The sequence below is a fragment of the Trichomycterus rosablanca genome, chromosome 2, assembly GCF_030014385.1.
Source record: "Trichomycterus rosablanca isolate fTriRos1 chromosome 2, fTriRos1.hap1, whole genome shotgun sequence".
NCBI classification, from domain to species: Eukaryota; Metazoa; Chordata; class Actinopteri; order Siluriformes; family Trichomycteridae; genus Trichomycterus; species Trichomycterus rosablanca.
In genome coordinates this window covers 11,396,361-11,458,014 of record NC_085989.1, presented here as the reverse complement: position 1 = coordinate 11,458,014, position 61,654 = coordinate 11,396,361, and the positions used below count along the sequence as shown (strand labels likewise).

The 61,654-nt window shown below is 41.9% G+C and overlaps 2 protein-coding genes and 2 non-coding genes across 5 annotated transcripts; 2 read left to right on the top strand and 2 right to left on the bottom strand.

The window, feature by feature from the left end:
• The first annotated feature begins 2,774 nt into the window (after nucleotides 1–2,774).
• aqp10b (aquaporin 10b) lies at nucleotides 2,775–38,220 on the top strand. The gene is made up of 8 exons (XM_063011114.1): nucleotides 2,775–2,861; nucleotides 5,214–5,340; nucleotides 12,138–12,275; nucleotides 12,405–12,523; nucleotides 15,954–16,171; nucleotides 18,287–18,499; nucleotides 26,642–26,755; nucleotides 36,933–38,220. The coding sequence occupies exons 1-7, from the start codon at nucleotides 2,775–2,777 to the stop codon at nucleotides 26,652–26,654; spliced, it is 915 nt and encodes a 304-aa protein (XP_062867184.1). The 3' UTR covers nucleotides 26,655–26,755; nucleotides 36,933–38,220.
• On the bottom strand, nucleotides 28,082–58,886 carry znf687b (zinc finger protein 687b). 2 transcript variants are annotated; one of them, XM_063011093.1, is made up of 10 exons: nucleotides 58,810–58,886; nucleotides 54,432–56,730; nucleotides 51,145–51,446; nucleotides 50,849–51,033; nucleotides 49,548–49,724; nucleotides 43,226–43,388; nucleotides 42,604–42,903; nucleotides 41,459–41,571; nucleotides 40,434–40,536; nucleotides 28,082–29,061 (listed from the first exon to the last, which is right to left on the bottom strand). In XM_063011093.1, exons 2-10 carry the CDS (start codon nucleotides 56,707–56,709, stop codon nucleotides 28,498–28,500), a joined length of 4,185 nt encoding a protein of 1,394 aa, XP_062867163.1. In that variant the 5' UTR covers nucleotides 56,710–56,730; nucleotides 58,810–58,886; the 3' UTR covers nucleotides 28,082–28,497. The 2 variants fall into 2 exon arrangements, with proteins under 2 accessions (XP_062867163.1, XP_062867173.1); XM_063011103.1 differs by lacking the exon at nucleotides 28,082–29,061 and adding an exon at nucleotides 35,694–35,778.
• On the bottom strand, nucleotides 42,988–43,124 carry LOC134309455 (small nucleolar RNA SNORA13). Its single transcript, XR_010011170.1, has one exon. It is a non-coding gene; the product is annotated as a small nucleolar RNA SNORA13 (small nucleolar RNA).
• A 2,032-nt stretch (nucleotides 58,887–60,918) lies between the features above and the next one.
• On the top strand, nucleotides 60,919–61,001 carry trnal-cag (transfer RNA leucine (anticodon CAG)). The gene has a single exon. It is a non-coding gene; the product is annotated as a tRNA-Leu (tRNA).
• The last annotated feature ends 653 nt before the right edge of the window (nucleotides 61,002–61,654 follow it).

Here is a 61,654-nt window from a genome sequence, read left to right as displayed (position 1 = left end):
TAGCAACTATAATACTCATCAAAGTGCGCATATGAGACGAATCTGCATTTGTGTGGAATAACAGTCAAATTTACTCTGAAAGCTCCATATGTATCTGTGTTCAGCTGGATTGTCCTCACTGTTTCACTTTTAAACTTGTGTTATAGCTCGGGTTGCTGAGAAATTGTGAGAATTTTACGCTTATAGTAAAAAAAAGTATTAAAAGAACGACATAGGAACACTAAACTTCTCTTAATTATTCCTACTCTTAATTATTATAAGTTCACACTACTAACGAAATTCCTTGCTCGTTGTTTTAGTAGAATAAGTCACGTTAAGCTTTGTGTACAGGCACACTCCATAGGAAATAGACAAAGCCAGCGCAAGAGCTATTTTGCCGCTTCTCATGTTAATGCGCCTTTACTAAATGGAATACGGTATTCCGAGATCAAACATCTCTACGAATTAAGCAGCATAAGGAAACAATAAAGAAGTAAAGGTAAAGTGCAAGTTTTATTGTATTTTATATTGATTTTTAACTGTTTTTCAATTTTTTGTGTGTGTTACCATCAGTGTATAAGTGTCAAAAATAACCCCATTACTTTACATTAGCCTAAAATATATGCAGTTCCATGGGACTATATATATTATAGTTTATAATAATATATAGATCTCCAATGATGCAACTGTCAGTAAAGATCTCGAGCCAGCAGCGCATTTGGACGCTTGTCCAAGAAAGTATGCTTGAGCCATTCCCTCCGCTTCTCAATAAAAATCCAGGTATACAGAGCTGTGGTGGTCCCTACCCTATTGTACGGTTCAGAAACCTGGTTTTCATACTGCAAGCAGATCAGGCTATTGGAGCGCTTCCATCAACGCTGCCTCCGTTCCATCCTTGGTATCAAGTGGCAAGACTACGTCACCAACGAAGAGGTTCTCCAACGAGCCAGCCTGCCCAGGCTGGAGTCCATACTGCTACAGCAGCAACTTCGTTGGGCTGGACACGTAGCAAGGATGGAGGACACACGAATGCCTAAAGCCATCTTTCTTGGCGAGCTGAAACGGGGCAAACGTGACCGCGGCGCTCCCAGAAAACGCTTCAAAGACCAACTAAAGAAGCAGCTGTCATTGGCTGGGATCCAGCACCAGACATGGCAACAGGAAGCACTTGATCGGGACGCTATATAAGTGGCGCTATTCCATCAGAGGAGCCACCAGAAAGTTTGAACACGAGAGGAGCGATGCGGCAAAAGAGAAGCGCAGGAGGCGGAAAGAGGGATCAAAGAATCAACCAATAACAGCTCCAGTTCCTTCCTTCATCTGCCCAAGATGTGACAGAACGTGCACCTCACGCACTGGCCTCTTCAGTCACCAGAGGGATTGTAAAAGTTGAGATCATCTTCTTTCTTCCCATGATTCTCACACGTGAGGAACCAGCCATCATCGTCATCATCAATAATATATAGACCTATTGAGATGTGCTACCACTATTTATAATAAGAGATAGACCTATCGACATGTGCTTCTTATGCAAATTAGGTGATGACATCATTTAGTGACTTTTAGGACAGCCAATAGCTACTTTCCTTACTGAGGAGTTGGCAACACTGGGTCAAATGATAGTGTAGGGATGCTTCGCTGCTTCAGGGCCTATGCAACTGGTCAAAATTTTCCCCTCTTTTTCCCCCCAACTTTTATCCCCCAGTCTAGTCGTGTCCAATTACCCTGAATGTGTCCTCTATACTGATTTGACCCTTCACCGCTGACTGAGGACGCCTCTCAACTGACTTACGCCCCCTCCGGTACACACAGTGAGTACAGATAGTGCATTTTTCACCTGCACGAGTCGAGTTCAAACACTTGATGGGCACTGTGTATGGAGGGCCACACCCCCATCAGCATTATTCCTCAGCCCTGTGCAGGCGCCATCAGTCAGCCAGCAGGGGCTGCAGTCGCACCAGTTATGAGGACCTATGATCCCTGAACAACAGCCAATCGTTGTTCATACAGCCGCCCAGCCTAGTCGGAAAGGCAGAGCTGAGATTCGATACGATGTATTCGAAACCCCAACTCTGGTGAGCTAGCGTACTTTACCGCTGCACCACCTGAGCGGCGCAACTGGTCAAAATTTACGGAAGCATTAAACCTGCTCTTTCCTAAAAGTCCTAAAGGAAAATGTCTGGTCATCAGTTTGTGATCTTAAGATCAAGCGTATTTGGATTTTGCAACAATTCAAAGCACAAAATTAAGTTCACCTCTGAATGACTTAAAGAAAGAACTCGAGGAAAGAAATTAGTGACTAATTTAAACCCATGACTAGCTAAATGAAGATAATTCTGTATATTATTCCTTATCAACATGCTATATTTTATTACTGGTATTATGATTCACTTACTGATATGCCCCATGGTGTAAATCTAAGAGCATATGTGCATTATTTGTGTCTTCTTTAGGCTCATTTGTGATTATGATTTTATAGATTCTGTTATCTGGGGTTCATCTGTCTTGCTCCTTCCACAGAATATAAAACACAACTCATCCTTTTATGGCACCAAACTGTTATTGCATGCGGTATGCTGGGTAAAATTACACACACATTCACTGTAATACCGTATTACTATGCCGGGATTGCAGCATTCATTAGAAAAACAGTTTGTTCTGCAGTAGGTTAATAAATGCTGATTAGGCTTTTTTCACTTTAGCAGTTTAATGTTTGGCATTGTAAATGCACCGGTGTTTGTGTTACTACCAGGAGTGAAATCTCGCCAACTATTAAAACAAATGACTAATGAAAGATGGACCGGGTATTGAAGAGATGCCGTATCAGCAGTCGCCTGGTTAGAGAGTGCCTCGCTGAATTTCTTGGCGTGTACGTTTTGATAGTAAGTCTATATTATTTATTCATTTATGCATTATTTGCTTACTCTGACTTCTTTCTTAGCACAAATCTGCATGAAATAATTATTTATTTTTCTTGCTTATCCAAGCACACCTATTGACTTTTTTTTGTACAAGATTTTCTTCTAAACTGCTTCTCATCTCGTTCTACCTAAAGTACACTTTGGGATTTATTTATCACAGACCTGTCTTACTCGACAGACACTGCAGGCTTTAAGACTTTGAACCTTCACACATGCAGATGACAAAAAGAAAGCTCAAAAGGTCTTTGGCCTGCAAGTCACATCTAGATTAATGATCTACTATAAGAATACAACATGAAAACAAACATATTGCCAATAAATAAAAGTCTCGGCTGAGCAAATAATGATTCATGTTTATTATTAAGACAAATGGGTACACCATCTGGAAATATTATACAAAATGTACTGTACATATTTTATTATTACATTCCAGTTTATATTCAAAAACAATAGAAAGAATTCACAAAGTTGAATCAGTTCATCTGGACACAACGTAGAGATACGTTTCGTCACTCATCCAAGTGACTTCTTCAGTCTGAGCTGGTGGTGAATACCCCAACCTTATATCACATAGATGGCCTTTTTGAATCCCCGTTCAAATCAGCGTTCCTCCTTGTCAAGGATCTGCACATCTTCATCATTAAATGAGTTCGCCCAACATAGAAGGTTAACCTTTTCTGGCCAGGACTCTGTAGTTAACTCTCACCCCCAAGCCAGCGGCCACTCATTTAATGATAAAGATGTGTAGATCCTTGACGAGGAGGAAAGCTGGTTTGAATGGGTAGTCAAAGAGGCCATCTGTGAAAATGGAGCTATACCCCAATCATATGTGAAAGGTGCACATGGCCAATGTAATTAATGGTCATTGTGATTTGCATATGGACTTGATCACCGGTCCCATTGTTATACAATAATACCTAATAGTCGTTATGTATTTCTCTGCATAACGTCAGTCGTCAACTGCATATAAGGTTGGGGTTATTCACCACCAGCTCAGACTGAAGAAGTCACTTGGATGAGTGACGAAACATATCTCTACAACAAACTTTGTGCCCAGATGAACTGATTCAACTTGGTGGATTTGTGTACCTGGATTATTGAGCATGCATCAAGAGAATAGAAAGAATTCTGTAGCATCCATCCAAGAAAAGGTTTCTTTGTTGTTTTGTTTAAGGTTTTATTAGAATAAAATCCAACAAATTATTTATTTTTATTGCTCAAATTACTTCCTAAATCAACTGCCTGACTTTGAAAGGTTTGAATTTAATCAGCTTGAATTGTGCATAAGATAAAAAGTGCATAAGGTACAAATGCAGGTCCAGACACGAGAGCAAACAATACTGTAGTGATTGTAATCTTTGTATTATTGTTACATTGAAAGCAGCACAAAGAAAAGAAAGTGGAATATAAATAGCATTATACCGTACCATCTGCATTGATTTTTGGAAATAAGTTTTGACAGTGACTCAGGAATGACAATCTCTAGCAATACCAAAGACTGATATGATGATCATAGACAAGAATTATCTACCCTTCCTGCCATAAACGATAACCATGATGTAAGCACGACATAAAACAACTAATCATATTGGATTTAATGAACAAAGGAGGTCATACCTTCAATGTGTAAGGTCATACACACTTATCAGCCATAACATTAAAACCACCTCCTTGTTTCTACACTCACTGTCCATTTTATCAGCTCCACTTACTATATAGAAGCACTTTGTAGCTCTACAGTTACTGACTGTAGTCCATCTGTTTCTCTGCATGCTTTGTTATCCCCCTTTCATGCTGTTCTTCAATGGTCAGGACCACTACAGAGCAGATATTATTTAGGTGGTTTATTATTTAGCCCTGCAGTGACACTGACATGGTGGTGGTGTGTTAGTGTGTGTTGTGCTGGTATGAGTGGATCAGACACAGCAGCGCTGTTGGAGTTTTTAAATACAGCGTCCACTCTATTAGACACTCCTACCTAGTCGGTCCACCTTGTAGATGTAAAGTCAGAGACTGCTGTTGTTGATTTTGGTCATCTTAGACCTTCATCGGTGGTCACAGGGCGCTGTTGGCTGGATAATGTGAGGTGAGGTCTTTAAAACTTCAATCAGCATTTCTGTGTCTTATCCACTCATACCAGCACAACACACACTAACACACCACCACAATGTCAGTGTCACTGCGGTGCTGAGAATGATCCACCACCCAAATAATACCTACTCCGTAGTGGTCCTGGGAGAGTCCTGACCATTGAGGATATGAGCATTATGTGCATATTAAGTGAAATCACTGTTTCTTTTTTTCTCTCTGCAGTTGTTTGGCTGTGGCTCTGTTGCTCAGGTGACAACTTCAGAAAACACTAAGGGAGAATATCTGTCAATTAATATTGGATTTGCTCTGGGCACTACATTTGGAATCTATGTGTCGAAAGGAGTATCAGGTAAGACTGGGTTTATACACTACTGTTTTTCATACGACACTGAATTGTTTTGATTGTTAGACGTTTTGATGCATTACTTAACTAGTGATAACTAGTAGTTTTAATAAACCAGGACAGATTAAGAGCACAGTAGGTATTGCCAGTGTCATAACATCCCAGGAGCATAAATTGGGCCCTCTAATACCCAATAAATGCCTTGATAGGCATTCTTTTTTTTTTTTTTTGCATATTATCCTTTTTATCCCAATCTAGTCATATCAAGTTACCCAATTGTATTTCCTCTACTGCTGCAGTCCCCTATCCTGACCGAGGAGGGCAGTAACTAAAACATACCCCCTTTAGTGCTTGTAGAGTAGCCAACCTCTTCCAGGTTTACACAGGGATCAGTATCATGTATGGAGAGTCATGCACACTGCTCTCTATTAATCCCCGTAGAGGACAGTAGAGGGCATAATTGCAGCAGCAATAAGGATTCTCTTTGGCCCTCCCTTCTTCAAATATAACCAATCATGTCTGTGTAGGCACTGAGCAAGCTGATAGCAGAGCTGAGATTTAAACTGGAGCTGGGGATCTCATCAGTGGTGGGCTAGCATGTTTCACTTCTTGCATGATACATGTCACCATGTCAAAAATGATCTTAAACTGGTTCCATGAATGGGACAACAGGTTTAGTGTAATTGTAATGGTTTCTAACAACTTGTGAAGTCCCATGAAAAATAGAATGCCTTTATTTGTCATAAATACATATACACATGTACAGTACAACAAAATTCTTTCTTCACATATCCCAGCTTGTTTGGAGGCTGGGGTCAGAGCGCAGGGTCAGCCGTTGTACGGCACCCCTGGACTTGAGAGGGTTAAGGGCCTTGCTCAAGGGCCCAACACTGGCTGCATGGCAGAGCTGAGATTTGAATTCTCAACCTTTCAATTGATAGCCCAAAGCTCTACTCACTAGGCTACCACTGTCCCAAGTTGAGGCAGTATTTTTGTGGTATAATTGTCAAAACAATATGTATGATCCTACAAGTTTAAATAAACAATAATATAAAATCAAGAGAAAATTGAAATACCTAAGGGTACTACATTTTTCTGTTCAAATGGAAGAAGATGCATACTTTCTCCTAGAGATGAAAGTAAATACAAATCAGTCCAAGAACAACAGCAAACATCCTTGTGAAAATGCTGAAAGAAACCGGTAATACAGTTAAATGTGTCTTATATCAACATGACCAGAAAGACCAGCTGCACATGGGGACAAAGATGTTACTCTGTCCTCGGTCCAATCAAACAAATATGGAACTGATGTATAGAGGAAAAATGGGAAGGCTTACAAGCCAAATAACACCATCCCAACCATACAGCACAAAGGTGGCATCATAATGTGTGGGGTTCCTTGCTACAGGAGGGACTTGTGCACTTCACAAAATAGATGTTATGAGAACGGAAAATTATATGGTGTTATTGAAGCAACTTATTAAGACATCAGCCAGGAAGTTAAAGCTGGGGCACAAATAGGTGTTTTAAATGGACAATGACCCCAAGCTTATCTCCAAAGTTGTGGGGAAATGGCTTAAGGACAATGAAGTGAATGTAATGAAGAGGCCATCACAAAGAACTGACCTCAGTCCAAATAGTGCATAAAAGTTTCTGCACTTATAGATTTTTGTTGTAAACAGGTAGGGAGGGATGAGTAGTAATTAGTCGTGGCTGAGAGACTGAGAGAGAGCTTATATTGTGGATTTAGTGCCGTCTGATTTTCACCTCTTTGGACCGCTCAAAGAAGCTTTAAGGGGAAGATGATTTTCATGTGATGATGTGAAAGCAGAGGTGCATCAGTGGCTATGCCCTGAACCGAAAACATTGTTGCTGACGGCATTAAAAAGTCGGTACGATACTGGGAAAAAATGCATCTGAAGGTGACTAGATAGGTAATCCTTAACAAATAGAGTTTTAAAAAAAAGGGTGGAAACGTCTAGAAAAACCTATATATACTGGTGCTGGTCATAAAATGAGAATATCATGAAAAAGTTGATTTATTTCAGTAATTCCATTCAAAAAGTGAAACTTGTATATTATATTCATTCATTACACACAGACTGATATATTTCAAATGTTTATTTCTTTTAATGTTGATGATTATAACTGACAACTAATGAAAACCCCAAATTCAGTATCTCAGAAAATTAGAATATTACTTAAGATCAATACAAAAAAAGGATTTTTAGAAATGTTGGCCAACTGAAAAGTATGAAGATGAAAAGTATGAGCATGTACAGCACTCAATACTTAGTTGGGGCTCCTTTTGCCTGGATTACTGCAGCAATGCGGCGTGGCATGGAGTCCATCAGTCTGTGGCACTGCTCAGGTGTTATGAGAGCCCAGGTTGCTCTGATAGTGGCCTTCAGCTCTTCTGAATTGTTGGGTCTGGCGTATCGCATCGTCCTCTTCACAATACCCCATAGATTTTCTATGGGGTTAAGGTCAGGCGAGTTTGCTGGCCAATTAAGAACAGGGATACCATGGTCCTTAAACCAGGTGCTGGTAGCTTTGGCACTGTGTGCAGGTGCCAAGTCCTGTTGGAAAATGAAATATGCATCTCCATAAAGTTGGTCAGCAGCAAGAAGCATGAAGTGCTCTAAAACTTCCTGGTAGACGGCTGCGTTGACCTTGGACCTCAGAAAACACAGTGGACCAACACCAGCAGATGACATGGCACTCCAAACCATCACTGACTGTGGAAACTTTACACTGGACCTCAAGCAATGTGCATTCTGTGCCTCTCCTCTCTTCCTCCAGACTCTGGGACCTTGATTTCCAAAGGTAATGCAAAATTGACTTTCATCAGAGAACATAACTTTGGACCACTCAGCAGCAGTCCTTTTTGTCTTTAGCCCAGGCGAGACGCTTCTGACGCTGTCTCTTGTTCAAGAGTGGCTTGACACAAGGAATGCGACAGCTGAAACCCATGTCTTGCATACGTCTGTGCGTGGTGGTTCTTGAAGCACTGACTCCAGCTGCAGTCCATTCTTTGTGAATCTCCCCCACATTTTTGAATGGGTTTTGTTTCACAATCCTCTCCAGGGTGCGGTTATCCCTATTGCTTGTACACTTTTTTTCTACCACATCTTTTCTTTCCCTTCACCTCTCTATTAATGTGCTCGGACACAGAGCTCTGTGAACAGCCAGCCTCTTTAGCAATGACCTTTTGTGTCTTGCCCTCCTTGTGCAAGGTGTCAATGGTCGTCTTTTGGACAACTGTCAAGTCAGCAGTCTTCCCCATGATTGTGTAGCCTACAGAACTAGACTGAGAGACCATTTAAAGGCCTTTGCAGGTGTTTTGAGTTAATTAGCTGATTAGAGTGTGGCACCAGGTGTCTTCAATATTGTACCTTGTCACAATATTCTAATTTTCTGAGATAGTGAATTTGGGGTTTTCATTAGTTGTCAGTTATAATCATCAACATTAAAAGAAATAAACATTTGAAATATATCAGTCTGTGTTGTAATGAATGAATATAATATACAAGTTTCACTTTTTGAATGGAATTACTGAAATAAATCAACTTTTTCATGATATTCTAATTTTATGACCAGCACCAGTATACCTATACCTATATGTTTCCACACTTTTATATACATTTTTACTGTCACACTGCCTGCTGTTCCCGACGCAGCCACTCGCTAACGCTAGTGCTCGCTGACTACAATAACGCGGAGGACTTCAATTCCCAAGTCAGCGGGTGATCACGTGGCACATTCAGCCAATCAAGCAGCGCAGCGTTAAAAGTATACTAATTATCACACCTGTAACTAATTAAGAGATATGTCAGAGACTGATGCTAACCATGCTACCTTGTGAGGTATTGTCAGTTTTTTATTCTGTATTAAGCGGTTATCGTTTGCTTAAGTTGTTTTTGTGTATGACCATTTGCCCGTTTATTTCGACAACGTCTTGTGAACTTCTGTTTGTTATAGACAACTATTTGAATAACTGTTTGTACCTTGTATTGGTTTGTTAAACATCTTGTCATTATCCGCGAGCGTCTCACTTTTCTGTTCACGTGCGTAACATTTATAAATATTTTCAGTCAGATACATCACATTATTTCTACTAAGTGTGTTAGTGTAAAACATGCGAAATGAAAACACAAAAATTTCTTGTAGGTTTAACAGGCGAATACTTTGGAGCTGCGGGTGACATCCCACATCATTAAAAGTAATGCATGACTATTAACGTGTGGAAACGAGATACGCATGCGCGGACATGACTTAGAAAGATATTTTCTGATTTAAGTTATAACTTGAAGCATTTGCGCACACACACACACACATACATGTGTGTGTGTGTGTGTGTGTGTATATATATATATATATATATATATATATATATATATATATATATATATATATATATATATACATATACATATACATATATATATATATATATATATATATATATATATATATACATATACATATACATATATATATATTATATATATACTATATATACATACATACATACATACATACATACATACATACAGTATCAGAGTCAGAGTCAGAGAGGTTTTATTGTCATTTCAGCTACATACAAGTACATATTGAAACGAAACAGCGTTCCTCTAGGATCACGGTGTAACGGTACAAAAAGTGCAAGACAATACAAAACAGTGCAAATACAACAATAATACAAAAAATCCTATAATAAATAACTACAAAAGATATTCCTAATTATCCCTAATATAAACAAGTAATTAGAAGACAGGACTAAAGACAAGTGTTAGTACATGATGGTGAATAGATGGTACAATGGTTCATGAGGTAGTGACATGTTGTACATTAGCAGCGTAAAATTGGCAATGCAGATAAGATGCCTAAAAAGTAAATAAGGTGCAAAATACAAGTAAGGTGCAGAAATTATTGTGCATTTCCAGGAGGTGTGCAAAAATGCAAGTAACATAGTCAAAAATGCAAGTAACATAGTCAAAAATGCAAGTAACATAGTCAATACAGATCAGTGTGTGGCAGCAGAAAATTTCCGGAGGAAATTGTTACAGTACTGAGTTTAGGAGTCTGATTGCTTGTGGGATAAAACTGTTACACAGTCTGGTTGTGTTAGTCCGGATGCTGCGGTATCGTCTCCCAGACGGGAGCACAGTAAAAAGTCCATGTGATGGATGGGTTGGATCGTCCACAATGCTGAGAGCTTTGCGGATGCTGCGGGTGTTAAAAATGTCCGTGAGAGATGGAAGAGCGACCCCGATGATCTTTTCAGCTGTCCTCACTACTCGCTGGAGAGTCTTGCAGTCCGACGCAGTACAATTTCCGAACCAGACAGTGATGCAGCCGCTCAGGATGCTCTCGATTGTTCCTCTGTAGAACGTGGTGAGAATGGGGGGTTGCAGATGAGCTTTCCTCAGTCTTCTCAAAAAGTAGAGACGCTGCTGGGCTTTCTTGGTGATGGAACTGGTGTTAAGGGTCCAGGTGAGATTCTCCTCCAGATGAACACCGAGAAATTTGGTGCTCTTGACGATATATATATATATATATATATATATGTGTGTGCATCTTATCTTATCCCATATATTAAAGCATATTTCACTAGCACACCAGCGCCGAGATTCCGAACTCCTCTGTTCGAAACTCAGTGTTGCCAGCGTTCAGCTGGGCGCACATAATCTAAAGAAACTAAGATAATCAGTCCTGCAATGTTACTATTTGATATGCACAATTGCACATGGTACTGTCTGATTTGCACAATGCAGAATTGCACACTATACTACATTAAACAGGCAGTTGTAGCCTAGTGGTTAAGGTACTGGACTAGTAATCAGAAGGTTGCCGGTTCAATCCTCACCTCTGCCAGGTTGCAGCTGTTGGGCCCTTGAGCAAGGCCTTTAGCCCTCAATTGCTTAGATTGTATACTGTCACAACTGTAAGTCGCTTTGGATGAAAGCGTCTGCTAAATGCTGAAAATGTAAATGCATTTTACTTCAGCATTCAAAGCACTAGATTCACCTTCAGCATTTCATTTTTATGCATTTTGTTGTTTTTTACATTTTCCACCATAACAGGAAATAGCTTGGTCTATGTCTACAGCAGGGCACTAGGGCTGTGGTAGCTCATGGCAGGGTCAGAATGTTGCTGGTTGGAGTCCCACCACTGCCAAGTTTCCACTGTTGGGACCCTGAGCAAGGCCCTTCACCTTTAAATGCTTACTCTGTATTCACTCACAAGTGTAAGTCGCTTTGGATTAAATTGCCTGCTAAGGTGCTGTAAATATAGGTCTACTGTAACCAAGCCAATAATCACAATATATATGGGCTACTTACTGGGGGGTTTCTAATATGTAGATATGCTCAGTCTCTGTCTCTCTTAATATACTAATGTAAAACGATAACTATATTCTGCTTGCTAGTTTTGTATAACGTTGCGATTTGTCAGTTTTCCCATCTGATACTGATGGCTGACATCCCCCCACACCCAGCTAGATTTGCCCCTCTTCTCCAATGTTCAGTTTATGGCTATGGCTTTCCACTTCCACACACTCTTTTACATCATTTGCAGTTTATTTTATACAATATTATTGGGTAAAGAAGTTGCTCCTTGCTTTAGTCTGGCCTGTTTCCTAGTTTGTGCTCTTTAGCAATAATTATTTATTATATTTACACATATTATTTATCTAATATTGTTAAACAATTGTCCAACATTAAAATCATTATAACTAAGAATTTGCATTGTTTGAAAGATAAGTAAACACATTGTGTGTTTTTTGTTCTGTGTTAACTTAGGAGCTCACTTGAACCCGGCCGTTTCCCTTAGTCTGTGTTTCCTGGGCAGATTCTCCTGGACTCGACTTCCGTTTTACGTCTTCTCACAGACGTTTGGTGCCTTCCTGGCAGCAGCCACTGTCGCTCTGCAATATTACGGTAGGTGGAATGTTTGAAACTGTATCTTTATCCAAGGTCACAGAAATTAATATGGCTCTAATGCTTGTTTATACTGTATACTTGTAGAAGTCTAATGATGCATGTGTGCGCCTCTGCTTCTGTGTACAGATGCCATATTCCATTACAGTGGTGGCTACCTTACAGTAAATGATGCCAAGGCCACAGCTGGAATATTCTCAACTTACCCTGCAGAATACCTGAGTGTATGGGGAGGAATCGTAGATCAGGTGAGTCTTATGGAAAATAAAAGTAGCTCTGGTTTACAGTTAACTTTTCTTTCATTTTAAATGTGTTGGAAGGGGTTGAGGTCAGGGTATTACCATGCTACAGCAGAACCTACTATAGTAATGTATGAACTTAAAATGGCCCATTAGATGGTGAAACATACTTCATCATTACAATAAAGACATTCCTACTGCACCAGAGTTCAATGACTAACTGATCAGCCCCAACATTGAAACCACCTCCTTGTTTCTACACTCACTGTCCATTTTATCAGCTCCACTTACCATACAGAAGCACTTTGTAGTTCTACAATTACTGACTGTAGTCCACCTGTTTCTCTACATACTTTTTTAGCCTGCTTTCTCCCTGTTCTTCAATGGTCAGGACCACCACAAGACCATCACAGAGCAGATATTATTTAGGTGGTGGATCATTCTCAGCACTGCAGTGACAGTGACATGGTGGTGGTGTGTTAGTGTGTGTTGTGCTGGTATGAGTGGATCAGACACAGCAGCACTGCTGGAGTTTTTAAATACCGTGTCCACTCACTGTCCACTCTATTAGACACTCCTACCTAGTTGGTCCACTTTGTAGATGTAAAGTCAGAGACGATCGCTCATCTATTGCTGCTGTTTGAGTTGGTCATCCACTAGACCAGGGGTGCACAACATACGGCCCGCGGGCCAGATCCGGCCCGGCAAATGAAGTGCTGATGCATTTTTAAATAAATGATGCTGTCACTTTAAATTCACCGGGTAATTCCGTGAAATTGCGACTGAAAAGTAAATTATGTAAAACAAGTTACTTCAGCTGTACCATGTGTTTGTCCAAACCAAGTACGAGTAAAAAAAGAAAAGTGGATCTCGAGCATATGAAATTTAACCCTGAATGGACATACAAGTATTTTTTTTTTTATTAAACGGGCCATGGCGTTCTCTCATGTCTGCTGTGCTTGCCACATTAATCAGTTGGTGTCAGAAAGACGCTGCAGTATCTTCCACTGACCAACACATTTCTTCTAACTACCTGATTTTATGTAACTGTATTTAGGGCTGTGCGATTTTCACGATTAATTCTGTTAGTTAGAATTAACGTTTTCACATGATGTTAGAAATGTGACAATCGCGATTGTTTACATACTTTATATTTTAATTAAAATACCAACATGTCACGAGGCAGAAACTGAGCAGACGCTCGCGGAATATAAATCAAGGAAAGTTTAATATCAAATGGGCAAAAACAGTGTACAAATCCAGGTAGAGTCCAAAACCAGAGGATAAACAGACAGGCAGGAAACGGAAGACAACAAGGATCATACACGGTAATGGTTAGATTCAGAAATAAGGACACAAACACGATCGTCAAAACTTCATAATGAGACTAAAACAGAAGAGTTTAATTAAGATGCGCATGGAACTGAACACAGCTGAACTGAATCAAAACTCCGGAGACGGTGAGCACGATCAGGATTGGCTGACCGGGGATATGTGATAGTCACGTGACAGTCCGGGGGCTCATGGGAATTGTTGTCCATACGGTTAGAAGCAGAACGTTCCCCCTCCATCCACCCCCCAGTCACAAGAGGACAAAATCAAAGCTGAGCTGAGTGATTACTTGATGTCCCCCCAGTGTAGATACTGATACAGACTCATTTATATGGTGGAAACAGTAAACAGGCTCGAGTTCCTTTTAAAAAACCTGTAAAGAACTTTGTAGTTTTGCACTTTTCTTAATGTAGGGAGGTTTTGCTGCACATTATTTAAAGTGAGTTGTTTGTGAGTTTTTTATATAAAGGATATAGCTAATTAAGATTTCGATTTTGTTTAAATTATTGTTAATTATTGTTAAATCGTTACTGTTATAAAGTTTGAGTTCCTTGAAAGGATAATTATAGGTGGTGCTGTTACTATTTTTGCACTTCTGCAGTCTTTTAAATAAAATTTTTTCAATTGCATTATACAAAAAAAAAAATTCAAATCGTGAATCGATAATACATTTGAAAATAATCGAGATTTTTTTTTTTTTTCTCAATATCACCCAGCCTGAACTGTATTACAAATTCACGTAGACAGGTCTGTAAAAATGAAATTTGTGGCCCTCTGGTTTAGGTGTTTATGTGAAATCGGCCCTTGGTAAAAAGTTGTGCACCCCTGTACTAGACCTTCATCTGTGATCATAGGACGCTGCCCATGGGGCGCTGTTGGCTGGATATTTTTGGTTGGTGGACTATTCTCAGTCCAGCAGTGACAGTGAGGTGTTAAGAACTCCAGCAGTGCTGCTGTGTCTTATCCACTCATACCAGCACAACACACACTAACACACCACCACCATGTCAGTGTCACTGCAGTGCTGAGAATGATCCACCACCCAAATAATACCTGCTCTGTGGTGGTCCTGTGAGGGTCCTGACCATTGAAGAACAGCATGAAATGAGACTACAGTCAGTAATTGTAGAACTACAAAGTGCTTCTATATGGTAAGTGGAGCTGATAAAATGGACAGTGAGTGTAGAAACAATGAGGTGGTTTTAATGTTATGGTTGATCAGTGTACACCACATGGAAGGTGCACCCTAGCAATGAAGCACTTTTTTCTTTTTTTTAAGTCAAAATTAAACAGAATAATGCAGGAAAACAGAAGAATTATTAGTCTTAAATCTGGCTGTAATCAATCTTATCAGATTATACTCATATATGAATTATTATTAAAAGATCGTCAGTAATTAACAATAACGCATTTGGCAGAAGCTTGTAAAATCAGGACCAAATACAATTCACTCACTATTGGTACTATTGGTGTGGGGCAGCACGGTGGCCAAGTGGGTAGCACTGTTGCCTCACAGCAAGAAGGTCCTGGGTTTGATCCCCAGGTGGGGCAGTCCGGGTCCTTTCTGTGTGAAGTTTGCATGTTCTCCCTGTGTCCACGTGGGTTTCCTCCGGGAGCTCCGGTTTCCTCCCACAGTCCAAAGACATGCAAGTGAGGTGAACTGGAGATACTAATTTTTCCAAGACTCCCACAGTCCAAAGACATGCAAGTGAGGTGAACTGGAGATACTAATTTTTCCAAGACTCCCACAGTCCAAAGACATGCAAGTGAGGTGAACTGGAGATACTAATTTTTCCAAGACTTTGTCTTTCCAAGACAGTCCAAATTTGTCTTTGGACTGTGGGAGGAAACCGGAGCTCCCGGAGGAAACCCACGTGGACACAGGGAGAACATGCAAACTTCACACAAAGGTTCAATATAACCTTGAGAAGTGATGAATCTTGTGTAATGAGTAACTACCATTCCTAAATGTAACCAAAGTGTAAAACATGATGTTAAAATCCTAATAAACAAACAAACTATTGGTGTGTATTTAAAACTACACCAGAGTCCAATGACTGATTTATTTACACCACATGGAATGATTCACACTAATCATGCTCCTCAGGTGATTGGAACGGCGGCTCTACTGGTGTGTGTTCTGGCGCTGGGCGACAGCCGTAACTCCCCCGCCCCTCCTGGGATGGAACCTGTGCTGGTAGGAGCTGTAGTGTTGGTAATCGGTGTGTCCATGGGATCGAACAGCGGCTATTCCATAAACCCAGCGCGGGACCTCGGCCCGCGAATCTTCACCTATATGGCCGGCTGGGGAGATGAGGTGTTCAGGTAGGACTGTTAGACACACACTTGTCAAAATCTGCTACACTTAACACTCACTGAACATTTAATTACGAGTATCATATTAATCCTGGGTAGAATCCTATTCATTTCAGAACAATCATTAATTTATGACATTGACTTTACAACAGCTTTAAGGTCAGTATAAAATCCCAAGACTGCCATGACTGATACTTTGATTTCAGCTGTAGGTCTATGGAAAATTGACTTTTAGGAACCTCCGTGGATTTTACTTCATTAATTGCTAAGGCTAGCGAAGAACCTTAAGACTAAGGAATCAATATTGTGGCTAAAGGAGCATTTCAATGGCACCCCAGCAATAAAGCACTTTCTATCTTTTTTTAAAGTTAAAATTTGACATTCATGGGTTTGACAGGACAATTTTTAATCTCAAAGCTCAGGTTAAAACAGTATAATTAAAAAATCATCAATAATTCACATTAACACAAAGCAGAAGCTTTTAGAACTGGGAATGAATACAATTAGGGCTGCCACTAACGACTATTTTTCTATTGATTATTCTATAGACTATTTTACAGATTAGTCAATTCATAATAATAATATGGCACAAAACTAAATGTAAACAGGGTTTATGTCCATATTATTAAATTCTCAAGTGCTCCATATTAAACAAAGTGCAGCATGTGTTTATGGCATTCTGTACACAAAGCAATGTGCTTAAACTTATAGCAGAAATAAAATAGTTAGAGGTAGGCACGTCTCATTAAGTCCAGCGTACAGTAACGACAGAATGAGCCCAGATTCTAACCTACACTATCACTCAAAACTTACTTACAATTCTAAGCGATGTAAACAAAGTGGTAAGCTTTAGGGCGCATTCACACGAGAAGCTTTTTGCGCTTTGAGCGCCGCGGCAACCCCAAAAATCGTGAGCCCAATGCAGCAAAAGTGCGCAGCGCATTCAAGTGAATGCGCCCTAAACTGAACTCGCTAGGATATACAGTAATACAAGATCTCGCGATTAAGAAGCTTAATGAAACAATATAGACGTGCAACATTGCGCTAGTGCTGCTGTGTAGTACGCAACAAGAAGTGCTGGGGGAAATCATATGAACGGTTATATGACTGGAGACGTAGAAATTAAAAGGGATCTTTTATAAACATAGTTTCAAAAATGATGCATCGATTTAAAATGCTGTTTGAGTTGGTCATCTTCTAGACGTTCATCACTGGTCATAGCAATGCTGGTGGAGGTTTTAAACACCTCTCTCAAAAATATCCAGCCAACAGCGCCCCATGGGCAGCGTCCTGTGACCACTGATGAAGGTCTAGAAGATGAGCAACTCAAACAGCAGCAATAGATGAGCGATCGTCTCTGACTTTACATCTACAAGGTGGACCAACTAGGTAGGAGTGTCTAACAGAGTGGACAGTGAGTGGACACTATTTAAAAACTCCAGCAGCGCTGCTGTGTCTGATCCACTCATACCAGCACAACACACACTAACACACCACCACCATGTCAGTGTCACTGCAGTGCTGAGAATGATCCATCACCTAAATAATACCTGCTCTGTAGTGGTCCTGTGGGGGTCCTGACCGTTGAAGAACAGGGTGAAGGCAGGCTAAAAAAGTATGTAGAGAAACAGATGGACTACAGTCAGTAATTGTAGAACTACAAAGTGCTCCTATATGGCAAGTGGAGCTGATAAAATGGACAGTGAGTGTAGAAACAAGGAGGTGGTTTTAACGTTATGGCTGATCAGTGTAATTATATTGCACTTTGATGTTTTATCGCACCACTGTGGCAGTTTTCTCATGCACGCTTCTCATGTGAATGCACCCTTGCACTTACCCCTTTGTTTACATCGCACGCATGTCAAGTTTAAGGGTACAAATTTCTCGTTTAGGGGACATTGAGTTACAAGGTACCGCTGTACATTTCAGGAAAGGGCCTGTTGCCATGAGTTTGTTGTATGATTGATTTTTTTAACCATTTAGTAATGGTTGTGGAAGAAAGACCCTTTGACCCTATCTAGCTTTAAGAATGAAGAACCATTACAACCAAAGCACTTGATGCTGCGTGAATGCGCACCTCCGAATCGATAAATCATGTCTAAAGACGAGTTTCCTCTGTCGCAGAGCTGGGGGTGGATGGTGGTGGATCCCGTTGGTGGCTACCTCTCTTGGTGGCCTTGTCGGCTCACTGATTTATGAACTGCTGATTGGCGTCCACCACCCTGAACCAGAACTGACCAAGATTATCGACAACCTGAAGGACTTGGAACTGGATGTGGCACAACAGGAGTCTGAAAGACCCAATGGGCTTACCAAAGTAATGAACGAGCAGGCAATGTGAGCGTCCTTTTATAATAAGCCTCTGAAATTAGTGACTTGGTGAAACCAAAGACGGTGCATAGATTTTGTGTTAAATTTGGGCTGAATTCTTTTATTAATTCTTTGAGTACATAACGCTGGAGTTTAACAGTAGTTAGATGTAAAGCACGTCATGGACCCAACTTGTAACTCATTTTTCACTTCCTTACTTATTAATCCTAAGCAGGTTTAGGTTTTTACACAAAGAATTTAGAATTTATGATCTATCAACACTGGGCAAGTTTGTATGTGCCGTTGTTACACTACATTTGGGTTCGATTCCCAGGTGGGAGCGGTCTGGATCCTTTCGGAGTGGAGTTTGCATGGTCTCCCAGTGTCTGTGTGGGTTTGGTCTCCACAAGTCTGTGTATGTTTCCTTCTAAGACATGTAGTTAGGTGATACTGTGTTTGGTATGCCTTTACAACCCCTGGCAAAAATTATGGAATCACCACTCTTGGAAGATGTTCTGTCAATTGTTTAATTTTGTAGAAAAAAAATAAATCACAGACATGCCACAAAACTATCATTTTTCAAAATGTCAACCTTCTGGCATTAAGAAACAATAAAAAAAAGAAACAAATATAATAGTTGTGGTCAGTCACAATTGCTTTTTTTAGATCAAGTAGAGGAAAAAAATATGGAATCACTCAAATCTGAGGAAAAAATTATGGAATCACTCTAATTTGCAGTTTAAAAACAAAACATCTGCAGCAGATTAGATTTGCTAATTATTCTTCAGTTTAAAAAGAGTGCTCACACCTCGGAGAGCTGTTGCACAAAGCAGATTGTCATGAATCATGGTTCCAACACAAGATATGTCAGTTGAAACAAATGAGAGGATTATAAAACTCCTTCAAGAAGATAAATCATTGTGGAATGTCGCAAAAGATGTTGGTTGTTCCCAGTAAGCTGTGTTTAAAATCTGGACCAAGTACAAACAAAATGGGAAGGTTGTAAAAGGGAAGCATACTGGTAGACCAAGTAAGACATCAAAGCATCAAGATAGAAAACTTAAAGCAATATGTCTTGAAAACAGAAAATGCACAACAAAACAAATGAGAAACAAGTGGCCGGAAAGTGGAGTCAATGTCTGTGACTGAACTGTAAGAAATCACCTAAAAGAAATGGGATTTACATACAGAAAAGCCAAACAAAAGCCATCATGAACACCTAAAAAGAAAAGAACAAGGTTAAAGTAGGCTAAAGAAAAGCAATCGTGGACTGTGGGTGACTGGATAAAAGTGATCTTCAGTGATGAATCGCGAATCTGCATTGGGCAAGGTGATGATGCTGGAACTTTTGTTTGGTGTCTGTCCAATGAAATTTATGAAGATAACTGCCTAAAGAAAACATGTTAATTTCCACAGTTGTTGATGATATGGGCCTGCATGTCGGGTAAAGGCACAGGGGAGATGGTCTTCAATAAATGCCAAAGTCCACATTGAAATTTTGGACGCTTTTCTTATTCCATCAGTTGAAAGGATGTTTGGTGATGATGACTTCATTTTTCAAGATGATAATGCATCTTGCCATAGGGCAAAGGACGTGATAACTTTCCTTCAAGAAAACATATAATGTCAATGGCATGGCCTGCAAATAGTCCGGATCTCAATCCATTTGAAAATCTCTGGTGGAAATTGAAGAAAATGGTCAATGACAAGGTTCCAACCTGCAAAGCTGATCTGGCAACAGCAAGAGACAGTTGAAGGCAGATTGATGAAGAATACTGTTTGTCATTAGTTAACTCCATGCCTCAGAGAGTTTAAACCATTATAAAAGCCAGAGGTGGTGCAACAAAGTAATAATGGTGCAGTGTTTTCTAATGATTCCATAATTTTTTCCTCAGATTTGAGTGATTCCATATTTTTTTCCTCTACTTGATCTAAAAAAAAAAGCAATTGTGACTGACCACAACTATTATATTTGTTTCTTTTTTTATTGTTTCTTAATGCCAGAGGGTTGACAGTTTGAGAAATGATAGTTTTGTGGCATGTCTGTGATTTCTTTTTTTTTCTACAAAATTAAACAATTGAAAGAACATCTTCCAAGAGTGGTGATTCCATAATTTTTGCCAGGGGTTGTATTTGTCATATATACATATACACATGTTTGTTGTTTGTTGGACATACCATTTCAAAACCAAGGGCATTGATATTGAGCAACGTTCCATTCATTTCAAAGGTGTTTATTGGCATTGAGGTCAGGGTTCATTGCAAGCCTTTGAATTTGTGCACAGAGATACAGTGGTACCTTGAAACTCAACCTCATTTGGTTGTTGAGTTTAAAAAAACATTGAGTTTCAAGGTATAGGAGACCTGTTAATGCATTCCATGGTCCAGAATCTTCTTCCATCACTGGTGTTCTTGGACTGGCACGGTTTCCTATGGAGTGAGGCCGCTGTGCTTCCCTAATGGCTCCTTTAATGAGATGAACTGTTTGATATGACATAGTAAAAGCAACTCTGGTATTACAGTGGCTACACAGCAGAGCCGGGATTCAAACCACTGTTGGCCTACAAATGGCTGGAATTCAAACCCACAACCTTCTAGTTGGTAACCCAAAGCTCTATCCACTAGGCTAACACTGTCCAAGTGAACTAGATATAATAAATCATGTGTAACCTGAAACTACCTGTCCTGACATAAATGTAATCAAAGTGTACAACATGACGTTAAAATCCCAATAAATAAATAAATAAATAAATGGTTGCCTTACCACGATTTGCATCTTTGTTCACAACATGAAATATTTGGTGGGGTTGGGTGATTGGTAAGTTCTTTTTGGGGCTTTTAGCTGCTATCCCGTAAAGTGTACCTCTTTGCTGATACCATTCATCCATGCTTGCTACATAGTAAAACTCAGCTGTGTAGCTGTTTGTAATTATGATTTAGTCACATTATAATGTCCACACCCTGTCCAGCTGGTGGACATTATTATGTGAACACATGAAAAAGAGCTTGACTTAATGCATTAAATCACAATTCCAAACACAGCTGCATATGAGTTAATGAAGAACCGTTTGCACTTAAATCCAGTGGTCCATTCCCAAAATTGTTAATTAACAGCATGCTTTCGCTACAAAATGAGGAAACTTGGACCTTCTCAAAGCTGTGATTTCCAACAAGAACTGGCAAACTCATTACAAAAATTGTTTCTTTATTTGGCAGGAATTCATTTATCTGTAATTATCCAAAATCTCTTAGTATGCTGAAGTATTAAGAGTTCCTTTCACTGGAACTAAGGGGCCGAGCCCAACTCAAAAAAACAAACAAAAAAAAACAACCCCACACCATAATCCTCCCTCTACCAAATTTTACACTTGGCACAATGCAGTCAGACAAATACCGTTCTCCTGGCAACCGCCAAACCCAGACTCGTCCATAGGATTGCCAGATAGAGAAGCGTGATTCGTCACTTCAGAGAACACGTCTCCACTGCTCTAGAGTCCAGTGGCGGCGTGCTTTGCACCACTGCATCCGACGCTTTGCATTGCGCTTGGTGATGTAAGGCTTGGATGCAGCTTGCTCGGCCATGGAAACCCATTCCATGAAGCTCTCTACACACTGTTCTTGAGCTAATCTGAAGGGCCACCTTACTTCCTTCGCACATCTGTTGACCCCGCTCTGTCATTTTACGTGGCTGAGTTGCTGTCCTTCCCACTCGCTTCCACTTTGTTATAATACCACTTACAGTTCACTGTGGAATATTTAGTAGTGAGGAAATTTCACGACTGGACTTGTTGCACAGGTGGCATCCTATCACGGTACCATGATCGAATTCACTGAGCTCCTGAGAGCGACCCATTCTTTTACAAATGTTTGTAGAAGCAGTCTGCATGCCTAGGTGCTTGGTTTTATACACCTGTGACCATGGAAGTGATTGGAACACCTGAATTCAATGATTTGGATGGGTGAGTGAATACTTTTGGCGATATAGTGTATGTTTACACTGAAATGATCGACTAATGTCTGGCTAATGTCTGAGTATGTGGGTGGAAACCAGAACAGCCTAGTTATTAGGAGGTACACTTGTTAATGTGCTCCTGGTGCTGGCCCCAAAATCGGATGAGGGTGGCATCAGGAAAGGCATCCGGCATAAAATAAAAACTGTGCCAGGTCTGGTATAAGGACCAGATCTGCTGTAGCCAACCTTAAATACGAGAGCAGCCTTCTAAAACATTTGACTTTGCAAAAAAATCCTCCAAAATTTCAATGCAATTAAAAGCAAGTAGGACGTGAAACAAAAGGACATTTTAGGATCTTTATGCAGTTTTAAATGATGCTGGATCTCTTTATACACTGCCTGGTCACCACCTGGATTTAACTAAGCAAATAGGTAAGAGCCTCTTATTGGATAATTACTGCATGGGTGATTGTTTCAGCTGGCAACAAGTTATTTAACCCTAACTGATGCAGTGTGTAGCTTCTCATTTGTTAAACAACCATGTCGAAAGACTCATCCTGTGGTCGTGGAAAAGATGTTAATCTGTTTCAGAAGGGTCAAATTATTAGCATGCATCAAGCAGAGAAAACATCTAAGGAGAAGCTGAAACTACTAAAATCAGGTTAAGAATTATCCAACGCATTATTAAAAAGTTTATGGACAGTGGGGGAAACATCATCTTCCAGGAAGGAATGTGGTCGGAAAAAAATCTTGAATGATCGTGATCGGCGATCACTTAAACGTTTGGTGAAATCAAATGGTAGAAAAACTCCAGTAGAACTCAGGGAGATGTTTAATAGTGAAAGTAAGAGCATTTCCACACACACAATGCGAAGGGAACTCAAGGGATTGGGACTAAACAGCTGTGTAACCTTAAGAAAACCACTTGTCAGTGAGGCTAACCGGCAAAAACGGCTTCAATTTGCTAGGGAGCATAAAGATTGGAATCTGGAGCAATGGAAGAAGGTCATGTGGTCTGATGAGTCCAGATTTATCCTGTTCCAGAGTGATGGGCACATCAGGGTAAGAAGAGAGGAGGCTGAAGTGATGCACCCATCATGCCTAGTGCCTACCGTACAAGCCTGTGGGGGCAGTGCTATGATCTGGGGTTGCTGCAGTTGGTCAGGTTTGGGTTCAGCAACGTTATGTGCCCAAAGAATGAGGTCAGCTGACTACCTGAATATACTGAACCACCAGGTTATTCCATCAATGGATTTTTTCTTCCCTGATGGCACGGGCATATCTCAAGATGACAATGCCAGGATTCATCGGGCTCAAACTGTGAAAGAGTGGTTCAGGGAGCATGAGACATCATTTTCACACATGGATTGGCCACCACAGAGTCCAGACCTGAACCCCATTGAGAATATTTGCGATGTGCTGAGAAGATTTTGCACAGTGGTCCAAATCTCCCATCATCAATACAAGATCTTGGAGAAAAATTAATGCAACTCTGGACAGAAATGAATGTTGTGACATTGCAGAAGCTTGTGGAAACGATGCCGTAATCAAAGCTAAAGGCGGTCCAACCAAATATTAGTGTGTGTGAGACCTTTTTTTTTGGCCAGGCAGTGTATAAACCCGGTTTGTAACAGTAATCATGTATTCATCAGATAACAGATAAAAACAGGGACACCGGCTGTACTGTAACAATTTGCCACTTTATTCAGAAACAATAACATATAATTGCCACAGAGTGTTCGGCAGTGAAGCAGGCAGATGCACATTCACCACACATGATAGATAATCTGAACTTTACGTAAAGAACATGACGGCGGTCAGACACACATTCACACACACAGATGTCTCGGATAATCACACTGTCCATGATGCCGTTTTTTTTAAACGTGGCGTTTAACAAGCACATACACTGTTGATAGAAAAGACTACTTGTAAAGAAAAAAAAAACAACACATCGGTGTGTAAAAATGCTTCATCAATCAGTCACACCTAAAGTCTGCTGTTTTATTTTTACAAGAAACTGATAAAAAATACACCAAGCTCCTCAGTCAGAAAAAGTTCACGTGATAGATATCTGAAGTCAGCTAGAGGAATAAAAGAACAAATACAAATAGAAAAGACTGAACTTGTTCACATTTCCTAAACAAAACCGAGCAAGCCTTTACCACACTGCATGTACTGTATACACATCATAACGTCCTCGAGCTGGAATCCCGTCTGTAGACCTTAAAATGATTTTACAGTTTACGAATCCTCTTTCAGACCTTAAAAGTTCTTGACCGATCCACAGCAACGACGTCCGTATTTTTTCAGGTTTTCGTCTCACAAAACGATCAAAGGACTAACAGACTCACAATCAGTATGAACGATTCATATAAATAAATATCAATAATACAATGCTGATACGTTATTGTTATTAATTATTACTAAACCTCAGTGTTTTATACAAATAGGAAAACGCTTCACTAGCACCCATGTTTTGCACCGAACGCTCTGTTGAGTCCGACCGTGACTGATCAGACGGATCAAACTGTGCCTGATGTTTATTTTGCCCTGTAGTGTTTGGTCATGATGTCCATTAATAATGCGAAAAAATATTAGATATGTAGCTATTAGTCTGGCCAAATTAATACAATCATATGTCCAGATTTATCAAAATGAATGTCTGTTTTATTATTGCTAATGTATTTGGGCCCTGATTTACTTATTATTAGACATTAGATAAATAGTATTAATTTGCTTAAGCCATATAAAAGCATTAAAAGGTGGCGGGAATACGAGTTGTAGGCGATTCATTTACAATATAGCAAATAAGATTTTTACATGTCACAGAATGTTCACATCTTACAATGCAAAGCAGGAAGCACAAATAACAATCAAGAATAATAACAATGTTTTGCCGTTTAACAGTCAGTTAATAAATCATATAATATTGCGACCGAACAGCGCATGGACTGGTCGTGCTTGTGTAAAGTGTTCAAATGAACAGGATTGTGTGTGTGCATGTTAAAATACTTATGTTAGTGACGCATTAATATATGTGAAACAAATACTGAAACAATCTGAGCAGAATTGGATTCTAAAGGTAAAAAAAAAAAATAGAAATTTAGGTACCTATGGCATACAGTTAATTGGCTGCCAGACATCCAAATTGTCTACATGCCTGCCATAAAATTTGGTATATATACACACTGATCAGCCATAACATTAAAACCACCTCCTTGCCCATTTTATCAGCACCACTTACCACATAGAAGCACTTTGTAGTTCTACATTTACTGACTGTAGTCCATCTGTATCTCTGCATGCTTTGTTAGCCCCCTTTCATGCTGTTCCAAAATGGTCAGGACTCTCACAGGAACACAGAGTAGGCATTATTTGGGTGGTGGATCATACTCAGCACTGCAGTGACACTGACATGGTGGTGGTATGTTAGTGTGTGTTGTGCTGGTATGAGTGGATCAGACACAGCAGCGCTGTCACTGCTGGACTGAGAATAGTCCACCAAGCACAAACATCCAGCCAACAGCAGCGTCCTGTGACCACTGATGAAGGTCTAGAAGATGACCAACTCAAACAGCAGCAATAGATGAGCGATCGTCTCTGACTTTACATTTACAAGGTGGACCAATTAGGTAGGAGTGTCTAATAGAGTGGACAGTGAGTGGACACTATTTAAAAACTCCAGCAGCACTGCTGGGTCTTATCCACTCATACTAACAGACCACCACCATGTCATTGTCACTGCAGTGCTGAGAAGAGAATGATCCACCACCTAAATAATACCTGCTCTGTAGTGGTCCTGTGGGGGGTCCTGACCATTGAAGAACAGCATGAAAGGGGGCTAAAAAAAAGCATGTAGAGAAACTGATGGACTACAGTCAGTAATTGTAGAACTACAAAGTGCTTCTATATGGTAAGTGGAGCTAATAAAATGGACAGTGTGTGTAGAAACAAGGAGGTGGTTTTAATGTTATGGCTGATCGGTGTATATACATGTGTGTGTCCATGACCGCAATCAGATAACATTTATAATGGAAAAACAGACCTATGTAATTCTGCCTCTAGTTTTTTAAATGATGCTTGTTTTGCTTTCCAGATAAATACTCAGCAGCTGAGAATGCCAAGTAATTCATTTTTTACTTTCTAGCACTCCATTGTGCAACCTGCGCATCTGATTAGTACCAAATAACCAAACTGAAGCTCTGTTTTATTAGACGCTATGAGTGAGCAATCCATTGGAAAGGACATTAATGCTTGGAAGAGCTGAAGGTAAAAGAGGAAGAGGACAGCCAACAACAAGATGGACCCTATACATACGGCTGCCAGAGGTCAGAATGAATGAATGAATGCCTTTATTTGTCATTTATACATATACAGGTGTACAGTACAACGAAATTCTTTTTTCACGTATCATAGCTCGTTTGAAAGCTGGGGTCAGAGCGCAGGGTCAGCCATTGTGTGGCACCCCTAGAGCCGAGAGGGTTAAGCGGCCTTGCTCAGGGGCCCAACACTGGCTGCATGGCAGAGCTGAGATTCAAACTCTCAACCTATGGATTGACAGCCCAAAACTCCCCACTTAGGCTACCTCTGTCCCTACTTAACAGCATTTATTGCTTGTATTATTATGAATGCGCTTTTTTTATGCATGCAAGCATTAACCCGGATTCAGATTACATTTTCGGCTTTAAGCAGACACTCTTATCCAAAGCGACTTACAGTACTGTGACAGTATACTGTCTAAGCAATTAAGGTTTAAGGGCCTTGCTCAAGGGCCCAACAGTGGCAACCTGGCAGTGGTGGGTCTTGAACCAGCGTCCTTTCGATTACTAGTCCAGTACCTCCAAAGCGACTTACAGTAATGTGACAGTATACTGTCTAAGCAATTAAGGGTTAAGGGCCTTGCTCAAGGGCCCAACTGTGGCAACCTGGCAGTGGTGGGTCTTGAACCAGCGTCCTTTTGATTACTAGTCCAGTACCTTAAACCACTAGGCTACAACTGCAACGGCATTTAGCAGACACTTTTATCTGTGTACTGTGACAGTACACTGTATATCAATTAAGGATTAAGGGCCTTGCTCAAGGGCCCAAAGGTGGCAACCTGGAAGTGATGGGTTTTGAACCAGCGTCCTTTCGGTTACTAGTCCAGTACCTTAACCACTAGGCTACAACTACAACGGCATTTAGCAGACACTTTTATCTGTGTACTGTGACAGTATACTGTCTAAGCAATTGAAGGTTAAGGGCCTTGCTCAAGGGCCCAACAGTGACAACCTGGCAGTAGTGGGTCTTGAACCAGCGACTTTTCGATTACTAGGCTACAACTGCAACGGCATTTAGCAGACACTTTTATCTGTGTACTGTGACAGTATACTGTCTAAGCAATTGAAGGTTAAGGACCTTGCTCAAGGGCCCAACAGTGACAACCTGGAAGTGATTGGTTTTGAACCAGCATCCTTTCGATTACTCCAGTACCTTATCCAATAGGGTACAACTGCAGCTAAGCAACAATTATGGCAAGGGACAAACAGCACAAGAAGCTGAATTTTAACAAGTGGATTTTTTTTATCTACGTACATCAAAGCAGACCTTTGATGACTGAGTGTTTAATGCTCCTGGAATCTCCGCCCTTAATTTAATTTTTTAGTGTTGGCATTCATTAAAAAAAGCCTATTAATGCTTAGTTTGTGGGTTTTATTAACATTATATTGTATTTTACATAGTAGTGATACAGGGATTTGTACAAGTTGTACAGAACAGAGTACATTTTGGCCACTGTCAGCTACAACAACAGTAACGGTTCCTGCAACCTGGAACGCAGGGTTAGTAAATCAGGGCCTTAGTGTATTAATAAGTAAATCGTGTGTGTTTAATATAATGCAGTATGATATAGCTTTGCAGGTGTGTGAATTGGTATTCAGTCATACAATGAAGTATAAAGACGGATAAAGAATGAATAAATTCTCAGGCATCAGTTTGTAACCTATCAACTTTCTTATTGCCAATACATGAGCCATAAAAAAAGATCAGTTCACCTTTAGCGACCTTCCTCTCCATTTGTAGCGTTCTGTACTCACACGACTTTGTCCGTTTTGTGAGCGTTAATGAAGGCCATGCCGTGAGTGCGGAAGTGCGTGTTGAGGTCCGAGGCCTTGTCGAAGCGCCGTTTGCACACTCTGCAGCTCATGTTCCCCTCCCCCTCTTCGTCCCCCTTCTCCTCCTCTCCGCCCTTGGCCGCGTGCGCCGTGTGGCCGCTGTCCTGCTGCTCGTGCCGTAAGCGGTGAGTGATGAAGCGGTGGCGGCTCAGCGAGCCGGCCGAGGCGAAGCAGGCTCCGCACTGCAGGCACTGCAGGGACGACTCGCTGTCGCGGTGCCTGGGAATGTGGTGCTGGAACTCGGCCTGGTCCGTCGTGCTGTAGCCGCATGGCGCACAGCGGAAGATGCCCTCCTCCTCTTCCGCTTCATCTTCCTTCTCCCGTGAACGTGTTCGTTTTGCCGGGCTCGCCGTGTCCTCCCCTCCGGTGTCGGGTGCATCTGCTCCTGCCCACGCAGAAGGAGCTCCACCTTCGTAGTCGACCTCGGAAGAGCTCCCTGCTCCATCGCTGGGGGCTGTACGTTTTCTTGTGTTGGGAGTGGTCTGAGAAAAACAATATTGAACATGTTACATATTTTAAGTGTAACATTACCCTTGCTTATAAGTTTTTTTGGAGATTGAACTCATGTTTAGACACCGGTACTGCTCATGGCAGGAAGGTAATTCATCAGATTGCAAAGTATGGAATCTATGGAGCGTGCCTTGCCAATTTTCCACTGAGAGTCCACTGTGTCCTAGGATCTGATATAGCTTTATGTTTTTTTTCTGGTTAGTTTTTTAGTTGTGTCCAGTATGTTAATTATTGTTGGATGTTATTGAGATAATAATTATTTCTCAATTATTTTCAGGCCATAAGTATTTACATTTACGGCATTTAGTGACTTACAATTGTGACTGTACATAATCTAAGCAATAGAGGGTTAAGGATCTTGCTTAAACCTGCAACCGTGTGTTTGTTTACTAGTCCAGTGCCTTAACCACTGAGCTTGAGAATCGTTCAGTTACAGTTGCTGCTGCAACTTGGTTTGGTGTCTTGGATCCATCTGTATACACTGATCACACCAAAACAGCCCTGCAACTGTGATGCACTGTGTATTCTGATATCTTTCTATCAGAACCAGCATTAACTTCTTCAGCATTTTGAGTTACAGTAGCTCGTCTGTTAGATCGGACCACTCGTCTAGCCATCACAATTTGGCCCTTGTAAAACTCGCTCAAATCCTTACGCTTGTTCATTTTTCCTGCTTCTAACACATCAACTTTGAGGATAAAATGTTCACTTGCTGCCTAATATATCCCACCCACTAACAGGCGCCGTGATAAATAGATAATCAGTGTTATACCTGTCAGTGGTCATAATGTTATGCCTTGTCGGTGTATATGATAGTGTGTGTTAGGTAGACTTCTTTTATATTTAGGAATTCTCACAGATAAGTTTTGACATTTAGCAGGCGCTTTTATTCGAAGCGACTAACAGTACTGAGTTAAGGGCCTTGCCTAAAGGCCCAAAAGGTGGTGCTTGAACCAGCAGCCTTTTGATTACTAGTCCAGTATATTATCCTTTAGGCTGCAACTGTACATTAGGAACAGTTACCTGGTCATTAACTTTTTTTTTTTTTGCTAGGTCCATGATTATTTGGGGGTTTATGATATCACACAGGGGGAGGATGGTATTATGGTTTTGAGTGATAATGAAGTAATGAATAGGAATTGGGTAGGGACTATGCCAGTGAATATTTGGTATAGTTGCAATGTATTTTGAGATATTCTGTTATACAAAACTGCTAATATGTTAAATGACGATGATCATGTGACATTAGACCTTGCCTATAAATAACTATAAATAATAATTATTATTATTCACAATATTATGTTGTCTGTTTGGGTTTTAATGGCTCAGGGGCGTAACTACCGGGGGGGGGTGCAGGTGCACTGGGGCCCATGGCGGAGGGGGGCCCTCCACGACATGAACTCAACCCCCATTGGCTGCACTCGGCAAATATTATATTATTAAATTACACTATTGTAGTGGCGATATGTGGGTGACATTCAGCTCAGCCAATCAGAATGCAGCACCCGGTTTATACATGTGTATATACAGTGTAAATGAAAATGTTATTTAATGCATAACAAAGAACGCATTGCTTGCAATTAAGTGACCTACAGATCCTGTTGCTCACGGTTTTACGACTTACAGATCCCGTAGTAGTTCCTGTTTATTACAGTTCCTGTTTATTACCTTAATAACATCTGTTACCATCTGCCAATGTGTAAACTTTCCCACTGTCACACAAGGACAATTGTCTCTATGTATATAAGGGGATCATTCCCTTTCTCAGGATCGCACTGCTGAGGTTTCTACATGAAGGCTTGTCAGTGTGTTCCTTGCCTGCAGATAAGATTAAAACTCTTTTTCTACTTATAATCCAGTCTTCCAGGTATTTATTAAAAGGGTTCTTTTCCACCACAATTTGGCACCCCAGATGGCCAGTTCGTTTGGGTTTGACCTGACAGACAGACATACTTGAGGACGCTCGTGGAGACCTTACACTTCATCCTTTTTACCTCGTTTTTTAGAGACAAAAGGAAGTATTTTCTGATCGTCAATGGTCTGCCCTGCGCTACTGTCCATACTCATACAGGTGAGAGAGAACCCTTCTTTGTTTTAGTAGTAATTCTGTAATGGAATAGTGATTTAAGTAGTTTTGTGGAACTGTGTGTATACGTTGTCCCCTAGAAGCTTACCGAAAACTGGGTTTTCGGGGTCGAGACTTCCCGTCTCTCGACTAAATGGGATTTTTGACCAAAGTTTCTCGATAAAACTTGGATTTACGTTGACGAATGTAACTTAGCAGGGCAACGGCGAATAAGTTAAACACTGGGTGTTTAATTGAATGCATGGTCTGGGACCTGCAACTTGTGAACGGGTTGGCAAGTAGTATTCGTGACGTGTTGTGGCTGTGAGGCGCGCGCTTTAGCTCGGGGCGTATAGACAGCACTTGCACAAACTAAAAGACTGGATTCTTAGTAGATTTGAGAATGTGTGTTATATGTTCGTATTAATCGTTGTATGTGTGTGTTGTGTGTATGTAGCAATTGCCGTGTGTGTTTTTGTAACTTTTGGTGACTTGCCATTTGCCATTCTAAGGTATATTATTTTTGGAAAATATTATCTTTTGGTTGGAGACCACTAAAACCTGTTAAATGGTCATATATCGTGTAACGTAATAACTGAGTAATTCAAAATTTTAACTCTTTACATAAAATAAAAAATAAAATAAATAAAAAAATAAAAAATAAATAATAAATAAATAAATAAAAATGGGCCAGACCAAGAGCAAAAAACATTCTGCATGTGATAACACTTATGATAGTCCTAATATACAATTTATGCGTGTCAATTATGGACTAGATAGTGTAAGTCAAATAAGTTATTGGATAACAGAATGTGGATTTCCAGAGAAGGGAAGTTTTAGTGAAAGACAATTAGAAATATTGAAAGAAAAGCTTGAACAAAAAGAAAGAGAATACAAGAGTAGCAAGAAGGGAAAGAAAAAACTTGTAGTAAATTGGAAAGCATTTGCAGAGTGGGAAAGAGAAGCCTACATAAGGGCAAGAAAAAATGTAGAGCAGGCAGGAAAAAATTCATCTGTCTCTGTGTGTTAAAATGCAGGCTACCCCTGACCTGGACTCCGCCCCCAGCAAAGGAACCCTTCTGAACAGCTTCAGCAGCAACAGGACGTGCAAGACAGCCAGACAGAGAGAGGAGGATCAGAAGGAGGAAGAAGAGCAATCACCTCCAGTACATCACATCTCTATCCAAACTTGACTCCTCAACCAACAGCTCCTCCCCCATACCACGAACCAACAACCCTTGCCCATGTGGACGAGGTGTCTCCACATCACACCAGAACAGGCAGACTCTACAGACATGATGCAAATCAAGAACAATCGTCACCAGTTCGACCAGACAAAGAAAGGCAAGCACATGCTGTGACACAAATGCCAATGGTGGAAGTCGCCGGAGCCGAAGGCATATTGCTGGTACACCGCCCATGGACCATAGCTGACATCAAAGAGGCCATGACACACCTACCAAACGTCAGAGAGGTGGGAGGTAACAAGTTTGCTGATGAACTGTTGATCTTCTGCAAAGAATTCAGACCAACTACTACTGAGCTCAGACGCCTCCTAATGGCCAAAATGGGCAATGATTGGTCACGTGCAGCAGCAGGATTTCCAGAAACGGATGTTAGAATGGAGCACTCAGAATGGGACAGAGACGTGAATAATACATATCGTGGATACATTATCCAGCTGTTGACTAGACTAAAGGAGAGTTTTCCATTAAGAATGGACATGACCAAAATTGCTGCTTGCAAACAAAATGAAGATGAGTCTGTACACAACTATCTTACAAGACTCACAAATGTTCACAATACTAACAGTGGACTTCAACCACCTAACAACATCAATGATGCTGAAATCACTGCATGGGAAGCACACTTAAGAAACAGCTTCCTAAATGGACTAAAACCGGACATTCAAACTATGGTCAAGAACATTTGTATCACTTGGGATTCAGGCAAACTGAGTCTTATTGAAGCACATGCTACCCATGCTGAGAAAATCGTTCGTGAAAGGGAAAAAAGAAAAACAGAGAAAAGAAGCAAAGACCTGCATGCAGCTAGTCTCACCATGTTCCAAGGAGTAAACAGAGGACGAGGACGTGGTCAAGGGCGAGGAACAAGACGTGGAGGACGGCCTGGTCGAGTTTTCAAGGCCAACCCAGACACAGTATGTTATAACTGTGGCAAGAAAGGACATTTTGCTAGAGACTGCTTAAACCAGGACATAGAAGCTGACCAGATCACGTATCCTGAAGCAGACTGAGGGGCGGAGACCAGTGAAGGGGACCAGCACAGGGAACAGATAAGTACAAAACAACACACCCTAAACACGCACAAAAGTTGTACCCTGTATGTGAAATACTCAACCTACCCCTTCACTGAGCTACCATGTATTGATTTAATAGTTCAAGATACCAACTTAACCTTTCTAGTAGATTCCGGAGCTACACATTCAGTAATTAGACAGAATGCATTATGTCCTAAACCTACACTTAGTTCCAGATCAGTTCACACGATAAGTTCCACGGGTCATTCAATCACAGAACATTTTTCTAAGCCACTTGAGTGCGTAGGGAATGCAGGACAGAAATTTTTACATCAGTTTCTCATCTCCTTAGTATAGCCCAATAAATTTAATGGGAAGAGACTTGATGTGTACCCTAGGGGTCACTCTTGTCTCTACCCCGAAGGGAATTACTATATCTGATAAGTCATATGTTGATCATGAATTGACATGTGTCAAGTATGATCAAAATATTCCATTTCACTGTTATGAATGGCAGATCCCTGATGAAGTAACTAAAGTCACTGACTATCTTGTAACTCTGGCTAAGGAGTTTGTTAGCAGCAAGGAAGTTGTTTTTATGTCTTTGAATGAGTTGCACTGCACAGCACATATTAGTGAAGGACCAGATGTAGATTTTGAGACAAGGTGGTACAGAAGATGCCCTGAGGAAACATTGTTTCTGGAAAACATCTATTGGTCTGAAACTAATGTAGCTTGCTCTGTCAAACTCTCCGAATGTTCTTTGCTCTGTTCTGGAAATTGTTGTCAACAAAATTTGTTTAATGTATTAGGTTCCGTGCCGCATGTTCCACTAGCAAAACCTAAGCATGGCAAATGGCAAGAATTGGGCCCTGAGTTTTGTAGGGCCAACAAGTCAAACAAGTGGGAATTAACCACTGATCCTACACTTGTTTAATTTATTAATCAGAGCGGGTAAAAATCCAACAAGAGTTGGGAAAAAGGCTTTTAATTACTGTGCATGCGATTAGAACAATTTAAGTTAAGAACTGTGGGGATTCTCACTTGCACCCCCTCGCTAGGTCTGTTGTATACACACCTACAACCAAGGTTGGCAGAGGTGCCAAGCCATTTGTGGGCTAAGGGAAAAATGTTGTTGAATTGATATAGGGGGCAGAGGCTGTGAGAATTAAACCTCTGAATTAGCCTGATTATTGTTCTTTTCAAATGCAGTACTTATTAAAGACTAAAGCATTCAAAGGGATAACACCAAGGTTTAAGTTTCTTTTATAGACAAGTGTCATTGTGCCTTGTCTCAATTCATCGGTCCGGACCCCTATTTTTTTTTGTTTTTATTTATTTTTTTTTTTTGGTGGAAAAGGCGAGACGTCCGCCACAACCAGATGACTGGAGATTTGTCAAAAACCTTTAGGCAGTTAATATAGCAGTAATACCTAGAGCTATACACAATTTTGAGTCAAGTACCACAGGATAGTAAGTATCCTCCAGACTAGGCCAGGGTTTTTGGTGAATCTCCAACCATCTACAATCAAGTGTTGAAGAATACTTTGAGCTCATTAAATTTTACACCAGGGTAAGCCTTACTGCAGTATGCTGATAATCTCATGATTCGAGAAAGTCATAATAAATAAATGAATAAATAACAGTGCTAGGATGACACAGTGGTACAGCTGCAGCACCTCGTTAAAGAGGGCCACAAAGCTAGTTTGTCTAAATTAGAATTAGTCAAAAAACAGGTAATTGTCATGGGGTATTGGCATGATATTTCAGCATCAGACTATTTTACCTGATCACATTGCTGCCATTAAGAAGATTCCTAAACATGCATATGCCTAAACATGTTACTAACAAGCAAGCGCTATCTTTTTGGGCATGTCATAGCGTAGAACCTTTATCCCCTAATTATTAGATGTTGGAGGCACCACTGAGAGAAATTGCTCATGGACAAGGCCTCACTGCACACAGTAAGTCAAGTGGACAGAAGATGGACTGTGCAGGCTTTTGTTGACTTAAAATTATGCTTGCACACTACACCTACACTTTGACTGTCTGACCCATCTAGACCTTCACCCAGACTGTGGATGGTAGTTTTGCTCCAGAAGTACGGTGACAGACGAAGACCCCTGGACTTTTTTTATTTTTTATTTTTTTTAATTGTTACAATTAATGGGTTTTTTTTGGAATGATTAACATTACCATAAATGGTACACTGTCTTGAATCTAGCTACTAGGTTGTACGCAGAAGAGGATGATGAACTTAATAACTAATAAGCTTTCCTCCCCCAGGCCAGATCTGCTGGAAACCTCACATTAATCCTAAACTGGAATTGATTGTTGCTGTATCAGCTTCTCGCAACCCTGAAACTGGCAAGAGACAAGCGAGCATTATATTGGTCATTGTTCATGATGTTGTTACATTCATGATGTGGTTACTTAATATTATATTATTCTTAATTGAAGTTTGTAAATTTTGTGGAAGGCAAAACCTTATCAATTACATAGACAGTAGGAAAGTTGGAGACAAATGTTTTTTTTGTTTTTTAGCTCTGATAACCACAGTGCTCACAACTCTTTGGCTTCACAGTTGCTTGATGCTATCTACCTCCAAAACAGGGTGCTGTTCATAAGTGTGGAGTTTATACTAACATGTTTGATTTTGTTTCACAGGGTAGAGGCAAAGTGGAAGCTGCTGCTAAAATACCATATACGAATGTTTTGTCTGTTGTACATGATTCTAACACCAAACTATTTTTCAGGTTCCTAAAATCCAATAACGAGCTACTTCCAATGAAAAGGCAGAGAGGTGAAAAGCAGGTGGTGTTGTCTCTGGTGGTGTGTGGTCTAGCGCTGATGGTAAACAGTATCTCCCAAATACCTAAGTATTTGTTCAAAATTTACCCATGGAAAGCACCATGTGTAAAAAAGGGGGGATTAGTGCATTTCTTAGAAAACATGGGTTCACTAGAGCCTCTACTTTTTTTTGCACAAATATTTTGTCTACAGTTTTGTAACAACACTGTCAAAGGCCAAGTGATGGAACAGGCTGCATACCCTGCTTCAAATAAATGTTTCAATCACCTGTAGATGAATTTCATTTAATTATCACTCAGTGAAGACAAAATACTGCTTGGTGAATTTAGACATGTTCTCCAAATGGATTAAACCATTATCAACAGCAAAAATTCAGAAACTTAAGCAAAACACTGGTGAAGGAAATCATCTATCGACAGGGGATTCTAGCCAGCAGTGGAGCTGTGAAAAGACAAAATGGGACCCAAATAAACAAGCTCACTAAGTGCTATGCTGGAACAAACCTGTAAGGTATTGCCCCTGATGCTCATGCAATTGGGAATGGGGGAGGATCAAAACATAGATCAAGCCCATATTAAATTGTTTGGGAGACCTTCAAATCTAGGAATAGAGTCAAATAAACCCACACCATTAGACACATCCCAATGTAATGTCAAAATGCTCGATTATTGTGCAAATCTGTCTTCTGCTCTAAATATGATCCATAGGCAAGTAAGGAAGCCTTTCCAACACCAGCAACAAAGCCACTGCATGACTTGAAACCATGAAATTGGGTGATGATCAAAGACTTCAGAAGGATGAAATGGAATAAACAGAGGCGGACTGGACCATTGCAAAACCAACTGACGACCTACACGGCTGTGAAAGTGACAGGCAGAGCCACCTGGCTACACGCGAGCCACTGTAGAAGAATTCCGGAGGCAGAAAAACAACAGTTTCAGCCAGTAGACTCCAGAAACAAAACGACTGCATTACATCGTTGTAATTTACTAATTTCACCATGCAGGCCTTAGATGGAGTGTAAGAAGGTAGAAAGGTAGAGCTTACAGCTTTGAGGATGACGGCTATACAAAGTAGTATGGCTTTAGACATGCTTTTGACTAAGGAAGGGGGGTATGTCATGTTGTGGGAGATAAATGTTGTACTTATGTTCCCCCAAATGATGCCACCGTCATATTAAAGCCTTGAATAACATTAAGCAGCTAACCAATAGTTTTACCAAGGAAGAAACACTGAAGGACACTTGGGGCAGGTTTGGATGGCTGGCTCCACATCTATCAAATTCCAATTTTAGTTGTGATCATCATCATTTTTTTTGGACCTTGTCTGATACACTGTGTACAGTCCTTAATTTAAAGACCCATGCAAAATCTTGCTGCTCCAGCATAGGCAAGACTGCATCAACAACATATGGACAAGAAATCAGGACTACAAAACACATGATGACATGTTTTATATGGACGTGGATTGTTTGTGATTTTACATGGCATATTAATTAAGCAGTAACTTAAACCTAAAAGAAATGCTATTACAGATGTATTCAATGTAATTCGTAATTTTTATTTTACTTGTTATGTTAATACTTTGTTTATATGTTTTTATCTGATTTTGCCAACTTTACCAACTTTATTAATTTGATTTGATTGTCATAATATGACAAACAGGAGGGAATGTAAATGAAAATGTTATTTAATGCATAACAAAGAACGCATTGCTTGCAATTAAGTGACCTACAGATCCTGTTGCTCACGGTTTTACGACTTACAGATCCCGTAGTAGTTCCTGTTTATTACAGTTCCTGTTTATTACCTTAATAACATCTGTTACCATCTGCCAATGTGTAAACTTTCCCACTGTCACACAAGGACAATTGTCTCTATGTATATAAGGGGATCATTCCCTTTCTCAGGATCGCACTGCTGAGGTTTCTACATGAAGGCTTGTCAGTGTGATCCTTGCCTGCAGATAAGATTAAAACTCTTTTTCTACTTATAATCCAGTCTTCCAGGTATTTATTAAAAGGGTTCTTTTCCACCACAACAGTGTATCACAAAAGTGAGTACACCCCTCACATTTCTGCAAATATTTCATTATATCTTTTCATGAGACAACACTATAGACATGAAACTTGGATATAACTTAGAGTAGTCAGTGTACAGCTTGTATAGCAGTGTAGATTTACTGTCTTCTGAAAATAACTCAACACACAGCCATTAATGTCTAAATAGCTGGCAACATAAGTGAGTACACCCCACAGTGAACATGTCCAAATTGTGCCCAAATGTGTCGTTGTCCCTCCCTGGTGTCATGTGTCAAGGTCCCAGGTGTAAATGGGGAGCAGGGCTGTTAAATTTGGTGTTTTGGGTACAATTCTCTCATACTGGCCACTGGATATTCGACATGGCACCTCATGGCAAAGAACTCTCTGAGGATGTGAGAAATAGAATTGTTGCTCTCCACAAAGATGGCCTGGGCTATAAGAAGATTGCTAACACCCTGAAATTGAGCTACAGCATGGTGGCCACGGTCATACAGCGGTTTTCCAGGACAGGTTCCACTCGGAACAGGCTTCGCCAGGGTCGACCAAAGAAGTTGAGTCCACGTGTTCGGCGTCATATCCAGAGGTTGGCTTTAAAAAATAGACACATGAGTGCTGCCAGCATTGCTGCAGAGGTTGAAGACGTGGGAGGTCAGCCTGTCAGTGCTCACGCCATACGCCGCACACTGCATCAACTCGGTCTGCATGGTCGTCATCCCAGAAGGAAGCTGACGCACAAGAAAGCCAGCAAACAGTTTGCTGAAGACAAGCAGTCCAAGAACATGGATTACTGGAATGCCCTGTGGTCTGACGAGACCAAGATAAACTTGTTTGGTGTCCAGCATGTGTGGCGGCGCCCTGGTGAGAAGTACCAAGACAACTGTATCTTGCCTACAGTCAAGCATGGTGGTGGTAGCATCATGGTCTTGGGCTGCATGAGTGTTGCTGGCACTGGGGAGCTGCAGTTCATTGAGGGAAACATGAATTCCAACATGTACTGTGACATTCTGAAACAGAGCATGATCCCCTCCCTTCGAAAACTGGGCCTCATGGCAGTTTTCCAACAGGATAACGACCCCAAACACAACCTCCAAGATGACAACTGCCTTGCTGAGGAAGCTGAAGGTAAAGGTGATGGACTAAACCCAATTGAGCACCTGTGGCGCATCCTCAAGTGGAAGGTGGAGGAGTTCAAGGTGTCTAACATCCACCAGCTCCGTGATGTCATCATGGAGGAGTGGAAGAGGATTCCAGTAGCAACCTGTGCAGCTCTGGTGAATTCCATGACCAGGAGGGTTAAGGCAGTGCTGGATAATAATGGTGGTCACACAAAATATTGACACTTTGGGCACAATTTGGACATGTTCACTGTGGGGTGTACTCACTTATGTTGCCAGCCATTTAGACATTAATTAGTGTGTTGAGTTATTTTCAGAAGACAGTAAATCTACACTGCTATACAAGTTGTACACTGACTACTCTAAGTTATATCCAAGTTTTATTTCTATAGTGTTGTCCCATGAAAAGATATAAAAAAATATTTGCAGAAATGTGAGGGGTGTACTCACTTTTGTGATACACTGTACATGTAACATTATATAGTTTTTTATATGAGACTCGCTGTATGGCCCCAGCATTGAAGTTCGGGTGCTATAAATATATATATGAGGGGGCCCAAGATTCTTTTTTGCACTGGGGCCCATGAGCTTCTAGTTACGCCACTGTAATGGATCATTTATTATTCGTCTAATTGCCCTGTGATGGACTGGCAAGCAGTTGGAGGTGTTTCCTACTTTTCACCAGTGAATCACCGGTAAAACAGACAATTGAATGAATGAATGAATGATTGATTCCTCTAATTTTGTTACTGGCTGTGCTTTTCCTCTTTTTCCTTTAACACTTCCAAGCATAAATGTTTTAGGTGTATAGGTTCTTTTTATGTGTCCGAATAAGGGAGCTTCAGTTTGGTTATCTGGGCTTCGAATGAGAAGTTTGGTTTGATTTAATCCTGGATCTATTTGATTGTCCCTTTGCTGCCCAAGGTACTCTCAAAAGCCTTAGCCAGCACATACAAGACAAGCGTTTTTGTGGTCTTGTGTGCACCAATCTATGAGCCGATGCTACAATAGAAGTGGGTCTGTTATAGAATAATCAGAACAGCTCCTTTTACCTGTTTTTCTGTAGGCTGTTTAGTTCGGATGCCATGTCTGACTCGGATGTGCTTCTCTAGTATCAGACGACTGCTGAATGTTCGTTTGCCCTCCAGACAGTACCTGGCATGGAACAATATTACATGGTCAAGCTTTGAACCATTAAGGGTTTCTACATAATGCGATGTATCAAGTTGAATGATGTCAGCTTAATGTAACACCTGCTACAATGTTTATTTTGGTTGTTTGGTTGTGTATTTTAAGTATGTAGCCAAAAGTATGTGGACACCTCTTCCCTCTTTGTGCTCGTAATAGGCATAAAAGCATTTTTAAGTGCAGCTTACAATTGATGTTTTCAGGATAATCCGCTAGCACACCAGCGCTGGGATTCTGATCTCCCCGAGTTCGAATCTCTGCTCTGCTACCAGTTGGCTGGGCGCCCACTAGCAGGCACAATTGGCAAGTGCCTGTAGAAGACAAATTGGCCTCTATTCTGCTGGGTGGGAATAGACCTGACTTATAAGGGGTGGAATTATCAACACTGTGTAAGTACCTAAGTTGCCCAGGGCATCTGTACAGAGAATGGAGGAGTGCAGAGAACAGGGTGTGGCTCTCCATGCACAAAACCAAACTCATGCACAAATCCACATCAGTGTCAGGCAAATATACACCCTCCATAGATGCCATTGGCCCCCAGCAGCTGATTGGCTACACTAAATTGAAAGAAAAAGGGGGGGAAATACATAAAAAGGTGTTAATGGGGTTGAAGTCGGTAATGTGTGCAGGCCACTAGAGTAAATCAATGTCTTTACAGACCTTGCTCTGTGCACAGCATCAAAGTCATGCTTGACCAGGTATTTTATAGCATATTTAAAAGCTTAAAAGTTATACGGCTGAAAGACCTGAACTTAATTAGGAAAGGTGTCCACATATCTTTGATCATATGGTCTACATTAGATTTGCCTATAGTAGGTGAAAACTAGAGTGCAGTCTAAATAAGAACTAAAACAAGGTGTAATGTGACCCATAGTACATGTTGACTCACTGGCAGTGGAAGACTCTTTTGACACCCTCGTGAATGACACGGACATGGCGACGCAGGCTGTTGGCCGAACTGAAGGAACGCTCACACATTCGACAGGGAAACTTCTTCATGGACTGCAGGCACCAGAGAACAGTATGTTAGTATACACCGATCAGCCATAACATTAAAACCACCTCCTTGTTTCTACACACACTGTCCATGTTATCAGCTCCACTTACCATATAGAAGCACTGACTGTAGTCCATGTATTTCTCTACATACTTTTTTAGCCTGCCTTCACCCTGTTCTTCAATGGTCAGGACCCCCACAGAACCACCACAGAGCAGGTATTATATAGGTGGTGGATCATTCTCAGAACTGCAGTGACACTGACATGGTGGTGGTGTGTTATTGTGTGTTGTGCTGGTATTAGTGGATCAGACACAGCAGCGCTGCTGGAGTTTTTAAATACCGTGTCCACTCACTGTCCACTATATTAGACACTCCTACCTAGTTGGGTCACCTTGTAGATGTAAAGTCAGAGATGATCGCTCATCTATTGCTGCTGTTTGAGTTGGTCATCTTCTAGACCCACGGGGCGCTGTTGGCTGAATATATTTTTAGTTGGTGGACTATTCTCAGTCCAGCAGTGACAGTGAGGTGTTTAAAAACTCCAGCAGCACTGCTGTGTCTGATCCACTCATACCAGCACAACACACACTAACACACCACCACCATGTCAGTGTCACTGCAGTGCTGAGAATGATCCACCACTTAAACAATACCTGCTCTGTGGGGGTCCTGACCATTGAAGAACAGGGTGAAAGCAGGCTAAAAAGTATGTAGAGAAACAGATGGACTACAGTCAGTAATTGTAGAACTACAAAGTGCTCCTATATAGTAAGTGGAGCTGATAAAATGGACAGTGAGTGTAGAAACAAGGAGGTAGTCATAACGTTATGCCTGATATAGAGCCTCACTGAGTATGGACAGCCATACTAGGCTCCAACTGACCAATACCAGAGACCACATAATGCCGCTGCAGAAAGAGACCCTGTCCGACCTTCCCTCCCTTAAACACAACCATTGTGTTTGTTTCATCGCGCCCATCATTAAACAGGAATGAAGCGTCCAGTTCATTGTTTTGATAGATGCTGTGTATTTACCATGCCGTGTTCACTCTTCATGTGGTTGATGTAATCCTCTCTGTCAGAATAACGTGTCTTGCACTCCTTGCATCGCCACTCTACGCTGCTCCCACTCTCCGGGGAACTGGGCTGCTCCTCCTCCTCGTTATCGTCCTCCTCCTCCTCATACTCTTTGTCCTCCCCTGCCTCTTCTTTCTCCTCTTCCTCCCCCTCCCCTTCCTTTCTTAAGGTGGAGTTTGCACTTGCACTTGAGGATGAGACTGGAGAGGAGGCAGTCGCCGGGGTCTCCGTTTTGCCCGGAAGACCTCTGTGGGCGGTCTGAATGGGAGTAGAAAGTAACCAATCAGAGGTATGAATAACACTGGACTCTCACATTAGTTGTCGAATTGAATCTGGACTGATCTGTGTGCTTGGTTCAGAGCTTTGCACTGAGTAACACTGGTATTACCAGGTAAAGGCCAAACCAAGGCTTTACTGTATGCCTTTATTGACACCACATTCTTCTAAAGGAAGCAAAGAATGGGCAACACAAAAAGGCAACATGCTGTATGTAACTGAAGTAATTATTTAAATTGTTTAAGTATTAATTTAGTGTAAACGGTCATTTAAATGTCATCTGGTTTATATTGCAGGAACGTACCTTGATGTGCTCCATCATGGACCCCTTTTGAGCATATAATTTGGTGCAGTCGGGACATTTGAACACGTGCACTTTCTGCTTGGCCAGGTGGGTGTCAAAATGCACATAGAGCAAAGGTTTCTGGGTGAAGACTGTGTCGCACATCACACACTTGTAAATCATCCTAAAGATACAGAAAAATGACAGGTAAATGACACATTAAACATTTTACTTTAACTTGCCATTTCCCTTCATATAAACTGGTTGGTATGGGCTAAGGAGCAAGCAATTATTGGTCCAAACAACGTTAAGAACCCGTATCCGTATTTCCTCCAGATTTGGAGGCTAATATAAATCACTTCTGCACACACAATTAGTGTGCAGACATTTTTTTAATCTAGCTTGATGCAGAGATGTTCACAAGTCACAAAATATGAGTCCGAGTCGAGTCACGAGTCATTAGGCTAGAGTCCGAGTCGAGTCACGAGTCATTAGGCTAGAGTCCGAGTCGAGTCACGAGTCTTTAGGCTAGAGTCGGAGTCGAGTCACGAGTCTTTAGGCTAGAGTCCGAGTCAAGTCACGAGTCAATATAATATACACAAAACATATATTGGAAATGTAGCGTAGAAATAAATAATAATTTAATTTAATGTAAGTTCAGATAAAAAAAACCCCAACAGATTAGCGACTGTATTTTGCCGTTTTACTTCGTGCCTTTACTTTCCTAGGTACCAGTTAAAAGCTTAAACTGACGTTTTGTTTTCATTGCAAATTACGGCACAGCGGCCAAAATCCAAAACACAGCAAAATATCCATAACCACTGCTTACCTTAGCTTATGTTCTTCCAGATGCTATTAAATTTATAAGCGTGTGTCCCATTAGGAATATAATCCGTTATTTTGTAAATGTGCTTATAATTAAAAACCTCCAAACTTTTCCCGGTTATGAAGTAAAACACGAACTCGTTAGAAAACCAATCAAGCGTTTCATTCACACATCATCTGTGTGATGCTGCAAACTAAATACATGCAAATAACAGCATTTCTTACTAAAAATTTAAATCAGAAGGTCTGATTGGTTCAGAAAGCGGTTCTTCCAACCATTAGCGCCAAGTCTGTAGGAGCGTTCAATTCACGTTATCTGTTACTGTGAAGTGCACTACGTATTCATATTCAAAGGAGGGAGTAGGGAGCGACGCTTCATCACTATGCCGGAAGCTGGCTGGAACATTTTGCCATTGTGTGCGTTGCGGGTTAAGACAGCCGGAGCGTTATTAGAGAGCAGAACATGACACGATCAGAATGATGTCGGATCATATATATATACAGTGTATATACAGGGGTTGGACAAAATAACTGAAACACCTTGTTTTAGACCACAATAATTTATTAGTATGGTGTAGGGCCTCCTTTTGCGGCCAATACAGCGTCAATTCGTCTTGGAAATGACATATACAAGTCCTGCACAGTGGTCAGAGGGATTTTAAGCCATTCTTCTTGCAGGATAGTGGCCAGGTCACTACGTGATGCTGGTGGAGGAAAACGTTTCCTGACTCGCTTCTCCAAAACACCCCAAAGTGGCTCAATAATATTTAGATCTGGTGACTGTGCAGGCCATGGGAGATGTTCAACTTCACTTTCATGTTCATCAAACCAATCTTTCACCAGTCTTGCTGTGTGTATTGGTGCATTGTCATCCTGATACACGGCACCGCCATTGGATGCACATGGTCCTCCAGAATGGTTCGGTAGTCCTTGGCAGTGACGCGCCCATCTAGCACAAGTATTGGGCCAAGGGAATGCCATGATATGGCAGCCCAAACCATCACTGATCCACCCCCATGCTTCACTCTGGGCATGCAACAGTCTGGGTGGTACGCTTCTTTGGGGCTTCTCCACACCGTAACTCTCCCGGATGTGGGGAAAACAGTAAAGGTGGACTCATCAGAGAACAATACATGTTTCACATTGTCCACAGCCCAAGATTTGCGCTCCTTGCACCATTGAAACCGACGTTTGGCATTGGCACGAGTGACCAAAGGTTTGGCTATAGCAGCCCGGCCGTGTATATCGACCCTGTGGAGCTCCCGACGGACAGTTCTGGTGGAAACAGGAGAGTCGAGGTGCACATTTAATTCTGCCGTGATTTGGGCAGCCGTGGTTTTATGTTTTTTGGATACAATCCGGGTTAGCACCCGAACATCCCTTTCAGACAGCTTCCTCTTGCGTCCACAGTTAATCCTGTTGGATGTGGTTTGTCCTTCTTGGTGGTATGCTGACATTACCCTGGATACCGTGGCTCTTGATACATCACAAAGACTTGCTGTCTTGGTCACAGATGCGCCAGCAAGACGTGCACCAACAATTTGTCCTCTTTTGAACTCTGGTATGTCACCCATAATGTTGTGTGCATTGCAATATTTTGAGCAAAACTGTGCTCTTACCCTGCTAATTGAACCTTCACACTCTGCTCTTACTGGTGCAATGTGCAATTAATGAAGATTGGCCACCAGACTGGTCCAATTTAGCCATGAAACCTCCCACACTAAAATGACAGGTGTTTCAGTTATTTTGTCCAACCCCTGTATATATATATATATATATATATATATATACAGTGTATCACAAAAGTGAGTACACCCCTCACATTTCTGCAGATATTTAAGTATATCTTTTCATGGGACAACACTGACAAAATGACACTTTGACACAATGAAAAGTAGTCTGTGTGCAGCTTATATAACAGTGTAAATTTATTCTTCCCTCAAAATAACTCAATATACAGCCATTAATGTCTAAACCACCGGCAACAAAAGTGAGTACACCCCTTAGTGAAAGTTCCTGAAGTGTCAATATTTTGTGTGGCCACCATTATTTCCCAGAACTGCCTTAACTCTCCTGGGCATGGAGTTTACCAGAGCTTCACAGGTTGCCACTGGAATGCTTTTCCACTCCTCCATGACGACATCACGGAGCTGGCGGATATTCGAGACTTTGCGCTCCTCCACCTTCCGCTTGAGGATGCCCCAAAGATGTTCTATTGGGTTTAGGTCTGGAGACATGCTTGGCCAGTCCATCACCTTTACCCTCAGCCTCTTCAATAAAGCAGTGGTCGTCTTAGAGGTGTGTTTGGGGTCATTATCATGCTGGAACACTGCCCTGCGACCCAGTTTCCGGAGGGAGGGGATCATGCTCTGCTTCAGTATTTCACAGTACATATTGGAGTTCATGTGTCCCTCAATGAAATGTAACTCCCCAACACCTGCTGCACTCATGCAGCCCCAGACCATGGCATTCCCACCACCATGCTTGACTGTAGGCATGACACACTTATCTTTGTACTCCTCACCTGATTGCCGCCACACATGCTTGAGACCATCTGAACCAAACAAATTAATCTTGGTCTCATCAGACCATAGGACATGGTTCCAGTAATCCATGTCCTTTGTTGACATGTCTTCAGCAAACTGTTTGTGGGCTTTCTTGTGTAGAGACTTCAGAAGAGGCTTCCTTCTGGGGTGACAGCCATGCAGACCAATTTGATGTAGTGTGCGGCGTATGGTCTGAGCACTGACAGGCTGACCCCCCACCTTTTCAATCTCTGCAGCAATGCTGACAGCACTCCTGCGCCTATCTTTCAAAGACAGCAGTTGGATGTGACGCTGAGCACGTGCACTCAGCTTCTTTGGACGACCAACGCGAGGTCTTTTCTGAGTGGACCCTGCTCTTTTAAAACGCTGGATGATCTTGGCCACTGTGCTGCAGCTCACTTTCAGGGTGTTGGCAATCTTCTTGTAGCCTTGGCCATCTTCATGTAGCGCAACAATTCGTCTTTTAAGATCCTCAGAGAGTTCTTTGCCATGAGGTGCCATGTTGGAACTTTCAGTGACCAGTATGAGAGAGTGTGAGAGCTGTACTACTAAATTGAACACACCTGCTCCCTATGCACACCTGAGACCTAGTAACACTAACAAATCACATGACATTTTGGAGGGAAAATGACAAGCAGTGCTCAATTTGGACATTTAGGGGTGTAGTCTCTTAGGGGTGTACTCACTTTTGTTGCCAGTGGTTTAGACATTAATGGCTGTATATTGAGTTATTTTGAGGGAAGAATAAATTTACACTGTTATATAAGCTGCACACAGACTACTTTTCATTGTGTCAAAGTGTCATTTTGTCAGTGTTGTCCCATGAAAAGATATACTTAAATATCTGCAGAAATGTGAGGGGTGTACTCACTTTTGTGATACACTGTATATATATATATATATATATATATATATATATATATATATATATATATATATATATATATATATATATATATATATACTGTGTATCACTATATATACAATATATATGTATATATATATATATATATATATATATATATATATAATTGTCACACGTAACTAATGTTTCTGACTTTTGTTGTCCACAAGTCATTTTTTGCGAGTCACGAGTCGAGTCCGAGTCATTTGAAACGAGTCCGAGTCAAGTCTGGAGTCGCTGTGTGTGCCCTAGTCTAGCGTCCTTATCTTGGTTAAACCCAGCATGCCATATCAATTAAAATCCCTTCAGATTTAATTGCCTTTTTAATCTATTACTGAAATATCGATTTGGTTTGACACATGTCAAATCAAAAACATAAAAGCCACCCACAGTTTTTCTAAAACCCATCCTGACACTACAAAAGTTTGAGCCAAGCCATGTGTTTATATAATAACCGACAACTTATAAAGATTAATGCTGTCGGCTGATTCTACCAGCTGCCTGTTGATTTGAGACACGCCCTTACCCACCCTTAGTGAACTCATAATATTGCATTCATAATATTTATGCAATATTTTATGCAATAAAATCACAAACCAATGCTGTTTAGTGTCAGTATGGAGCATTTTTGTTAATCTGTGCGCATGTGGAACTGTGTAACATTATAACAACTACACTAATAATGTCCGTAGGTGCTTTAATATACTATGTCCCTATTTGTTATTATTAGGGATGGAATGATGCACCACAAGACAGTTAAAAAGCGATTTACATGTGTAACGATTCAAATCGGTTTACATGTATAATGAATCGATATTCACTTTAAACAGCAGAGGGCACTGGCGCTATTCACCTTGCCTGGTTGCTGTCACTAAAGGGTTGCCAGGTCCAGCCAAATTTATTTATGTGAGGATACTTTCTCTATTTGTATTATTCATTTATTTATTTAATTTGGGATTTGATGTAAAATTTTATTTCAGTTTTTTTTTTTTTACACAAAAAGGGAAAGGTGCAGCATTGTTTTACATAGTTTATACCTATCTCAGAAATAAAAGGACATTCATTATTTAGATAAATAAAAGATAATCACAAATACAGTATTTTATTTTTTTAAAGACAAATAATAAAAGGAAACTGTCATCATTTGTCTTCAATTTCATTTTGTTTAAAAAATCGGGGCCGCTCAGGTGGCGCAGCGGTAAAAACACACGCTGTTCACCAGAGCTGAGACCTCGAATACATCGTATCGAATCTCGGCTCTGCCTGCCGGCTGAGGATGAGCGGCCACATGAACAACGATTGGCCTGTTGTTCAGATAGGGGCGGAATTAAGCTGGATGGGGACTCTCTCACAGACTAGTGCGATTACAACCTCTGCTGGCACAGAGATGGGAAAGGAGTGCGGTAGAGGGTGTGGCTCTCCGTACACAGCGCTGTACTGCACTGCACTCGTCAAGTGCAAAGGGGGTAAAAAAATCGGGGGGAAAAATCGTATTGTGAATCTCATTGCATGTAGAGTGTATCATTACATCCCTAGTTATTATTAGTATATTTAGGTAGCAGTTGTAATGTGTTCATGTTCCTCTTACTGCTCTACAGCACTGCTACATTCACTACATGACACTGTTTTTCAGGAAAAAGGCATAAAGATTTGTTGATACTAAAGATTATTCTGGTCTGTAAACCTAACTAGGCACAGCTGTACAGCAGATGCCCTTCATTATGCAAACCGCCTTATTTTATCCAGGCTTGGATCTGGCACTGAGAGTACACTGATAAGTGCACCTCTCAATGGCTAGTCTGTTCGACCACCCCGTTAGACATAGCCAATCATGTCTGCATAGATGTCTAACCGGATAATAACAGGATGGTAGTGGGTTAGTGTGATTTACCGCTGTGCCATTCATATACCTACCTATTAAAATTAAATACCTGTCATTTCTAAATGTAGTGAGAATTGGCCCTGAATATTAATATCAATAGCTTTTATTATATGCATACTGGTAGCCTAGTCGAATCCAAAACTGCCAGAGTTTCACATACATGTCTGCAAATCTACTAGTACATACTTGGCCTGAGCAGCAGTAAGGGTGGGGTGCTGGGTGCTGATGTGAGCCTGGGCACTGGGAGCCGATTTGAAGGCCATTGGACAATGTGGGCACTTGTGGAACACCTCGCAGTGAGCAGTCTGAATGTGAGACTTGATGGAGTTCAGGCCACCAAACACTACCTGACAGCTGGAACATCTGTAAGAGAAAGAATTTAAGTCAGTGCATGGGCAAGATTTTCCAAACGTCAGTCAGTGCAGGCCCTGCAGGCAACTCACACAGATTAAACATAGAGACATTTGAGACTGTAACAGAATGTGTTTATAATACTCATTGAGAAACACTAGGTGGGCTTGGACATGTTGCCAATCCATTGCAGAGCACTGAAAATATATAACATTAAAACCACTTCCTTGTTTCTACACTCGGTGTCCATTTAATCAGCTCCACTTACCATATAGAAGCACTTTGAAGTTCTACAATTACTGACTGTAGTCCATCTGTTTCTCTACATACTTTTTTTAGCCTGCTTTCACCCTGTTCTTCAATGGTCAGGAGCACCACAGAGCAGGTATTATTTAGGTGGTGGATCATGCTCAGCACTGCAGTGATACTGACATGGTGGTGGTGTGTTAGTGTGTGTTGTGCTGATATGAGTGGATCAGACACAGCAGCGCTGCTGGAGTTTTTAAATACTGTGTCCACTCACTGTCCACTCTATTAGACACTCCTAGCTAGTTGGTCCACCTTGTAGATGTAAAGTCAGAGACGATCACTCATCTATTGCTGCTGTTTGAGTTGGTCATCTTCTAGACCTTCATCAGTTGTCACAGGACGCTGCCCATGGAGCGCTGTTGGCTGGATATTTTTGGTTGGTGGACTATTCTAGTCCAGCAGGGACAGTGAGGTGTTTAAAAACTCCATCAGCATTGTTGAGTCTGATCCACTCATACCAGCACAACACACATTAACACACCACCACCATGTCAGTGTCACTGCAGTGCTGAGAATGATCCACCACCTACATAATACCTGCTCTGTGGTGGCCCTGACCATTGAAGAACAGCATGAAAAGGGGCTAACAAAGTATGTAGAGAAACCGATGGACTACAGTCAGTAATTGTAGAACTACAAAGTGCTTCTATATGGTAAGTGGAGCTGATAAAATGGACAGTGAGTGTAGAAACAAGGAGGTGGTTTTAATGTTATGGCTGATCGCTGTATACTGTATCCTGTAACAACCCTGTCCATACCCATATGTTTATAAAAATTTTATTTGTTTTTAAGATTTTATTTGTTAAGACTTTTAACAGTGGTCAGACCTGTAGCCGATACGCCTGGCAAAGTGTAGACAGGCCTCCTCTAGATGAGTCTGAAAACTGGCCTGACGGGCAATGCCACCACACTCTGGACACACATGGGGGGCCCGGTGCTTATGGATTCGCTGGTGAGCTGATACACTGCACCCATTAGGCAACATCATTGGTGGAGAGCAAATCGTACAAGTCTGAAAAACAGAAAGTATACATTAAAAGGCTGACTTTCAGCTCTAACATAATAAATGTGTGTTTAAATACATTAAAACCAAAGATAATTTACAGTGAAATATGCTACTTACAGAATTGGGCGTAGCTCTGATTTGCTGGAAATGCGCCACCAGCTCTGCCTTGTTAGCAAACTGTACCTGGCATTCAGGGCATTTAAAGTTGTTGTACTGAAGAACCTCACCCTTCTTGCAGGGAAGTGGCATTAGGACATGAGGACTGTGAGGCCCACGACGAGCTGGGCTAGGTTGGGAAGCAACTGACGCTTGTGAGGGGGAGTCTTTCACAGGGCTGGAGGTGGAGGGGACAGTGGGGGTTCCTGATTGGGTAGAGGGGGTCGATACAGATGATGAAGCGACTGGAGGGGAGAGCATACCTATAAGTATCAAAAGGACAAATGTTTAGAATTTGTCAATGGGGTTGATTTAAACAACCAACTGCAGGAAGATTTATGTGAATTATGTTTTAATACCCCCCCCCCCCCCCCCCCATGCCACTAAGCCTAAAACAGGTAGGATGTTTCTTTTGAGAAAAATACTGATCCAAAGCAGATTTTAACCCAACTGAACATTTGTGGCGAGATTATAACACTGCTTTACAGCACTGCCCCCAAACTAACCTGGCAAAGTAGCGATATACACTGATCAGCCATAACATTAAAACCACATTCTTGTTTCTACTCACTGTCCATTTTATCAGCTCCACTTACCATATAGAAGCACTTTGTAGTTCTACAATTACTGACTGTAGTCCATCTGTTTCTCTACATGCTTTGTTAGCCCCCTATCATGCTGTTCTTCAATGGTCAGGACTCCCCCAGGGTATTATTTAGGTGGTGGATCATTCTCATCTTCAGTGACACTGACATGGTGGTGGTGTGTTAGTGTGTGTTGTGCTGGTATAAGTGGATCAGACACAGCAGCGCTGCTGGACTTTTTAATACCATGTCCACTCACTGTCCACTATATTAGACACTCCTACCTAGTTGGGTCACCTTGTAGATGTAAAGTCAGAGACGATCGCTCATCTATTGCTGCTGTTTGAGTTGGTCATCTTCTAGACCTTCATCAGTGGTCACAGGGTGCTGTTGGTGGGATATTTTTGGTTGGTGGACTATTCTCAATCCAGCAGTGACAGTGAGTGTTTAAAAACTGCAGCAGCATTGCTGTGTCTGATCCACTCATATCAGTACACACACTAACACACCACCACCACGTCAGTGTCACTGCAGTTCTGAGAATGATCCACCACCCAAATAACACCTGCTCTGTAGTGGTCCTGGTAGAGTCCTGACCATTGAAGAACAGCATGATAGGGGGCTAACAAAGCATGCAGAGAAACAGATGGACTACAGTCAGTAATTGTAGAACTACAAAGTGCTTCTATATGGTAAGTGGAGCTGATAAAATGGACAGTGAGTGTACTGTAGAAACAAGGACTATATATATATACAGTGTATCACAAAAGTGAGTACACCCCTCACATTTCTGCAGATATTTAAGTATATCTTTTCATGGGACAACACTGACAAAATGACACTTTGACACAATGAAAAGTAGTCTGTGTGCAGCTTATATAACAGTGTAAATTTATTCTTCCCTCAAAATAACTCAATATACAGCCATTAATGTCTAAACCACCGGCAACAAAAGTGAGTACACCCCTAAGAGACTACACCCCTAAATGTCCAAATTGAGCACTGCTTGTCATTTTCCCTCCAAAATGTCATGTGATTTGTTAGTGTTACTAGGTCTCAGGTGTGCATAGGGAGCAGGTGTGTTCAATTTAGTAGTACAGCTCTCACACTCTCTCATACTGGTCACTGAAAGTTCCAACATGGCACCTCATGGCAAAGAACTCTCTGAGGATCTTAAAAGACGAATTGTTGCGCTACATGAAGATGGCCAAGGCTACAAGAAGATTGCCAACACCCTGAAACTGAGCTGCAGCACAGTGGCCAAGATCATCCAGCGTTTTAAAAGAGCAGGGTCCACTCAGAACAGACCTCGCGTTGGTCGTCCAAAGAAGCTGAGTGCACGTGCTCAGCGTCACATCCAACTGCTGTCTTTGAAAGATAGGCGCAGGAGTGCTGTCAGCATTGCTGCAGAGATTGAAAAGGTGGGGGGTCAGCCTGTCAGTGCTCAGACCATACGCCGCACACTACATCAAATTGGTCTGCATGGCCGTCACCCCAGAAGGAAGCCTCTTCTGAAGTCTCTACACAAGAAAGCCCGCAAACAGTTTGCTGAAGACATGTCAACAAAGGACATGGATTACTGGAACCATGTCCTATGGTCTGATGAGACCAAGATTAATTTGTTTGGTTCAGATGGTCTCAAGCATGTGTGGCGGCAATCAGGTGAGGAGTACAAAGATAAGTGTGTCATGCCTACAGTCAAGCATGGTGGTGGGAATGCCATGGTCTGGGGCTGCATGAGTGCAGCAGGTGTTGGGGAGTTACATTTCATTGAGGGACACATGAACTCCAATATGTACTGTGAAATACTGAGCAGAGCATGATCCCCTCCCTCCGGAAACTGGGTCGCAGGGCAGTGTTCCAGCATGATAATGACCCCAAACACACCTCTAAGACGACCACTGCTTTATTGAAGAGGCTGAGGGTAAAGGTGATGGACTGGCCAAGCATGTCTCCAGACCTAAACCCAATAGAACATCTTTGGGGCATCCTCAAGCGGAAGGTGGAGGAGCGCAAAGTCTCGAATATCCGCCAGCTCTGTGATGTCGTCATGGAGGAGTGGAAAAGCATTCCAGTGGCAACCTGTGAAGCTCTGGTAAACTCCATGCCCAGGAGAGTTAAGGCAGTTCTGGGAAATAATGGTGGCCACACAAAATATTGACATTTCAGGAACTTTCACTAAGGGGTGTACTCACTTTTGTTGCCGGTGGTTTAGACATTAATGGCTGTATATTGAGTTATTTTGAGGGAAGAATAAATTTACACTGTTATATAAGCTGCACACAGACTACTTTTCATTGTGTCAAAGTGTCATTTTGTCAGTGTTGTCCCATGAAAAGATATACTTAAATATCTGCAGAAATGTGAGGGGTGTACTCACTTTTGTGATACACTGTATATATACTGTGTATATATATATATATATATATATATATATATATATATATATATATATATATATATATATATACAGTAGTGCAAAACTGACAATTATCTAAAAAGACCAGTGGCTGTAAAAGGAACTAAGTATGAATAAATATGTAACAAAACGTTTTTGGATTTTTACTTATTAAATAAATACAATTATTTGTTGGTCTGTACTAAGATAAGAAAAAAAGTTTTAAATAAAATACTAAATAAATAAAGCAAGCAGTAGCTACACACCGATCGGAGTTGTGTCCTGTTGGCCAATCATCTGCTCGACAGTAACTGGTCTCATAACCAGATGTGAACACTGCATAACGAGCCCTCTCTCCTTATGCTCTCTAGCATGCAGCAGCAGACTGCACTTGTTGAAGAAGGCCAGACGCTTTGCACAGTGGTTGCAAGTCACCTCGATCCTTAAGGATCTTCTATCGTAATGACGAGCCAGGCTGCGCTCCAGAGCAAAGGAGTCGCCGCACTCTAGGCAGCGATAACCTGTCGCCGGGATAGGGAGACCCCACTCCGGCGGAGGTGGAATGGAGAGGTCCGGGCGGTAGCTAGGCAGCAAGTTCTTGCTGTTTAGGATCTTGTTGAAGGCTTCCACTAGGCTTGACTGGCTCCGGGAAATGACAGCTCCTGTACTGTTAACGATAGAGGCTGGCTTGGATGGTACTTGTACATTAGGTGTGCCTCCGTTAGTCGCCCTGCCGGCCGTGGTACGCACACTGATGCCGCTGACCGTTGGAGTGGCTGGAAGGTTGGCAGCTTTCGTGATGTTCACGGCTGTGGCGGAGACCTTGGTCTTATCCAATGAAGCAGACGTTTTGTTCTGAGCTTTGCTTGCTGCGGCTAGCATGGCGCTGCTTGCTTCTAAGGTGGCTACCGGCAGCGTAGAACCTTTTACCAATCGACCAGCTGTGGGTTCTGCTGCTTTCTGGGATTTGTTAGCTGTGACTGTTTGCAATCTTGCACCATCTGGTCCTTTGCCTGCCACACGGGTAACTGTTCGGGTGATGCTTCCTGTTGGGGTTTTAATGGTCTTTATTCGGACTTTAAGAGGCCTGGAGGGTGCACTACCATCAGGTGCATCAGGTCCACTACTGTTAGGTGCACTGTTAGGAATTTTAGGGGACTGGGTAGATTCACTTTCATCATCCACTTCCATATTTTCTTCCTTTTTTTGTCTGTTGTCCTGACCTACGTCTGCTGCATCCCCATTCCCATCATTAATCCCTTTGGCCACCTCCATCTCCTCTTCCTCCTCCTTAGGTTCTCGGAGGCTCGTCGAGGGTAAAGGAGCAGTCACAGCCGGGCTGGACGACTTTTTCGAAGCTGCAGGCATCGTTCCTGAAGTCTTGGTGGTGTCCGGCTCTGGACTCTCTGGTGAGTCACGTTCATCGATGACATGCTCCGAGTTCTGGTCTTCCTGATGTGGGCTTTTACCAGCTCTCGCCTGAACCGGTGATGAAAGCCAGTTCTGTGATTGTGGAGATGCCGGAGAGGCCGATGGGATGTCCCCTGGTTTGGGATAAGCGACTGAAGACGCGGGAGCCGAGGACAAAGGTGCAGAGTGGGGGAGCGACGGGGATTCTGAACTCTCGGCAGACTTGAGCCTGCGTGAACGTTTTGGAGAGGTGGGAGAGCCAGGACTCTCTTGAATAATCAGTGAACCTCCAGAATCTGGATCTGAATCCTCCTCATCTGACTCCATGTGCCTGAATTCAGATGTACTGTGGTGTGGAGTTCCATTGAATGGCTCTGTCAGGCTTGTTGCCAGTGGTGATGAGGCGACAGTCCCTGAAACACGGGAACCGACGGAAGGAGAGGTTGATGATGAAGGAGCTGTGGACGGATTTGAGAGGTAAGGTTTGGGAGAGGGGAAAAAAGTAGATGCCACTCCACTTGTGCCTCCAGGAACAGCAGCAACCTTTGCCTTGTCAGATGTATCTAAACCTGCTTCTTGTTGGGTATGCTGCTGTTGCTGCAGGAGCTGCATTTTTCTTGCCCTGCCAATAGGATCTCCAGAACCCTGTGCCATCAGAGGCTTCAGCTTATTAAAAATGTTGCCACTTTGTTTTGACGTGTTAGCAGGTCCAAGCACAGACCCTGTGGGCTCAGGAGTCACTTTGGATCCACACAAAGGCCACTGCTCCCCATTTGGCTGACTTCGAGACTGTGATAAATGAGCGGAACCACTTGAGGATACAAATCCATTATGGTTGAGTGGTTCTGACCCTGGTACGTCACCTGTCTCGAACGTTTCGGTACGAACCCGGTTCTTCACGATTACACTAACGATAGAGGGGTCAGTTTGTGGATCCGCTGCTGGACTGGAGGCTCTAAGGGTTGAACCTCCTCCAACCGAGCCCTCGCTCGGCTTTGTGAGAGACCCGCTGCTCGATCCCTGGTGCCCCTCGACCTCTTCGGGTGCTGACTGAATGGCCTCCTTTGCGTCAATATCAGGAATATCAAATGCTGCCAACAAGTCATCAAAATCGGGGGTCTTCATGTCCCCCATGCCGGGACAATGGACTCGGCCCTGCAGAGCATCAAGACAAAAGTATTACAGATGGGATTTATTACGTTTTATGTATTTTGTAGCTACAATAAACAAAATATGATAATTCACTTTTATATGTACAGAACGTATTTCATATCCTGGTCAGGGTTGTGGCGGTTCATGTCTAAGTAGACGCCCAAACGGCCGCTTGCACCACTGGGGATTTGAACCCCGGATCCCAGCGGTAGTGGGCTACCGTAATTTACTGCTGTGCCACCAGCACACCACAAAACAATTATGTTAGCTGGTTATAATTTTGCAATTGTAATTAATGACTGTAACACATTGTGTGACCCAAATGCAATTCAATGCAAACATACTATTATAAATCGAACGTAAACTCACAGATGAGCTACATTATTAAATTTTGTATTCATTATATTCAGGACAATAAAAACCCCTGTTTAAACAGTAGGGATGTAACGATACACTCTACCCACAATGCGATGTGATTTACGATACAGGGTTCACAATATGATTTTTTCCCGATTTCTTTAAATGTCTTTATTTCTGAGGTAGGTACAAACTATGCAAAACAATTTTGAATTAAGCCCACTTTCGCAGAAAAAACCCCGAATTTGGCAACCAGGCGTATATCGTCAGTGATGTCAACCAGGCGAGGTGTATAGCGCCAGTGCCCTCTGCTGTTTAAAGTGAATATCGATTCATTTTACATGTCAAATCGATTTGAATCGTGGATTATTATTATTTTTTTATATAATTTTTCCCACTTTTTTCCCCTAATTTTCTCCCCTAATCTAGTCGTGTCCAATTACCCCGATTGCGTCCTCTATACTGATTCGACCCTTCACCGCTGACTGAGGACGCCTCTCAACTGACATACGCCCCCTCCGGCACGTACAGTCAGTACAGACTGCATTTTTCACCCGCTCGAGTCGAGTTCATACACACGACGGGCACTGTGTACGGAGGGCCACACCCCCATCAGCGTTATTCCTCAGCTCTGTGCAGGCGCCATCAGTCAGCCAGCAGGGGCCGAAGTTGCACCAGTTATGAGGACCTATGATCCGACTTTTTACCCTCTAACCAACAGCCAATCGTTGTTCATGCAGCCGCCCAACCCAGTTGGAAGGCAGAGCTGAGATTCGATACGATGTATTCGAGACCCCAACTCTGGTGCGCTAGTTGTCTTGTTACTAATAATAGTGTTAATAGTGCCAAAAATGATAAGGGCTAGTCATTTTTAATATACAAAATACTGACTCTGTGAGGATTCCTGCCTACCATACAGCTGAAAAACACTAGCCTTTCATTTGACTCAATGATACTGAACAAATACTCGTAATCCGTGCAAGACATTGCACAGTTGCACCGAGGATTGAGCTCACCAGTCCAGCTGCTGTGGATTTATACCAATGTGTAAAAAATACTGTACGGAATACCGTGACTGGCAATGGTGTGGTAAAACACAAAGCAGCCGGCCAAAGCACAGCAAGACGCCTGTCAACATATATTTGGAACATGCATTGCAATCTAGCTGGCTTATAAAGAAATGTAAATGAATTTAAGTCGTACTGTATTAGACGTGCACTTTATTGTGAATATGTATTAGTAGCGTAAGCATCTGTACACGACCAGTTGCTAGCTCTGCAGTTAGCTTGTGCAGCGCACTGCTGGCTAACTGCGAACATGACCACTATGTGTTAAAGCTTCAATACCGAACAAAGATATAAATTATCATTAAATATGTATTCAAATCCACCTCTTTTTATCAGTTCCTAATTCTGCTAAGCGGCTAGCTAATTAGCCGTGTGTGCTAGTACAGTATAATGCATCGGTGCGTCGCTGGTTAGCATTAGCAGGCTAAAGTTTATCTCAGGCTATGTTCCTCCATGACGACTAGGCTCAGCTCGCTGGGCACCGCGCGCCGAGAGGGGTCATTTAAACGAAGGCCAGTGCACGCTAATGCAACATCTGCTTTGCTGGAAATGCAGTTTTTTGCATTTGAAAACATGCAGTGTGAGATATATTAGTGAAGTGATGGATCAGAAAGCGCAAATTGTGCGGGCCTTCGCTAGCAACCAGTTATTTGTTTACCTGATTTGTGAGATTCCCGACTCTTCTCGCTCCAGTTCAAGCGCCTTTACTTCCCCGTCATCAGTCGGCTACGGCCAGGTCCAGACAGATAACAATACTGCGCTGTAAACCACTACAGACAAAGTGGCACCACATTTCAAACAAAATGCATTTCGCATGCTTTTAAAATTTCGTTCAGAAATTCGATTTAACGAAATACTTCGATATTGTGCATCACCTTTTTTTTAAAGCGTGGAATTATTTTTGTCCCCTTCCAGGATCTCCCATTCGGCGTTCCCTAGTGCCGCTGCTATGGATGGGCGATACCACTCATTCCTACCTCATCGATCAGATACCGATTAATACCAACGCTATCATACGATTAAAATTATATTATTAATGTGTCGTTTGCAAATTAGTCCGCTCTTTGAACCCATTTTCAGCCAACATTGGGAATCGACGTTTTGTTTTCCATTACTCTAATACTGCACTGTCGCCTCACAGCAAGAAGGTCCTGGGTTCGATCCCCAGGCAGGGCGGTCCGGGTTAATTGGAGACACTGAATTGCCCTATAGGTGAATGGGTGTGTGTGTCTGCCCTGCGATGGACTGGTGCCCCGTCCAGGGTGTTACTGTGTGCCTTGCGCCCATTGAAAAGCTGGGATACGCTCCGGTATCCGGATCCTTTCTGTGTGGAGTTTGCATGTTCTTCCCGTGTCCGCGTGGGTTTTTTTTCTGGGAGCTTCGGTTTCCTCCCACGGTCCAAAGACCTGCACTGCGATGGACTGGTGCCCCGTCCAGGGTGTTACTGTGTGCCTTGTGCCCATTGAAAAGCTGGGATACGCTCCGATAACCACACCCCCACCCCCCCTAATTGAGTGAGTGAGTAAGTAATATAATGGGTTCGATCCCCAGGTAGGGCAGTCCGGGTCCTTTCTGTGTGGAGTTTGCATGTTGTCCGTGTGGGTTTCCTCCGGGTGCTTCGATTTCCTCCCACGGTCCAAAGACATGCTAGTGAGGTGAATTGGAGACACTAAATTGTCCATGACTGTGTTCGATGTTAAACTTGTGAACTGATGAGTCTTGTGTAATGAGTAACTACTGTTCCTGACATGAATGTAACCAAAGTGTAAAACATGACGTTAAAATCCTAATAAACAAACATAAACCAATTTTCAGCCGACATTGGGAATTGACGTTTTGTTTTCCATTACTCTAATATAATCAGGGCGGCACGGCGGGTAGCACTGTCGCCTTACAGCAAGAAAGTCCAGTGTTCGATCCCCAGGCGAGGCGGTCCGGGTCCTTTCTGTGCAGTTTGCATGTTCTCCCTGTGTCTGCGTGGGTTTTTTTTTCCGGGAGCTCCGGTTTCCTCCCACAGTCCAAAAACATGCAGTCAGGTTAATTAGAGACACTAAATTGCCCTGTAGGTGAATGGTGCCGTCCAGGGTGTTACTGGGTGCCTTGCGCCCATTGAAAAGCTGAGATACGCTCCAGTATCTGGGTCCTTTCTGTGTGGAGTTTGCATGTTCCTTCCATGTCTGCGTGCGTTTTTGTTTTTTTTGGGAGCTCCGGTTTCCTCCCACAGTCCAAAGACATGCAAGGGTGGTGAATTGGATATACTAAATTGTCCATGACTGTGTTTGATATAACCTTGTGAACTGATGAATCTTGTGTAATGAGTAACTACCGTTCCTGTCATGAATGTAACCAAAGTGTAAAACATGACGTTAAAATCTTAATAAACAAACCAATTTTCAGCCGACATTGGGAATCGACGTTTTGTTTTCCATTACTCTAATACTGTATAATGAGGGCGGCATGGTGGCTAGCACTGTCGCCCCACAGCAAGAAGGTCCTGGGTTCGATCCTCAGGTGGGGCTCTTCGGGTCCTTTCTGTGCGGAGTTTGCATGTTCTTCCCGGGTCTGTGTGGGTTTTTTTTTTCCCGGGATCTCCGGTTTCCTCCAACAGTCCAAAAACATTTAGTCAGGTTAATTGGAGACACTGAATTGCCCTATAGGTGAATGTGTGTGTGTGTGTATATGTGTGTCTGCCCTGCGATGGACCGGCACCCCGGTGTAACTGTGTGCCTTGCGCCCATTGAAAAGCTGGGATACGCTCTGATAGTCAGTCAGGATGGCCGAGTGGTCTAAGGCGCTGCGTTCAGGTCGCAGTCTCCCCTGGAGGCGTGGGTTTGAATCCCACTTCTGACATGCCTTTAGCCGATAATTTCTTTCAGGATTAATAAAGTATCTATTTACACCGATCAGCCGTAATATTAAAACCACCTCTGTTTCTACACACATTGTCCATTTTACAGCTTCACTTACCATATAGAAGCACTTTGTAGTACAATTACTGACTAGTCCATCTGTTTCTCTGCATGCTTTGTTAGCCACAGAGCAGGTATTATTTAGGTGCTGGATCATTCTCAGCACTGCAGTGACACTGACATGGTGGTGGTGTGTTAGTGTGTGTTGTGCTGGTATGAGTGGATCAGACCCAGCAGTGCTGCTGAAGTTTTTAAACACCTCACTGTCACTGCTGGACTGAGAATAGTCCACCAACCAAAAATACCCAGCCAACAGCTCCCTGTTGGCAGCGTTCCCGTGACCACTGGTCTAGAATATGGCCAACTCAAGCAGCAGCAATAGATGAGCGATCGTCTCTGACTTTACATCTACAAAGTGGACCAACTAGGTAGAAGTGTCTAATAGAGTGGACAGTGAGTGGACACGGTATTTAAAAACTCCAACAGCGCTGCTGTGTCTGATCCACTAATACCAGCACAACACACACTAACACACCACCACCATGTCAGTGTCACTGCAGTGCTGAGAATCATCCACCACCTAAATAATACCTA

Bases quoted from the DNA above. Each gene is read 5' to 3' on its own strand.
- znf687b (XM_063011093.1), bottom strand. From the start codon at position 56,709: ATGGGGGACATGAAGACCCCCGATTTTGATGACTTGTTGGCAGCATTT. The intron at 51,447-54,431 runs GTGTGTAGCTAC...TGATACTTATAG, and splicing joins ACAGGACACAACTCCGATCG to GTATGCTCTCCCCTCCAGTC. The intron at 29,062-40,433 runs GTAAAAGGAGCT...TGTTTTTCTCAG, and splicing joins AACAGCCTACAGAAAAACAG to ACCACTCCCAACACAAGAAA.
- aqp10b (XM_063011114.1), top strand. From the start codon at position 2,775: ATGGACCGGGTATTGAAGAGATGCCGTATCAGCAGTCGCCTGGTTAGA. The intron at 12,276-12,404 runs GTAGGTGGAATG...TTCTGTGTACAG, and splicing joins TGTCGCTCTGCAATATTACG to ATGCCATATTCCATTACAGT. The intron at 12,524-15,953 runs GTGAGTCTTATG...CATGCTCCTCAG, and splicing joins GGGGAGGAATCGTAGATCAG to GTGATTGGAACGGCGGCTCT.